The 72,089-nt window shown below is 44.4% G+C and overlaps 4 non-coding genes across 4 annotated transcripts; all 4 read right to left on the reverse strand.

Moving 5' to 3' along the window:
• Nucleotides 1-27,850: 27,850 nt before the first annotated feature.
• LOC144771224 (small nucleolar RNA SNORA73 family) lies at nt 27,851-28,068 on the reverse strand. Its single transcript, XR_013599178.1, has one exon. It is a non-coding gene; the product is annotated as a small nucleolar RNA SNORA73 family (small nucleolar RNA).
• Nucleotides 28,069-28,518: 450 nt separating this feature from the next.
• LOC144771225 (small nucleolar RNA SNORA73 family) lies at nt 28,519-28,738 on the reverse strand. The gene has a single exon (XR_013599179.1). It is a non-coding gene; the product is annotated as a small nucleolar RNA SNORA73 family (small nucleolar RNA).
• A 2,563-nt stretch (nt 28,739-31,301) lies between these two features.
• LOC144771298 (small nucleolar RNA SNORD2) lies at nt 31,302-31,372 on the reverse strand. Its single transcript, XR_013599242.1, has one exon. It is a non-coding gene; the product is annotated as a small nucleolar RNA SNORD2 (small nucleolar RNA).
• Nucleotides 31,373-31,620: 248 nt separating this feature from the next.
• Nucleotides 31,621-31,691, reverse strand: LOC144771297 (small nucleolar RNA SNORD2). The gene has a single exon (XR_013599241.1). It is a non-coding gene; the product is annotated as a small nucleolar RNA SNORD2 (small nucleolar RNA).
• Between the last annotated feature and the right edge of the window lie 40,398 nt (nt 31,692-72,089).

Genomic DNA, 72,089 nt, shown 5'->3' on the forward strand with positions numbered 1-72,089 from the left:
ACTGGTTCAATCCAGCTCCCCTCCCCGCTCCCGCCTCCCAGCTGTACAGCCCTCGCGGACCCCTACTTAATGGCTGCCACTGCACGGCCGCGCCTCTAAAGGCAAGCCCATGTGCGCCCGTCCACAACCAACTGCGACCAGCACCAGGAACCCTGGATCTCTGAACCACCGACGCCACGACCCAACAGCACTCCACGCACTTAACCCAGGCCTCAACAACAACTGCAAGCTAGCATCACCAGCCGACACCCACGGACCCTTCAGCTGTCACCGCTGCCGGCACACCTGCAGCACCGCCAAGACCATGGACCCAGCGCAACCTGCCCACAAGAACACAACTGAACTGAAGACCATGCAATGCATCCTCCTCAACGTCTGTTCACTCCACAAACACACCACCGAAATATGGGACCTCCTCGACAGCACCACCCTGTACGTAGCATTCTTCACCGAAACCTGGACCAACACCACCTCGGGACCGGACATTGCCAACGCCATTCCCCAAGGATACAAGATCTCCAGAAAGAACAACAATCAGAGTAAATGTCTGCCAAACAAGATAAGTAAAGATGGCTCACTCAGAGTCCATAAAATATATTCAGCAAGATTGAGCTCACTAGATTTAAGGACCAAAACACAGATTCAGCTGTACAGCAGTCTTATAGTATAACATCTTTTTATTAGTTATTTTGTTTCTTTTTTTATATATTTAGACTATGGATAAATGTTTCCATCTCATATCTTTAGGAGATTACAATTAAAAGGAGAACACATAATACACACTAGACTTTCATGAAGTCTCTAAAACAGCCCCTGATACCCCACACTCTAAACATTCAAGATTCACTCATTCAATCTACACATACATAAATACACACACTTCACTTTCATCCACCATCCTCTATATGGTTCCAGAGTAACAGATGAGCTTGATCCTGTAGAGTCTTCTCAGCACAGCATTGAGGACCCCAGTTGGTAGAGACAGGACAAAGAAGAATAACGCCAACACGCGTTTCGGTGACCGGCCAGATCTACTGCCGCACCTTCATCAGGGCATTCATACGAGGACAATGGGGAGGGGCATGTCAATAATATACAACGGCCAATCTGTGATGGACAGAAACACAACGCATTACAACATGAATTATATAGGAACAAGATACATTTATACATCATATTAGTGCGAAATTCCATTACACAATCAGCTATTAGTTTCTTTTTCTCACATCTAAGTTTTTAATGACATTTACATCCATTTCAGACATATAATGTATAGAAGAGTCACCAATTCTTCACATAGATATAACAATTCCTATATGTCCATTTGGTCCTATATATAGTGAGCTCAAAGTTTGCACAGAATGGTAAAAGTCAATAAATTTATAAAAAGCAGCCCGTGAAACCCAATCATTACCACACAACTTATATCCACAGCAGTTATTATAGTTCCTTTCTCCAAGGACCATTTCAGATATTTTAGGTAGATCCACATAGACTATAAAGGTGGACAGGCCACCAAATAGTCACCGCTAAGTTTACATGGTTTCATCCTCAGAAATCTGTCTAACGTAGCTCATTTATGCTCAAAGAGCATTTATCATCATGTTTTTCCATATATAACAAGTCAGCCAAATGAACCTTCTCTGCAGGGGATAATTTCCTTCTGCAATGGAGCACCACATCCAAAGAAAGAAGAGGGAAAGTTCTATGGCTGTAATTTCTTCAGTTTATCTCAATCCATGCAGCCACCGAGCCTATAGGACACCAAGGATTTACAACAGTATGAGTCTCATTCTACCAATAGGATACAGACACAACTTACATCCAATTTTAGTTAAGCTAATTCAAAATTAGGCTCAAAGCTACCTTGGATATCCAAATAGGAAAGGTGAAACAGCAAAATAAGCCTTCATGCAAGATGGCTCCGAACACGCGAGGGTCCTGATAGTAGAAACACGTTTCTCCAATAATCTGTAGAGACGAGTGAAATGTACATATTTGTAAATAGGCAAAATTCCTAACACCCCTCGGTGCTGAAATAGAGCATCCATAAGTGGTAACCCTTATTACTCTTCATAGCTATTGGCAACTTTATCATTTTCGGAAAGAAGTAGAATTCAAGCCCTCTGTTTATGATCAGTTATGAACAAGTCCCTAACACGGGTGTAACACTCTACTGTTCGAAAAATAGTCGTAACTGGAAGCCTTTGCGCAACATGTATACACAGCATCACAATCATCATGATACAGTGTGACAAAATAGCGCACTTACCAAGAGTGTTTTAAGAATGCAAGTTTCGTCTCTCAGAGTATCAGATAATTCCTCTGGGACGCCTCCATTATCTGACCCGGACGATACGTTCAGGGGTACACAAATATCCCGATTCCTCCTAGGAAAACGAAGAGAAAAATGAATCTGAGCTAAGGCTAAAGGTTTCTCTTTGCCCAAGAAATTATTGCAGAGCGTCTTCGCCGGGCCTCATAAGCTCGCGAAGTAAGGATTTCACACGAACTACAAGTCCTTCACGAAAACCCGGAGATTCGGTCTAACAGACTCGAGAGGGAGAGGGATAGGCCAAGGGATGCTCATGTGACTAATGCATTTTTAAACTCTTCGGCATTTGGGCTTCTACAAAACAATAACGGGAACTCAAACACAGTTTAAAAACGGAAGTCAAAGAATAAAACAAGCACAGGGAAAATAATTCCTTAAAGACAACATAAACCTTCAGAGAAAACGAGATAACATAGACCCTTCCTGGACATCTTAGAGTTCGCATCTTCAAAATTTCTCAGTTTTTAGGCTTACCTCAGATTACAGGCGAATCTCTACATATACAACAGAAACGGGTTCACGCCACAACACGATTTCTCGCACAAAGAAACGCGGGTAATAATCAGCCGGTTTTAAAGAAGGGTAGGCCACACCTTCTCGGGCGGTGCACCTATCCGTAAGTAGTCACATGTGCTAAGGCCATGCGGATCAGAAATAAGCTCTGGGCCAGATCAGTAAAGAGTACGGAGTCAGCTTTATATTTCTCTATAGCGCGGCATCCTTTGGTTGCAATCAACCTCAACCGCTCATAGGTGGAGAGCACAAATCGAAAGGGTAGCGGAAATTAGTGCTGCAGGAATCTGTCGGTACAAGCTGATATGCTGGTGGTAGGGTGAAAAGGAATTAACCACACCTCACAGCAAAACACATTCTATATTAATACAAGCCATCTCGACTGGTTTCTCACCCAAAGTCGGATAGTATATAGACACAAAGGGTGCGTGGACCGCGATTTTCATCACAATGTCAATGATATTATATCTAAGAAGAGGGCAGATATTTTAATATATAGACACAAACAATATAGTGCGTTGCCCGCATTTTTCACCAAGATGTTAAAATATTGTATCTAAGACAATGGCAGGTATGTTAAAAGGGTCGTGGGAGATTTCATGGAATAAATCTCAGAAAAGAATCAAAGAAACAGATCAAAGTGGGCAGCTTACAAGGTAGGCAGCTTGAAGTGGGCAGCTTACAAAATCGCATTCTCCCAGCGGCAGTGGTCATTAAGCCCTGATTTGACGGCGTCTAAAAGAAAGATCCAATAGGCCTCTCTCTTTTTCCTGACGGTAGTGCCATCCTTGTCTGGCACATCACGAATTTTCTCAAGGATGGTCCATTTAAGGTCCATTTCAGAGTGTTTAGCTGTTATCCAGTGAGCCACCAAAGGAGCCCCACTTTTAGCATTTCGGATGTTCGATTTGTGCTCGCCCATCCTAATGCGGCACTCACGCCCTGTCTCTCCTACATAGGGAAACCCACAGGGACATATGATAACATAAACGATATTCGATGAGCGACAATTGCTCAAATTGCTCAGTTTAATGTTACGATTCCCAATGGTGATGTTGCTCCCAGTAATGGCGTGATCACAAGCATGGCAATTACCACAGCGGTGGTTGCCCTCTAACGGAGGTAAGCCAAAGATTCCAGTCTGTTTAGATTCTCCATCAGTGATCACTTTGCCGCATACCAAATGGATGCGGAGATTCTTGTTGCGTCTAAACGCAAATATAGGTTTCCCGATGGACTCACCTTGATCATTGGTGTTCAAAATGTGCCAGGCTGAATTAACTGCTTGCCTGAGTTTGTTGTGGCGCTGGAATGTTTGGTGATACATACCAATCGTTGTGAGTTCGCTCGATGTCGATCTTGGAACATGTTGTCTCTGTTAAAGTATCTTGCCCGTTTGAATGAGTCTCTGATGAGGCGACGTGTATATCCCCGTTTCAATAATTTTGACTTGAGGGCATCAGATTGGTGGAGAAAATCACCTAACCTAGAACAATTTCTTCTTAGTCTAAGAAATTGACTAAATGGGATAGAGTCTTTCTGACACCGGGGGTGAAAACTACAGTACTCCAGCAATGTGTTTTTCGCAGTGGGTTTCGTGTATAGAGACACAAAGAGTCGTCCTTCCTCATGTCTTACCCACACATCCAAAAACTGAACTTTGTCCCTGCTTGTGTTGGCTGTAAAGCGAAGATTTAAATCAGCAGAATTAATCCAGGCAACAAATTCGTCTAGGAGGGCCTGGTCCCCGCTCCAGATGAAAAAAATATCATCGATGAAGCGTGACCAGGCCCGCACATTCTCAAAGAAGGGAGCCACCTCATTATATATGTTCACTTCTTCGAAATGACCCATATATAAGCAAGCTATGCTAGGAGCACAAGCCGCCCCCATGCTTACCCCCTTTACTTGGTGGAAGTATTGTTTATTGAACTCAAAATAGTTCTCTTCCAACACAATTTTCAGGAAATCCATAATTACTGTGACATTAGGGAGGTCAGTCTGTCTATTCAATATGTCCTCAAGGACAGTCAAAGCTCCTTCTTGAGGGATGTTAGAATATAAGGATTCTAAATCCATCGTGACCAATATCTCAGATTCGGGGTCAAAAGGTATTTCCTCTATTTTGGAAATAAAGTGACCGTTGTCCCTAATATATGACCTGAGCTTACAAACCAGAGGTTTCAAAAAGATGTCAATGTATTTAGACAAGGGTTCAGTTGCTGACCCAATCGTCGACACAATGGGACGCATTGGTGGGTCAGCGCAATCCTTGTGGACCTTGGGGAGGCCATAAATAATCGGCATCCTGGTGAATGAGGGGGTCAAATATTCAGCTTCGTCAGTGCAGATTAGACCCTCATCCACAGCAGATGACACCAAGTCTAAGATTCGTCGCTTTAAAGCCTGTTCGGGACATCTCATAATGCGATGGTAGTGCATATCAGAGGAGAGGAGAGTATTCATTTTCTTTGTATAGGTGCTTGTTTTGAATACCGCAATGCCCCCGCCTTTATCGCAAGGCTTGATGGTCAGATCGCGGTTTCCACCTAGTTCCTTAAGGGCCAAGCTCTCATCCCTGGGGAGATTGAAACCGGGATGAGGAATATGGTTCAATAATTTGTCAATTGTCTTTATCACAGCCTTTTCAAACACTCCCACTTCAGGTCCAAGGACATCTAAGCTGTGGGTAAAATTAGATGGGGGTCTCAGGCCAGAGGCATTGTCAGATCCCTCAAGATCAGGTCTGGAGGAAAATAATTTTTTCAAACGAACCTTCCTGAAGAAAGCATGGATGTCCTTCATTAACTCAAATCGATTGAGGCTCACTGAGGGGACAAAAGAGCGGCCATGTGATAGGAGAGCCATAGAGTCTTCTGATATATGGTTATCTGATAGATTAAATACAGGAATATCCCTTACCTTCTCCAATATTGTGTATTCCGAGTCTGGATATACCTCTGAGGACGTCCCTGGCCTTGGCCTTGATGGAAATTTGATACTTGAAATGTCCGATTCCGTGATCTGGGATTGCCTCTGCGGTTGGATAAAAAATGATCCTGACCATTAGATCTATCAAATGAATCTGTGCGTTGATGGAATCCTCCATTATAGTTCGGATCACTATTTGTCACACCCTCGCCATCAGAGTCCGTGGTGTCAGAGAAGGTTTGAACTCTCCTATTCCCACCTATGGGATATCCCTGATAGCGGTCTCCATTATCAGCATTGATATAGTATTGGGGTGATAGATAAGGATATACTTTTTCTTGCGAAAATAACCTGACATCTTCTTTAAATTTATCCATCTTCCGTTTCAGAAGATACTCTGCAAACGAGTCGATCTCCGAACTGATCTCCTCTAATTTTTGTTTGCTAAGATCTACTTGATTTTCTTTCCTTAGCTTCTCCTCAAGTTCATCGATCTCTTTTGCTAAAGTGGCCAGAACCTCTCGAGCAGTCTCTATGATCAGCATCATATAGTCGCGCGAGCACCTATTAGATATAAGTGCCCATTTCTCTAAGAAATGGCGCAGCTCTACGAATAATACGGGGATGTTTCTCACCCTAAGGCCAATCGGGATAATGCCTGCTTTGAAGTAGTAAAGCATAAATTTAGCATGCGCCTCAGTCCGAAGCGATTTCTTCTTGAGGTTCAAAAGTTTATTCCACTCACCATCAATCCCTTTCGAGAGGGTAAAAAGGCTGTTGGTGCCTTCCGTAGTACCGATCATGCGGGCAAAGTCATCATCAGTATACTCAAAGGTCTTGATACTCTCCATCTTTTTCGTACTAGAGAAAAGAAAAATGTTCTTGCTGTGGTCAGTCACTTGCAGTCTCTCTCACATTCAAATCAAAAGTATTGATCATGGGTTGCTAACACGGACAACAAACAAACGCACACCCCACAGCACTGGGCTGGGTAAAGTATCCAATACAAAGGGGGCCCCCCAAAGACTGATATATGGCAGACAGGCAGGGGAAAATTTCAGAACAACAATCAGAGTAAATGTCTGCCAAACAAGATAAGTAAAGATGGCTCACTCAGAGTCCATAAAATATATTCAGCAAGATTGAGCTCACTAGATTTAAGGACCAAAACACAGATTCAGCCGTACAGCAGTCTTATAGTATAACATCTTTGTATTAGTTATTTTGTTTCTTTTTTTTATATATTTAGACAATGGATAAATGTTTCCATCTCATATCTTTAGGAGATTACAATTAAAAGGAGAACACATAATACACACTAGACTTTCATGAACTCTCTAAAACAGCCCCTGATACCCCACACTCTAAACATTCAAGATTCACTCATTCAATCTATACATACATAAATACACACACTTCACTTTCATCCACCATCCTCTATATGGTTCCAGAGTAACAGATGAACTTGATCCTGTAGAGTCTTCTCAGCACAGCATTGAGGACCCCAGTTGGTAGAGACAGGACAAGGAAGAATAACGCCAACGCGCGTTTCGGTGACCGGCCAGATCTACTGCCGCACCTTCATCAGGGCATTCATACGAGGACAACGGGGAGGGGCATGTCAATAATATACAACTGCCAATCTGTGATGCACAGAAACACAACGCATTTCAACATGAATTATATAGGAACAATATACATTTATACATCATATTAGTGCGAAATTCCATTACACAATCAGCTATTAGTTTCTTTTTCTCACATCTACGTTTTTAATGACATTTACGTCCATTTCAGACATATAATGTATAGAAGAGTCACCAATTCTTTACATAGATATAACAATTCCTATATGTCCATTTGGTCCTGTATATAGTGAGCTCAAAGTTTGCACAGAATGGTAAAAGTCAATAAATTTATAAAAAGCAGCCCGTGAAACCCAATCATTACCACCCAACTTATATCCACAGCAGTTATTATAGTTCCTTTCTCCAAGGACCATTTCAGATATTTTAGGTAGATCCACATAGACTATGAAGGTGGATGGGCCACCAAAGAGTCACCGCTATGTTTACATGGTTTCATCCTCAGAAATCTGTCTAACTTAGCTCATTTATGCTCAAAGAGCATTCATCATCCTGTTTTACCTTATGTAACAAGTCAGCCAAATGAACCTTCTCTGCAGGGGATAATTTCCTTCTGCAATGGAGCACCACATCCAAAGAAAGATGGGGGAAAGTTCTATGGCTGTATTTTCTTCAGTTTATCTCAATCCATGCAGCCACCGAGCCTATAGGACACCAAGGATTTACAACAGTATGAGTCTCATTCTACCAATAGGATACAGACACAACTTACATCCAATTTTAGTTAAGCTAATTCAAAATTAGGCTCAAAGCTACCTTGGATATCCAAATAGGAAAGGTGAAACAGCAAAATAAGCCTTCATGCAAGATGGCTCCGAACACGCGAGGGTCCTGATAGTAGAAACACGTTTCTCCAATAATCTGTAGAGACGAGTGAAATGTACATATTTGTAAATAGGCAAAATTCCTAACACCCCTCGGTGCTGAAATAGAGCATCCATAAGTGGTAACCCTTATTACTCTTCATAGCTATTGGCAACTTTATCATTTTCGGAAAGAAGTAGAATTCAAGCCCTCTGTTTATGATCAGTTATGAACAAGTCCCTAACACGGGTGTAACACTCTACTGTTCGAAAAATAGTCGTAACTGGAAGCCTTTGCGCAACATGTATACACAGCATCACAAACATCATGATACGGTGTGACAAAATAGCGCACTTACCAAGAGTGTTTTAAGAATGCAAGTTTCGTCTCTCAGAGTATCAGATAATTCCTCTGGGACGCCTCCATTATCTGACCCGGAAGATAAGGTCAGGGGTCCACAAATATCCTGATTCCTCCTAGGAAAACGAAGAAAAAAATGAATCTGGGCTAAGGCTAAAGGTTTCTCTTTGCCCAAGAAATTATTGCAGAGCGTCTTCGCCGGGCCTCATAAGCTCGCGAAGTAAGGATTTCACACGAACTACAAGTCCTTCACGAAAACCCGGAGATTCGGGCTAACAGACTCGAGAGGGAGAGGGATAGGCCAAGGGATGCTCATGTGACTAATGCATTTTTAAACTCGTCGGCATTTGGGCTTCTACAAAACAATAACGGGAACTCAAACACAGTTTAAACACAGAAGTCAAAGAATAAAACAAGCACAGGGAAAATAATTCCTTAAAGACAACATAAACCTTCAGAGAAAACGTGATAACATAGACCCCTCCTGGACATCTTAGAGTTCGCATCTTCAGAAAGGACCGACCCACCCGCCCAGGAGGAGGAATCATCATCATCCAGAAATCCACCCTCTGCCTGACCACACTCCCCGACGAGCCCACCTTCACTTCAAGATACTGGCCAGCCCCACGTCCACCCTCCGAGGAACCCTCATCTACCAACCCCCTGGACCCCGCGGACTTTTCTCCAACTCCATCACGGACATCCTCTCCCCGCATGCCATCGCGTCCACCAACTACACCCTACTGGGAGACCTCAACTTCCACCTCGACAACCAACTTGTCCCCAGCACCACACCCCTCCTGGACAACCTCCACAACATTGGACTCCACCAAATCATGACCCAACCCATGCACTCAGCAGGACACACCCACGACCACCTCTTCACAACAGAAAACTCCATCACCTTCAGCCACACCAACGAACTCCCATGGACTGACCATCGATGCGTCCACTTCACCTTCAGAACACCCACCATCCACAGACACCAGCACCTGCTCCCACGAAGAAATTGGACCACTGACGACCAGCTAACCTCATCAATCAGCAACTCCACCCCAACCATTGCGGAAAACGATGATACCAACACCGCAGCCCAAACCCTGCACAGATGGATCTCCGACAGCGCCAACACCATAGCCCCCTCAAGAAAAACAACACCCACGCCAAGAAAGCTAGATGATTTACCACCAAACTTCTAGAGTGCAGACACACTTGCCGCCGCCTCGAAAAGGCCTAGAGGAACACCAAATCCACAGAAGCCCACAACAACCTCAGAGCCGCTACCAATGCCCACCACCACCAAAAAGCGATTGAAGACAAAATCTCCACTCATGCACACAACAGCAAAGAACTCTTCAACATCATCAAGGAGTTCACCCAACCCACCAGGAGTCCATCGACATCCCTCCCTCACAAGACCTCTGCGACAAACTCAGCACCTTTTTCCACCACAAAATCAAGAGCATCTACGACAACTTCGAAGAAGACAACCAACACACTGAACCTGCACCAACTACCCCCGACACCCTGAAGCCAGCGATCTACAACTGGGCAGCCCTCACCATCGAAGACACACTGAAGACGATGAAGTCAATCCACTCAGGGGCCCCCACTGACCCCTGCCTCACCACATTTTCAACAGAGCTGCCGACACCATTGCACCAATGCTCTGCCACACCATCAACCGCTCCCTGGCAACCGCCTCGTTCCCCGATGACTGGAAACACGCCGAGATCAACCCCCTCTTGAAGAAACCCTTGGCGAACCCCACCGACCTCAGAAACTACAGGCCCATCTCCCTGCTACCGTTCCCAGTGAAAGTCATCGAGAAAGCCATCAACAGCTAACTCGCCACATTCATCGAAGAGCACAACATCCTCGACTCCTCTCAATCCGGCTTCAGAAAAAAAACAGTGTCACTCACCGCACCCTTAGCTGAAAGATAGTGGCCTTGCTGGTAAGAAGTTCAGCTGACCAGTGGACATCACAAGGCTTTTCTGGATGCTTTTCACAGCCTAATGAGTTATGAAATTTACCCTCATCAGACTAAAATGTGCCGAATTCATCACACCCCTCCCAGGAGAAAGCCAAGAGAATACTGGTTCACCAGGGCAAACCCAAGAGATGCTAAACCTTTTTTTTTTAACTCTTTCTATTAAATGTGCGACTTGCAACAATGGTACATACAGAAATGAAATATAGGTATACATAGTTTAAACTTTCACACTATCATTGATTCCATCAGTATCTATTCATAATTGTAATGCTATTTCATTCACTGTCTTCTAACGAGGGGTCTTCAGGTGGTAACATACAGATATTCCCTCTAAATTTATTCCAGCCTCCCCACACCTGCTCCCATTTCTTGGGACAACCTCTGTGTATATATACTGCCTTTTCATCCACTATTGCCCAGGCAATGTCGTTGCACCACTCCCCCATGGTGGCGCATTTTGTGCTCCCCAATGTTTGGCAATGTTGTGTTTGGCTATTGTCATACCGAGTGTCGCCCAGTGTTGAGCCTTGCAATTGAGGTCCGTTGCCTCCCATATGTTCAGGAGACATTGTTTGGGGTCTGGTGACAAGGGCTCCCCACTAACCCGCGCCACCGTACTCATGATTGTCTCCCAGTATGTTGAAATCATGGGGCATTCCCATAACGTGTGGTAGAATGTGCCCACTGCACCACAGTTCTGCAGGCAGAGGTGAGTATCAGTCCTCCCTATTTTGGACATGATGACCCTGGATAGGTATGTTCTGCTAAACTTGTTTTTACTCCTGGTCATGTGTTAGCAGATTAGAGAACTGTAATTCCGAATGTAACAAATTATCACAAAGCCCTAGGTACATCTAATATAAAGCTTTTGTTCTTGGGTTTTGGAGCCGGGGTGAGACAAGTTGGCCATGGCAGTTTAAGATCCACATTGGGTATATTGCCTCGATACATTATTTCAGTTTTGTCTCCATTAAGCCTGAGGCAAGAGTGTTGCATCCAGGTTGCCACCTTCTCCAGGCAGGATTCCAGGTCAGATGGAGCATTGTGCAGGTGGTTTAGAGATACTACCAGCTGAGTATCATCCGCATATGTGACAATTTTGATCCCATACGGCAGGATGGTATCAGTTAGCCATCTCATGTACACATTGAATAACGTAGGACTCAGTGATAATCCCTGAGGTACTCCATAACTGTGAGGTAGAGACCTAGAGGTAGAGTCCCTTGCAAAGACCTGGAATGTTCTGCCATTTAGGAAGCATTGGATCCAGGAAATGGCTCCCCCTGACACCTCAGCCCCCCTAAGCATGTTAAGGAGGATATCGAAATTAATGTGTCAAAAGCGGCGCTAAGGTCATTGAGGGTAATAGCTACTGCTCCTCCCTGGTCGATTATCTTTTTCCCTTCTTCGACTACGGCACGGGTTCATTTCCAAGAAGGGGATGAAATCTAGTCTGAGAATGGTGTAAAAGCTTATAAGTTTCTAGGAAATTAGAAAGAATGGAATTAATATGCTTTTCCAGGACCTTACAGATCATGGGTAGCAGATATATGGGACAATAGTTACTCAAGACATCAGGGTTTAAGCTTGGATTTTTCAATAGAGCTTTCACCATAGCATGTTTCCAGGAAGGTGGTACAAGGCCATTGATGATAGAAAGATGGATTACATCCAGTATGACCAGTAGGACCACCTCTTTGACCTTACACAGAAGGTGAGGGGGGCCGGGTCACAGGGGGGGGGGGCGACTTTATTTGCACAAACATTTCTGATAGGGTATCTAGGTCCAGGAGTGGAAATTCCTCCAGAGTGTGCTTAATGTGATCCGGGGCCCTGTTTATATTAATATCACTGGTCACCAGAACATGGAGGTCACTGGGGCATGGGGCATCTGGGAATATGTTATATATGTTCTGAATTTTTCCCTGAAAATACTTTGCAAGTTTATTGCAGCACTCGGAGGATATTACCGTGAAAGAAGGGGAGGGGGGAGGGGAGCTCTAATAGGGTCTTCGCAGTACGGAAGATTTCTCTGGGAGCATTAGCTGATGAGTTAATTATTTCTTCAAAATAAAGTGCCTGAGCTTTTTTAATTTCAGCTTGGAAGCATTTTATGGACTCTCTATATATCATTTTACTGGTCTCGCTATAGTCCCTCCTCCATTTCCTCTCCCATCGTTTACAGGCCTGTTAATGGCAGTCTGAGTCTTACATTCAGGTCAATTTGTGTTGCATTACCATGCTCCCTACTAAATTGCTAGCATGGGTAGGAGTAGACTACTACAAACACGTTCTTCCATTTTCAGCAACTGTTTTTTCATCTGTTCATGGACCATAAGGGCCTAGGAAATGCTACACAATGGCTGTGATTTCGTCTTTGTTTTTCACATGCCAAAGTCTGCCTTCTAGAAGCATGGTGCTTGAACATCCTACTTACTCTGGGATTCAAATCATTTGCCATCCATGCAATTAAACAATCACAAAAAGGCAGCACATCAAACCTCAACCAGAATACATCTTCCCAGAGCTTATTGTAGTGGATGATCCTCCTAAACCTCAGTCACAGCAATCTGGGGGAAGAATAGGTGATTGCTTAAAGTCTATATTGGGATATTACACAAAATTCAAACCCCACCAAGGCAAAGATAAACTCAGTTGATGACAGTTGGAGTCGATCATTACGGATGGTTCCATTAAAATTATCCAATTCAGTTCGGCTATGAGTCAACACAGGCCCTCACTACAAGATGGCCAGATTTTGGTGCAGAGATATTGGGTTGCTGGAATCTATGATACCTGCTGATACTGCTGCACCAACTTCTGTCTTTTATGAATAAATGCTCAGATGTGGAGTAACTAGGTGGTCTACCAGGCAGTTTGTCCCGATTTTGGCAAAAAAAACCCTGATATTTCTGCCTGCTCTGAGCAGGAAGTGTCAGTGGGGTGTGTGGCCACAAGTAAGAAGAAGGTGCCAGGCACCCTTCTGTCTGTCCAGAAGGAGTATTGTCTACTCCTGCGGACTGATGCAGGGAGTGGTGAAGGGCTGGGCAATGCTGCTGCCTGCAGCCCCCTCCCTGCAGCACCATTGACAGGCCTGGAGTCTCTGGCCCTGCAAATATTTGGTCCGGATTTTTCAGACCCAATAAATCCAGGCCTGGACATATTGCAATTGTGATTTAGAGGATTTCACTTGAAGTTATCATTCCGGGTAAAATACTTTAACCTGTAAGGTTGAGAGAGAGGCCAGTCCATGTTTTTGCAGCCAGGTAGGAGCAGGCACGGCCACCGCTCCGGCTTCTGTGGATGAGGGGCATGTGGGCTAGGGAGAGGGAGGCAGAGCACAGTTGTCTGGTGGGTGGGTGGAAATTATGGTAGGACAGTCCTTTGTTGTGCTGGGCCTTGTAGGTGTGGGTTAGCAGTTTGATCTGAAACCGTTTGCTGATGGGGAGCCAGAGTAATGAGTGATAGAGCAGCTGCCTAGGAATGCAAACTAGTGTCATTGGCATTGTTCTCTTGTTGATGAGCCTGGAAAGTGGCCAATCTCTGTAAAAGTTTATTCCAGAAACCTTTGCCTCTCAGACTAAAATGGCTCCTGAGTCCAGCTGGAGCATCGGTCTTCAGAACGTGAAGCTTTTAAGATGGAAAATGTCTGAGTTTAACATTCACACTGTGGAATAATCTGTTCTCAACAGTGAAGTGACACTTATTCTTTTCATTAGCCATTGATCACACTATAGGCACACTCTTGACCTTAGTAATCAATTAGAAGAAATAAATACTGTATTTAGATATACATATCTGGAGCTGTGGTCCCTTGATAGAGGGAGTCATGTGATCTCACTGTAACATAAGGTGGAGTCATTAGCATCGGCCTTCCCAAAAAATTAGGTTACCTTTGGGGAAAACGTAATTAAACTGCTTATTCTAGTACACGCATTGGCAATGCCAATGCCAATAGGTCTGGCTTATAAATGCACTGTCAAATCAGACCTAAAACAACATGGACATTAGTGATTGCCTCCTTCCATCTATGCTGCAACCAGAGAAAAACACCATAAATGATCAAGTTATCGAAGACACTTTAATAGCATTATAATATCATATGTGTGCCCTTCTGCCTCTTAAAGTTCAAGCTCAGGCAGCTGAATCAATAAGCAAAACGATCATAGCTGTGTTGATGGTGAGCACAATTTTGTGGAAGGACGCAATTTCTGTCAAATCAAAACATTTACTCTTGGCTCCCAACATGTGGGTAGTTCCAAAGCCCCTACCCTGGTAGTTGTCAAAGCATTGTCTGATGACAGCTGTGCTATCAAATCAGACCATGAGAAGAGTGTGTAGTTTTTATTGGCAAATTATATGGTTGGCTTGAAATCTTATAATACAATTTACTTAGGGGATTACTTAACTATCACCTAGATTCATCAATGTCCCGTTTTGCGAGTCCTTAATAGCGATTATTAAGGAATCGCTATTAAAGACTCGCAAAACGGGATTCATGTAGAAATCGGAAAAATAATTGCGATTTCTACATGTTCCTTATTTGCGATTAGCAAATTGCTAATCGCAAATAAGGAATAACTCCCCATTCATTCCTATGTGCCTAAAGGCCCATAGGAATGAATGGGGAGTTATTCCTTATTTGCGATTAGCAATTTGCTAATCGCAAATAAGGATGCGATTTCAAGGGTGCCAGGGGTGTCCAAAGGACACCCTGTAGCACCCCTGAAATGAAAATGTAGACTGATGTTGCGCACACACATGTCCAAAGGACATGTGTGTGTGTAACAGCTAACTTAGAAAAATGCACTAAAGTGCATTTTTCTAAGTTTTCGCTATTTACCACGAAGTCAGACTTCGTGGTAAATAGCGGCCAAAAATAGCGAATTCGCAATTCAGAAATGGATCATGAATAGCATTTAAGGAATCTCTAATTGAGATTCCTTAAATGCGATCGCAATTTGAAAAATCGCAATTATCTGCGAGTTTTCAAATTGCGAGTACATAACCCATTGATGAATCTCAAATGCCATTTTTGCGGGCGCAAACGGCCGAATTTTGCGAAATGCACCGTTTGCGCTCGCAAAAATGCTTGACGAATCTACCTGTATGTCTGTTGTGACATTCACTTATAATTTTGGATCATGTTGCAAGCTTTAGCCCAACAAGTTAGCCTCCTGCTCTTCTGGCATTGCTGCAGAGAATGATAGGGCAACTCCTCAAAAGCTTCCCTTTGGGAAGAATTAACATTTTCTGACAAACCAACGATTTAAGTCTTTCCATGGCCATGGAAGTGCAAACAGGCATATTGCCTTGATAACCATTAGCCCTGATCCTTGTTTTAAATGTATTTTAAAACAGCAACTACCTTTAAACTCCTTTGAACTAGATTATATGATATGTGTAACCAAGAATCAGTCACTTCTGTTGGTCCAACACATTCCCAGATCCACAAGTAAGACTCCGGTTCAGGCTATTTGTTGCAGGAAAATTCAGTAAAAAATTGAAATATTAGTCAAGGTCAATTACCGTCTGATCTCTCGGGAAATCTAGGAAGTGTAAGCACAGTATTAAATGGTGCTGCACAGTATTCCAATATGGAAGAATGCATTATTTAACATTGTCTTTCAGGAAATGAAGGGGCACATTTAAAACAATTTACGCAACACACCGCAGCATCTGAAGTTCTTGTGTTGTGTGAAAGGTAGAGAGCAGGAAAGCATAATATCTGTTTCCCTCTCCCTATGCTGGCGTAGTTTAGGCAACCCTGAGCCTAGGCACCACAGTCCAAGAGTGTATGCATGATGGCTAGCCAGCAGCGGCCCGTGCAGGTAAGAGCAGTGGAGCCAGGTGGGGGAAGGGGGAATCTCGACAGATGACAACGAGGGAAAATTGATTATGTATATCTGTTGAATGCCCCCTAACCAGGCCCCACTGCCGCACCTCTTTTACCTGCACTGGCCACACCTGTGTCTAGCATGTGTTTTATACTAGAAGACTAAACCTTCAGTACAAAATACTGTGCTTTGATACCGTTTAACACTTTTTAAAACTTTGTAGGTGTGCTGTACAGTACAGAAGAGATGCAAAGTTAAAAAAATATTTAAGAAAATAAAACTTTTCTCTAACATTTTACGTTCCTCATGGTGAAAAAAATGTTTGGGGCTAATCCCTTTCTACCAATGTTAGTAGATAGTTATTTGCATCAAAAACCGTTGGTTCTTTTTTAGGAACACCCATCTACCACCCAGTTATGACCCGTAGGCACAACGTAGCGCAAAGTCTTACTTTGCTGTACTTTGTAGTTACTTTCGGGCACAAAACATGGTTTGCGTTACAACATACATCCCAACATCAACATTTGTGTCAGGATTGCATCTCTTTCTGACACAAACCTGGCACAAAGTGTTGCTAGATTTAGCCCTAGGTGTTTGTTGTGCAAAGATGCTCCAACTCTGTGTTTGAACAGCTCAGACATGCAACTAGATAGTGGTTTTATCAAGTATATGAACGCAGTATGTAATAAGATGGAAGCAGTACATTTCCAGAAATAAGACCTAGTTCACCTTTAATCTGCTAGAAGGCCTCCCTCATCTTAATTTAGCTCTTTTAATTTATGTATGAAGGCAAGTGGTGAGACCATTTGTTTTTATAACCTTTCTTAAGTATAATGTTTTTATGCTAACCTGGCGTAGGCCTGCATTTTAATTAATTGTTGCACTGATTTTTTATTAATCTATCAATAAAATCTATTCTTTCATTCATCCAGTCCTTTTCTATTTTCTATCAAATGAGATGCGGACTCATCTTCTCACATAAAACGGAGGATGGGCTTATTAAAGGACCCCTAATAAGACTTATTGAAATACTGATAATTCCCTTTTCTTGAGAAAATCTAACTAATATCCTCTTACCCATGAGGCAGAGAAATAGGTGTAAGTAATAACGGGTGACAGATATGATTAAAGAAAGGAGCCAGATGATGTTTTTAAAGGACTGACCTAAGTGTAATAGATATTGTAAATACTGTAAGTCGTTTTGGCATCAAGGAAGCATTCTGTATAATGCTTTAATAGTTTCATCTTTTGAATCTTTCCTGTTGAACTGGTAGAAGAATTAATGGCCTGATTTATAGTTTGGGGGTTGGCATGCCATCTGGCACTGATATTATCTAAAGATTGCTGACAGAGGTGATCTCTGTGCCTTCACAATACTTCCCCTGAAGGCACTGCAGTGTTGGTGCTCAGGTGCCTTCATGAAGGCAGCCGCGCCCACAAGAGTTTGTTATTGAAAAACAAATAACTCATGAGTGCACAACCTCGGAGTTGTCTTTGAGGGTTGGCATTGTTCTTTTGTTTTGCTGTTTGGTACTTCTGCGTTCTTGCTGCCTGCGAAAGACACCAAAAAACATAGGGGCATATTACCAAGGACCTTATCGCTGCTTTAGATGGAATTTTTCCCGCTAAAGCGGCGATAATTTTATCGCCCTCTTACCTAGCTGTCGCTAACACCAGTTAGCGACAGCTACTAGGCGATAGCGGGCATTTAGGGGCCCACTATGCATGTCAGCGATAATTATCGCTAATGACATGCAAAGTGGGCGTGCCAAGATGTTAGCGACTGGAAACAGTCGCTAACATCGCTATCACCTATTGCCAACTTTTGGAAATAATCGCGCTAAGCGCGATTATCTCCAAAAGCTAACGCCTGCCCAGAGCAGTTCTTAGCCATGTTATCCAATGGAAGGTGGATAACATGGCTAAGAGCATTGTCACGATAATGCATGAATATCGCTGATTTTACAGCGATATTCATGCATTTCCCACGATTTTTACCGCTTTTGAGATAAAACTTGATAATATCAAGGGGGCATATTACCAATCTATAGCAATAATTATCGCTAAGCTTGGTTAGCGAGTATTAAAATATCGCCGGGCTCCTACGATTTTTACCGCTGAGATACCTTGATGTTATCAAGGTTTATCTCAAAAGCGGTAAAAATCGTGGGAAATGCATGAAGTACATCCTTAGAAGTACATCCTTACAATTTGTCACAAGGAAAGGCTCAGTCGGATAAGTCTAAGATCTCAGTGGGAAGATAATTGATTATGAATGTCCAGCCCGGGTGCAATCAGTATCTCATGCTAACTCATAATACTTACCACAGATTTCTTTTACTGAGATACCAACTTCTCATTTTTCACTAAATGGTCTATTTTCCAATGAAGGAAGGATGGGCTCCTTAAACCGAATATTTCCCTGTGATAATACATCTGAACAATCGACCTTGCACACTTCACTTTTTTGTACATTTTAACAGCCATATAGAAAGCAATATTTTAAACCATATAGGTGATCCTCCGAGCACTCTGTATATAAAGCTGCGCTTTTGAATAAATCGATTTTCTAAAGATACTTGATCTTGTGTTTGGATTGATGTTAGGATCAGTACTGGGATTGAAGACTACAACTGATAAAGACATTAATTTGGTGATTGAAGACTGTATAAGACCTAGAGATTTATATACAGAGTGCTCGGAGGATCACCTATATGTTGACCTATGGTTTCTTCTGAGGTTGTGGTAACCGATCTCTAATCTCCTCCTGAGCACCGAATTTACTTTCATCGCTGTTACTGAATATTTACCTGTACTTTGCTGTGCGCTCCTACTAACCGTTACCAATTTTTGCTGTCAATATTTTAAACCACTTTTTATGAGTGAAATCATTTTCTTATTATCAGGAGGCCTTTCAGCTTTTATATGAGCTCAAGGATGTTTTAGTATGTCATCTGGTAGCCATGTTTCTCTCCAAGGTGCTGCATAATAGGGACACACTATATATTACAGCAAGTGACATGTCTCTGCCCACCAGATCATGGTTTGCGATTGAGGATGATTTGTGATTGTTTAATATGAAATATGATTTTACTTAATAAGGTTTTATTGTTTACATGTTACTAGTTTAGTGTCAGTATCCTGAATATGGCAGGTTCCTTTTTAAATTCAGACAGGATTATGGCTGTTTCTAATATAGATTGTTATGATATATTTCTCATAATTTTGTAAACTGTCAATTTTACATGAAATGTTATTAATTCCTGTAGTCTAATATTGTTTCACTGTCATGTCACTTTTATGATTTTCACATGGTATAAATCTAATAAAGTGTATAGAAGCGAATCAAAGATTTTTCTTTTGAAGAAAAAAAAAACCCTAGGGAACCTGCTTGTTTTATAAGTATATAGTCTGCTGTGGGTCGTTGGGATAAATGGTGAATCTCCCTCTTTATTAACAGTTCCATTATACTGCATTCCATTGTGTTTTTCTTTAGTTTAGAATGCTTTATTAAGATAGTAAACAAAGTAAAACATGAATACATGGTTATGTAGCATGAACATAGAAGTAATGTATATATATATGACTACAAGGCTAATAAAACCCTTGAAAGGAAACACCTGTACGTAGAGTAAATGCATTTTAACATTTTTAGATTTTAGGAGAAACAAGAAGAGAAAGAAAAAAAGGGGGGAGAGAGGGGAGGAAGAGGAACACATCACAAAACAAAACAATTATGTAGAGTAATGAGAAACAGGTAAACATTATGAATTTTAAGAAGAAAAATTGGTACCATAAATACAAGTGAAATCAAGTAGCCAACCTGGAAAGAAAAGTGGTTAGAGGTGACCAAAGCAAGTCTTTTTTTGATCAACAGAGGTAATGAAGTGGCGTGGGCATGATCAAGCCTGTGATGGTGACAGAGCAAGATCCACCAAGCTTGATACAACATTTTACAGGTATCCTTTCAATTAGTGTTGATGATCTGGAAGGAAATAGCTACAAATAAATCAATGAATTTACCCACATTGCTCTGGGCGTCCCAGATAGGCGAAGAGCTACCCAAAAAATCAAGCACAATATCAAAAGAAACGTTGGTAGATAATATTTCACTCAATTTTCAACCATATACGAGACTAGAAAGATTTAACCAAAGGGCAATGGAAGAATATATGAAGACAATCACTGTTCTCGCAGGTACAAGACCAACATTTTTTGGAGTCTAGCAATTTGAATTTGTGCAGGTCAGTAGGAGTGAGGCAAAGTCTATTGTAAAAGTAATATAAAGTCTGCGTTGTGCTAGCTGAGCATGAGGAAGTATGGATTTTTGTCCAGAAGCAATCTCATGTCTGAATTGAAAAATCCTCCCATAGAAGTTCTCAGTTGGATTTGATTCTACCGTCAACAAAACGGGATAATATCTTATATATAACAGCTGCTTTGAATTGGGTAGAGTAGTCAAGGGGGGGAGGAGACGTGATCAGGAGTAGCAAAAGAACAACCCTGGAAAAATAGACGAGTCAGAGAAGCTCAAAGCAAGGGCTAATGAAGAACATGTATGGAGGGGATACCATAAAAGTTTTGGATATCCGTAAAGTCCATAAAGGACCCATCCTTCAACAAATGGCCAAGTGTAATGATGCCTTTGTCAATCCATTCCTTGCAGAATAGTGAGCTCTGTTGTTAATCTTTATATGTTTATTATACCAGAATGGAGTGCGTGAAAGATGGTCTGCAGAGGAGAGATGAGTTCTAAGCAGAGAGGTTGCAAGTGCTTTGGAGTGAGTAAAGGTTGACGAGGAGATACACGGAGGTTGGGATTAGGGGGTAGCTGTGATAAAAGAGAAAGGTGTGTATTGAGCTTGTGCTAACGAGCTCCAGGCCGTTATAGGTATATGTGTGGATTCCGTTAAAAAGGTCCATATTTGTTTCAAGGTGAATGCAGAGTGGTAACGTCTGACGTTGGAAACATTAAACCCCACCTAACTCTTTGGGTTGTTGAAGACGAGTAAGTGAAATCCTTGCCTTGCGATTGTTCCAAAGAATTTTGGTCAATGAGCGATTGATAGTACTAAAAAGGAAAATGGGAGGGAGACCGGGAGCACAGAAAGATAAATATTGATCATTGGAAGAAGCATCATTTTAATTGTAGCTAATCTACCCCACCAAGATGAGAAAAGTGGAGACCAGTTATCAGTAAAAACAGAGAGCTTTTTAAGTATGTCAGCAAGGTTAATTTTAATAGTTTCCCTAATGTTATTAGCATAAAAAATGCCTAAGCATTTGATTTTGTGGAATTCTATTTGAAACCTGTGTCATGAAAATTTGTGAGAGACAGTGCTTATTTAAAGGCATGACTTTGTCAACATTCAATCTATAGCCCAAAACTATAGAATAATCTTTTAACAAGGAGAAGAATGCCGGCAAAGAAATAGACGAATTGGAGAGATATAACAAAATATCGTTTGCGTATGCAGTACATTTGATGTCGATATTTTTAATTTGGGAAACCTGAATATTGTGGTGAGTGTCTAAGTTTCTCTAAGAAGGGTTATAAAGCAAGAATAAATAGGAGTGGGGAAAGAGGACAGCCCTGCCTGGTAGCCCTAAGGATTGAAAAATTTTCAGATTGACAACCATTCACCCAATTGGAGGTAGAGGGGCAGAATATAACAACTGGATGTATTTAATAATGTGAGGGCTGAAGCTGTGCCATTTCAATGTGCCAAAGATGAATTCCCAGTTTACCCTATCAAATGCTTTTTCAGCGTCTAATGTAATTGCAGCGACTGGTGAATCTGTTTTAGAAGCCAAGTGGATAATATTAAGGAAAGTTCTCGAATTATCTGTGATAGATCGTCCTTTAACAAACCCTGATTGGTATATGTTGATGAGATCCGGGATTACCTTATTAATGCAGAGGGCAAGTAATTTAGCAAAGATTTTACAATTTGTATTAATCAAGGAAATGAGCCTGTAGTTTTTACAAAGAGAGGGCTCTTTATCGTTTTTAGGAATCAGACATAGCATTGCCTGGGTGAAAGACCCTCGCGATTCGCCGGTGTTAAGAAAGTGATTTATCAATGAGAATAATTGAGGGACCAGAAGTTTTTTAAAATGAAGAAAAAAACGGAGGGTAAAACCATCTCGGCCAGGTGTTTTATCTTTGGGCAGTAGGTTGATGGCACTAAGGATTTCTTTTTCTAATATGGGAACATCCAGGGATGTGAGATCAATGTGATTCTCAGGAGATTTGGGAATAGATTGGAAAAAGAAATCAATCTGATCAGAAGAAGGGGTGGACTATCGGGTGTAGAGTAAGTATAATATTCAGTGAAGCAATCAAGAATCTTTTTTCATAATTTTGGATATTTGCTTTTTGATCTTAAGATAGTTGGCTAAAGATCTACCCGCTTTGTTCCGACCACCGTACATTTTAGCATTGAATTTGAGAACATTGTTACAAGCGGAATCTCAAGATTGTTTATAGTATTGCATTTTTGCTTTGATACGATTTGACAGTGTGTCGGGGCAATTAGTGGTGAAGTATTTATGTTCTAGAGCTTTAATTTGCTTTAGGATTGATGTTGAGTCCATGAGTGTTTTCTTTTTTTTCTGGGACATAAAGTCAATTATGTAGCCTCTGGCTGTAGCTTTGAAGGCATCCCAAATATAATGGCATTAAGAAGCAGAGGAGAGGTTATTGTTAAAAGAATTCCTGTATAAAAGCATGAATTTTCTGACAATTTGAGAATCAAGGAGAAGGGAATTGTTGAAACGCCATCTGCGGGATGTAGGGGCAGGTGAAGGATAATCCATATCTAAAATGATGGGGGCATGATTTGAAATGATAATGGAGCCAATCTCTACATTAGTCATGAATTAAAGTGCTGGTTGTGTGAGAAAAATGTAGTCTATGTGGGAGTGAGATCTGTGAATAGGGGAGAAAAAGGAAAATTCTAAGATGTCTGGGTGACAGGTTCTGCATGTATCTACCAGTCCTCTAGAGGTGATAACCTTATGAAAAGTCTCTGCATCTTGTTAGGGATATATTTAGTTTGAGATTTCCGGTCTAGGAAGGGATCCATAAGTTGGTAAAATCGACACATACAATCAAATTATCTGCGGCGTGGGAGGAGAGAAGAGTAGAAAAATCGTTCCAAAAAGATAAGTCAATGCCATTGGGGCCATAAAAATTGTAAACAGAGAGTTGAGTGTTGTTAACTTTAGTATTCAGGAGAAACCATCTACCATTAGTATCCTTAAATTCATTTAGTAAAAGAACATTTAGTGACTTATGAAACAATATAACTACACCGTTCTTATTATTCACTGCTGGGGAGCAGAAAACCTCTCCTACCCATTGTTTGAGTCATGAAGGCAAATCTTGTAACTTGAGGTGTGTTTCTTGTAATAACGCTAGATGCCATTTCAGATTAGCAAGGTGAGACAAAACGCGCTGTTTTTTAACAGTGTTGCGAATACCTTTAACATTCCATGAACTTATACGTAGGCCATTCATCGGTAAAACTTATGCAAAATGAAACATGGAAATACATGAAACTTAGAGGATGAGTAGAAAAAAAGGTGTACGAAACGGATCAAAAAAGAGATCTGCCAATGTCGGGAAAAAGCCAAGAGAGATAGAATAGAGAACTTCAGAAACCAATAAGGAGCAGCGCATAGGAAATAACAAAAAGGAAGGAAAGTAGAGTAGCTAACTTGATGTATTCATAAAAACGAAAGAGGTTGAGAGCAATAAAATACTATAAGTATGAAAATGAAGTAAGGAGGTGCAGTGGAGTCAAGGGCAAAGAGGCGAAGGAAAGAGAGGGGGAGAAATAAGAGGAAAAGGGGACAGAAGAGAAAATGACGAGGGGAGAATAGTCGCCCAGTAAGAGCTAACGAAGAGAAAATGACAGAAAGCCAGAAGTCTTTAGTCATAATGTTCATAAACAAGAAGAACCTTAATGAGGGAGGGGGGGGGTGAAGAACAAAGCGGCCACTCTAAAAGTTGGACACCGAGGAGAGGCAAGTTTACTAATAGAACAAAAAAGAGATAAGACAAAGAAATTAAAGACAAAGTGGTACACATACAAAACAAGATGGAAGGGAACTTACCAGACATTGGGGAAACAATGCAGTGAAGTGAGTCATACATAACAAGATACAAGGAGAACGTGGGTATGAACATCAGCGTCGAGAACTGCGCAGGGAAAACCCAAGAAACAGGGAAGAGAACAAACAAGAAAACAATTAAGGTTTGCTCAGTTCCATAGCTTCTCCTTTGTTAACATAAAAGAATTTCCGACGGTCAGCTGGGTCTTCTGTCCATATCAGTCGCTTTCAAAAAGCACTGATGAATCTCAATGATGATCTGAGGTCTTGAAATTCCTTTCACCGGTTGGCGGTTGGCTTGGAGACATCTTGACTGAAGAAGAGTTTGTGGCCAGACCAGAGCATCTGCTTGTGTTGTTTGGCAGCGATGCCATAAGATCAGAGTACAGCAGGAAGTAAGTGATGATGCCACTTGGTTTGGATGAAGAAGATGTGTTCTGAGGTCCTAACCTGTGCGCCTTTTGAATATCAAGATCCATAGATTTCGACAGACCAATGATTTGCAGAACTTAAGCCTTCAAGAAGGAGATCATGTCTGAGCCTTCAGAACCTTTCGAAATTCCGTAAATGCGTAGGTTGTTACGCCTATTATGATTTTCTAAATCCTCTGTAGTCTTCTTAAGTTGAGTAACTTCTTTAGTGAGGATGTCGACTCGGGCAGCCACATCCTGTGCATCACTTATTTTTTATTCCACATCCGACAGTCTTGACTCCAGGCCGGACCATTTCTCTTCAATTCTCCGGAGTGTAGCAGTGGTGTCCATCATGAAGGGTCTAATATGGCGTAATTCGTCCATGATGTCCTCTAACGTCAGAGGAAGAGGTGATTTTGATGGGGAGGATGGGTCTTTTTTGGCGTGCTTGTTAGTGCTAACAACTGAATCTTTGCGACCTCCAGAATTGGACCCAGCAGCCCCATGGGGCTTGTTTGAGTGTGGAGAATCCATGGTGGGGCACAGTGTGCTTCACAGTAGAAGATAGGTTCTCCTAGGGCATAAAATACCAAGGTAGCAATTAGTATAGCCAATTAGAGAGGATATCAGCAGTCCTCATCCAGAGCTTGACTGAAAATTGCTGAATAGCCTTAGTGCCTCAATAGAGAAAAAGAGAGAATATATTGACACACAATAAAAAATGTGAGCGTATCATCATTTAGATGTGTCGTCCTCTCATTTTGACCCAAGTTGAAGAGAGAAATTTACTTTCAGGGACTTCGCGGCATAGTCTCTGCTGAGGTAAATAGCGGATATTAGAAAAAGACAAAATGGCGGCTGCAGCGCAGGCCGGACGAGGTGATGGAAAAAAGAAAGAAAAAAACATAGTCACAAAAGACCAAGAGGTCAAAAGAAACTTGCCTCAGCAAACAGCACAGCTTCTGCCAGAGGAATTCATTATTTTCCCCTCACTCCGAGCAGGAAAACCAGCCCTTCGGAGAAAAACGCTTCTCCGTGTCACTGAACCGATTCACGAAGCGGCCATTTTGAATCGCCACTGCCGTGCGTCTCCATTCCATTGTGTTTTGATTGACTTCTTTCAAAGAAGGAAGTACGGAAGGCATCATTGAAACTAATAGGAAAACCAAAAAAGCCTCCTATCTCTGGTCATTTAGTATTGCCACAAAGTCCTAAGTCACTGAGGTGCTGCAAGACAGGTAGTGGAGCTATCAGGGACCTTTGTTTCATGCATTCTGTGGGAAGAGAATGAACAAAAGGTCACCGTACACCTGCCTTTGGATGTGGTTACTACAATCTGCTATAGTTTACGTTTCATAAGTTAATGCCATGAACTCTGTTAGTCTGTCATTGCCAATACCAGCACCTACAGGGATGATGGAGGAGTACACCTGCTGTGCATGCCTGATTTCAGTGTGGATCCTGGCTCTACCATCTATGAAATTTTCCCTTTACTTACCTAGGATGCACTACTTTTATGCGGATCAGTTATATTGCGCACCACAGCATATGTATAAAATGAAATTGATGAATGGCCACAGTTGCATGATGTGTGTCTCAGGTTTTGGGGTCAGGTAGCATGTGGTTCGAGTCAGCCCAAATTTACAGGCCTTTTGGGAAATAATGTTTCAATAGATGTTAGATCTGAGAGGTTCCAAAGTGGATCTAGATAGATCAGTGGCAATGAATGGAGGGCACTGAGGAGCTCTGGGCATAACAAGAGGCGACAGTTTTATCCTATTTATGAGCACTTTGACTATACAGGCATTAATAGTAAGGGCTTTGAAAAGTTAAGTAAAAAACAGCTGCATTGGAGTGGAAGGAGAGCGTATATTACTAAGTTAGACATGTTTTAGAAGGATACCTGTCTGCACAACGGTTTGGTGAGTAACATGCCCTTCGTCCTGAATAATGCCACACATAAAGACATATAAAACAAGCATTTACAATGCAACGGTTTCGCCTTGCATTGTAAATGCTTGTTATACGAAGATATGCAGGATCGACAAATAATGCAGATGATGCAATCCCCCCCCCCCCATTGGCATCACAGGGCTTCAGCCCCCACTCAATCCCCTCCCTCCCCCCTCGTGTGTGGCATCCCGGGCCCGCTCATAGCTGCACCCGAGCACTTCACAGGTCGTTAAAGACCTTGTGCATGTTAATGGGGCTTTGTTGTTGTTTCGCCCCTTCTAAGAGCCCCTGCAGCTCGACTCTGCCGATTGCCGGCAGAAGGCATCTCATCCCGCGACACCTACGGCTGGGGCGCGACACAGTAATGTGTCGCGCCACACAGTTTGGAAAGCTGTGCTCTAGCATGAATACCAAATTAGCTTGCGCAACTGCCAATTCTAGCTTTACACTCCTAACAGCACTATTAAAATCCAGTGAGTTACACACCAGCACTGCAGCTCCTCACCCAGAATTCAAAATTGAAGAGCGTTGTGGCCAGTCAAAGCTGCGTTCCACCTACGGAAAAGCCAAATTGGATAAGTTAAGACTCGAAAGTATTGGTATACACAGCTACATTCTCAATCACAAGTTATTTCCACCCGTTTCTGAGCAGTGTAGTTGGCCTCATAGCAAGAGCTGAAGACAAACATTCACTCTAAACGGGTGTACCTGGTTTACCACATGGCAACAGTGTCAAGAGTTAAGAACCATTCCAAGAGTCAGTATGGTGGGCGAGACATTCTTTGTATATAAAGAAATACACAATATGCATGGTTGAAGCAGCCATGTTGACAAAGCAGATGTTTCCAAGCACCAATACCCTGAGCCATAGGTTATTCAAGAGTCCCTCCTGCATTGAAGTATATGCACGGGTTTATGTAGCCTCATCACGTATGCAACTGTGGAAGTGTATCCTGCATGGTTTGTCTCCTCAGTCATGGTCCGAGGACTGAGAAGTCGTAGGAATATACAGGATGCAGCTCAGCAACCCAAGGGCTGCGAACAAAGCTCGCTGTCCAACGGCGTGGAAAGGGACTGTACGTCATGGGCCAAGGGCCTACGCTCCCATATGCCACTAGGACAGAGCTGAGGGAGAGCAACCTCCCCCAGGTATCCCTGTTGGGTCACAAATGGCATGAAGCATTACATCCCACCAAAAAAAAAAAAATACCATTGCTAAAAATGAACATACTTTGAGACTCAACCTAACAAATTTGTATCCAAGTTCACTTGACTGACAGAACCCAAAGACTTGTTAATTCACTATGCAGCAACACTTCCGACACGAACTACATACAACAGCACTTGTAGACTATGCAGCACCGCACTTTAAGTAGATATCTAAATTACACCATGCAATCTTAACACTCATAAGCACAACAGATAGTAAGTTTAGTAGATTTAAGTAATTACTCTAGGACTTTGGGATCTGCCACTTACCCAGAAGCGTGAAGATTGTTAAGCTAAAGAAGAAAAGACAACTATTAGTACAGGCAAGATTCACAAACAAATATTTGCCCCCACCACCCCAACAGCAAAGGACTATATTACAACACATCAACCACATACTGCATTGTGTACCCTGTATGGTTTGTCTCCTCAGTCATGGTCCGAGGACTCTGAGAAGTCATAGGAATATACAGGATGAAGCTCAACAACCCGAAAATTGCGAGCAAAACTTGTTCTCCAATAGCGTGGAACGGGACTGTACGTCATGGGCCAAGGGCCTACGCTCTCATATGCCACTAGGACAGAGCTGAGGGAGAGCAAACTCCCCCAGGTATCCCTGTTGGGTCACCATTACAATTACATGTTACAATCCAAATGAACTAATCACAGCCAGCAAGCCACAGCCAACCCAAACTTGTTGCAACTTCAGTGCATGTGTAGTTTTTCATAGGAAACGTTCAGATTCTGTACAAGTTAAGGATTTCCCCACAGTTGTACCACTATCTTTTTTTAAGTTACTAAAGCGCCTTTTTACTGCAGTTGTGCTATAGTCTATTACATTTTAACTCTTCTCCGGTTTAGCTCAAGTGAAGAGATTAATGACTCGGCACGATGTGCCTGATCTTAAGTACACTTTCTGACCTAACGAATGTATTATACCAGACCGGAGAGCCGTTATGATTCAGACGCAGTACTATGGCAAGCCTTTGTTTGATCATCACTAGGCCATCTGGCCCGTGCAATAAATATTTAGTATATGCTAGGGTCCTTTAATGAAACAGGTTTAAGCTGGTGGGAAACGGACAATCCAGGTACCTGGTGGAAACGAAACACCAACTACCAAAATATATGCCATACAAAAAAAACACCCGTTTTTTTGTAGAATCCACTGCAGAAAAAAAATATAACTCCTACGATAAGAGAACACAACTAATGTAAACTCCTTTCCTCATAAGTGGATCGCTAAAGCCAGCGGAAGTCATCCTTAGCTCAAAGAACCACTTATATGCGCAAGGATAAAAGCAGCAAAACGTGCTCAAAGCACAACAGAAATGTGTTGGGAGAAGTGCCACTTACCAGATTAGGCTCAGACATAACACCTATGAAAAAGAAAATTTGATTTAAAAGACAAAATGAGGCAACACTACAGAAAGCTACGTGGCGAGTTAAATATATGAATTCTCCTATGCTCCCACACCCCACTAGGACGGAGCCACGAGAGCAACATCACAGGGTATCTCGGTTGGTTCACAGGGCACACAGAATGAAGGAAAAACACTCAAACTATAACATTCCATCTTAATCACCACGTTTACCTACAGCAATCAAGGACACAAACTTGACATGTTGACTTAGGGTGATATTTATATGATGTCAGAATGTTTGTGGCATCGAAGATTTGTACATGCTGAGCTGTTAGTTTTGCTTACACCTGCGTGTAGCCTCATGGATATTTTTATGGAGATATAGTATGGTCACCATGATTTGATGGCGATTCCCGTCAGTCATATGACAAGATTTGAGGTAGTGCGGAAGTAACATGGGGTGAGGGACAGGGAGAGCAATGGAGCGGGAGGTGCAGTCGTAGTGACACGACAGGAAAAAAAAAATAATATATATATATATATATATATATATATATATATATATATATATATAGTGAGTCAGACAAAACCATAAACAAACAACACGCAGGACAACGTGTAACGGGCAGGCTCTGTGGGAGAGAACCAAACACCTAAAAGGGACCACAGAAAAGCAAGATGGTACAAGGAGCACTACAAGAAACCAATGAAAAGTGATGGGTGTGCACAAAGCCCACAGGAGAAACAGCAGGTCTCAAATACAGCTCACTACCTAGGCTCGACACAAAGAAAACTAAAGGTTTCCACCATGTGGGACTCTGAACGCAAGTCATCACAGCAGAGAATTAAGCAAGCACTATAGTTTTAATCAATTAAAGTGATCTCTGAACAGAATGTTGGCCACAAAGTAGTGATGAACTACAACTGTGTAGTCGTCGTGGAGCGTGGCCTTTACTATACCCCATCAAGAGTCTGCAAAGTTTAAGGAACGTTACAGAAATTAAGGCTTTTAGGGGAGGACCGAGGTGGTCTGATATTTACCTGCAATTGTGCTGTGAAGAAAGTCTCCCTCTAACGACCTGCGCGTTCTTCGGACATCGCAATGCTGTAAAAAAAAAAACCACAGAAATAAGATTAGTGGAAAGCCTTTACTCCACATTTATTTCGTGGGAGAAAATGTCCAAAGTTTGAGAATAAGCGTTCTGCTAAAGGGGAAGAAGCAACAGCAGATGGAAGTGCAGAGGGAAAAATGTGGCTTAAGTGAGGCTGCAGGGCTGCGAGACCTTATGAATTATTAACGCCCAACACAGTATTACTGATTGCACATATCTCCACAATTGGACACCTGCCTTCTAAACTACCACAGAATTACTAAAAACACGAAGCTCGCTTAAAGGACATTCAGAGGTGCTAAAGAGCCAATTATAAATGGTGTTGCTATACACACACGGCATGAAGAGCATGCCAATTCTGGGACTGGCCTCAAAAGTCTAGTCGCGGTGAAGGAGCTAGGCTAGCTAGCTAGGAGCTAGACACTGCCCCTTTATTTACTCGAGGGGTAAAAACTATCGATGGGATTCAACTTAATAATCAAAGCTTTAATGGCTGCGGCACATCTGGGATCAAGTTAATTTGCACTGGCATCACCAAGCAACTACTCTACTGCTCAGAAAATACAGAATAGGAAAGCCACTGCAGTTGTTCACACTAAAATATTCACTTAGTATGCACTGCTCACGTGAAATGCCCTAGAAATACCTACTTCAACACCCATAATTACGACATGCACAGTATGATGGGTTACCTGGACCCGGGGTGGGCAAAGTGATCAGCGTAAGTTTTATCACCATTTGGTTGTCTGTCCCGAAAGATGTTTAAACCATCATTTCACTTTTCCCCGCTACGCACGCGTTGTACCACCCTTCACTGCCCCGGGTCACAGGCCATGTTTTGGCATTAGTGGAACACGTTAAACGTTAGGGCGGGCAATCCACACACATCCATAACAAAGAGCTAATTACCTGAATTTCATCTTTCACTGATCTTGTAACCCACTTTGTCCGAAAGTCTACCCCTGTAGGAGACAAAGCAGCCATTAAATCCATGTTTTAACAGACACAGGAGCAACACAAGTCAGTTTTAAGTGATCAGCGTAAGGTTTTATCATCATTTGGTTGCAGTCCCGAAAGATGTTAAAGGCATCATGTCACTTAGCCCCCCTGGCGGAACAAGGCATTTCTCGATTCAGCGCATAATATTAGGAGAACCAGGTTTACAAGCCCCAATTTAAGGCTGCGTTCAAAAGCAGCATTCTTTAGCGTTTATATTTTCCGCAAGCGAGCTCGGATTCAATAAAACAGCTTTCCCAAAGTTTCGAGACGCTACGGCTACATCGAGTAAACTTGAATTCACATTGCCAAAAAAGGCGTGTTTACCAGAGACTGCGCATGCCGATAGGCTGATCCATGCTCCATACAAATTAATCTGCGACACTCCCTTCAGAAAAAACACAAACAAGGAAAAATGTGACCATTTTAAACAGTACCAGAGAATACAGACTCACCAGCTAAGCTACACATTGAGTTAAAAGTCCGACACCACACGAGACATCTGGAGTAGATATGCAAGACCCACTTTACATTGAATGGCGTTTCTAGGTGTGTCGGCCACAATATAGTGATGGATCACAACCGTGTAATCTACTGTGGAGAGCGGTCCTTGATCTGCCCCCTAAGAACGGGCTGCAAAGTACCAAGAACTTTACAGCTGTAAAAGTCTCGAGGGAAAAAGACACAAACTATAAAAGGCCAGTGCTGCCTCGTGAGTCCGGTCTGCACTTACATTTTGAAGCAACGATGACCAAGGCCTGATTGATTTATTTAATGCATTTTTATATAGCGCGAACTTTACCCAAGAGTACTTTCCAAAAGAACCAGGTACATTTCATAAGGACTTCGAAGTACATGAGTTAATGGCTAATATGGCCATCATGCTTCTCCCCACCCCAGGAGGGCGAGCCATACCACGGGACAGTGTGTGCATGAGACGAGGCCAACGTGCAATTTATCACACACGTCCATGGATACCTCGACAACCAATGTGAGGTTTGTTACCCCGCAGATTTTAAGTTCTCCATGTAATGTTACCTGCAACTATGAAGAACGGCGGCGCCTGGTTCCGGTTTGCATTCTTCAGTCGCCCCCATGTCAGCAAACTGGAGTATCAAAAGACAATATTTTAGTCTGAGCTCACAATTCGCGTCCGCCAATTCTGCAAAAGGAAAACGTGGTTGAGACGCAGCGCCGGCGATGATTTATGCGCCTCAGGTGGCAGGAGTGACGCAACAGGTGCCGGGCAGTCTGGGAGTTGTAGTCCTAGCCCCCCCTCGGTCCACGATTCCTGCGGCGTTCGCCGGGCTTCAAATGTATTGAAAAGCAGGATACACACACCGTAATCTCGTCTGGCTGCCCAGCCACGCTATTGGCATATGCAAGAATTAAGTCGTACAAAATGGGACCAGTCATAAATCTTTATTCCGATGTAAAAATCACAAAAGATAGTACATGATACATAGAGGTGAGAATGTGTAAGATACAAACATATACAACCTAAAAATGAATTAAATATATTTGGTTCAAGCCTTCCTAGTAAAATTAATGATTACACAATAAATATCTAAAAACTACTAAAACAAATCAGGTCCCGGGCCGGCAGCCAATCACAGCGCGGCCCGGGAAATGACGTCACGGGGGTGTCCCGGGCCGGCCAGCCAATCACAGCGCGGCCCGGGAATGACATCACGGGGGTGTCCCGGGCCGGCAGCCAATCGCAGCGCGGCCCGGGACAAAGGGGCGGGGCTTAAAAAAAGCACCAGAAACACCCCCGAATCGCGTTTTCAAGAGAAAGCACGATTGACAGCCTCTGTCTCCCAATGGCTAGCCTCCATTTATGGAGCTAGCCAATTGGAAACAGAGGCGGTCCAAACATCCCTACTGAAGACAAAAGTTTTCGATCTGGGAGGGGCAAGCCCCTCGCCAGGTCGAAACCTAAAAACGGGCAGTCAAGTGGATGGGAAATGAGTGTAGCAACTCAATGGACTCGGCAAGTATTAAAGAGGGAGAGAATGGGAGAGGTGATGACTTAGTACTGTCTTAATATAAATTATGATGACACTGGTTTTCTTTTTGCTATACGGTTTCTCCCTCCACCTAAATATATTTTCATTTTGTCTAATATTTTATTTGAATATATTTTATTTTATTTGACTTTATTTATTAAAATAGCATGTGTGTCATTTTCCTTACAATTCTTTTCACCTGAAATAATGTACTTATTTCATTAGTTTTTGGAGTTGCACTGCACCTGCTGTACAGCATCAAAAAAGCCAAACACCACAACGACACTGTGACTTGACCAGATCTTACATAATATATTCATGAAAGGTGTATATTAAAAACCTTGACTTTGATATTCTTGGCTGCAGTGTACCTCTATAAAAGAATATTTGCTTACAGCAGCATATAAGCACAAATGCCTAATAAAAATACAGCTTCTCCATAAAGGTTTCAGAGATTTTGATTCAATCAATTTGGTCCACTGTGTCTGCCAAGACTTCACCATATATCTTGTATTTATATACACAACTGTCATATATTCATTTATTAAATGTCATGGCTGTAACTCACACTTTGTTTTAGGCTACAAACTGCATTATTACACTAGATGCTGATGACATCATCCATGAGTATTACATCCTGCCTCACTTTATAACTATAATAAATACCAGCTAGAAACAGTTGGACTCATTTTAGTGTTTGCAATTCATTATTTTGTTTGCCCTTGTTTTATCAGCTAGGCCTGCGTGGCACCCAACCCTCGTCATTGGACTCTAATGTATGTATGTATATATATATATGTATATGTATATATATATATATATATATATATATATATATATATATATATACACACACACACACACAAAGAAGAAAGATTAAAGGAATGTAATGGTTAGGCTACATTTCACTCATACAAAACCATACAACTTCTGCAATAATAGTTCCCTGAGCTAACTATAACTTTTGCCCCTGCAATGCACTGCTTATGACCTCACATATTACATCACTCTTAATGTGGTCAGTGACATCACTGATGACATCATTGATGACATCTCATCATGCGCCTTCTGGCACACTACTTCTTGGTGATGAAGTCCCCTTAGCTACTGATGGTCCTTGGGTGTCAACTACCCCTCCTGTTACCTCCAGTAAGTCCCACACAGTGGGATTGCTGAGTGGTTGTGGAAGGCCACATCCCCTTTCTCCACCACTGTGCAAATGCACCTCCAGGTTGGGAGATGAAGCGCTGTAGGCTCCAGAGGGTCCTTGGGGGCCAACTAACCCTCTTGTTACCTCCAGTAAGTCCCACAGAGTGCGACTGCTGAGATGACTTTGTTCTTTCAGCAATCCTGCTGTTTGGAACTTACTGGAGGTAATAGGAGGGGTTATTGGCCCCCAAGGACCCTCAGGAGTCAAGGGGACTTTATGCCCCATCCAGTAGTGCACCAGAAGGCGCATTTGCAGAGTGGTGGGGAAAGGGGTGGTGCCTCTCACAAGCTTTAAACAGTCCCACTGTGTGGGATGTACAGGATGTAACAGGAGGGGTTGGTGGACCCCAAAGACCCTCAGCACCTAAGGGGACTTCATCCCCCAAACAGTAGTGTGTCAGTAGGCACATTTGCATAGTGGTGGAGAAAGGGGGGGCCTTGGATATCCTCTCAGCAATCCTGCTGTGTGGGAATTACTAGAGGTAACAGGAGGCGTTGTTGGCCCCAAGGGTCCTCACCAGCCGAGGGGACTTCATCCTTCAACAAGTTGTGCACCAGGAGTCCCCTTTGCAGAGTGGTTGAAAATGGGGATGGGGCCTACGGTGACTCAGACACACACACACACACTAACAGTCTTACTCAGACACTCACACACCCACTCACAGACCCACTCAGAGACTCATGCATTCACTCATAGACCCACTCAGAGACTTATACATCTACTCAGACCTGCTCAGACACTCATGTACCTACTCACTTACCCACTCTGATACTCATGCACTCATCCACAGACCCACTCAGACAGACATACCCACTCACAGATCCACTCAGACATTTTTATATACCCACTCACAGACCCACTAGGACACTCATGCACCCATTTACAGACCCATTCAGACACTCACACACCCATTCACAGACCCACTCAGACACTCATGCTCCCACTCACAGACCTACTCAGACACTAATTCACCCACTCAGACTATCTCACACCCACTCAGACCCTCTCTCAGACACTTATGCACCTACTTACAGAACTACTCAGACTCCCATTCACCCTTTCACAGACCCACTCAGAGACTCAAACACCCACTGACAGACCAAGTCAGACACTCACGCACCCATCCACAAAACCACTCACTCACACACCAACTTATAGACCCACTCAAACACTCATGCACCCACTCTCAGACCCTCTCAGATACTCATGCACCCACTCACACATCCACTCACACTAATGCACCCACTCACACACCCACTTAGATACTGCCTCACTCATTCACAAGCCGACTCAGACACTCATGTACCCACTCACAGACCAACTCAGATGACACTAATGCTCCCACTCACAGACCCACTCAAACACTCTCACACCCACTCACAGACACATTCTGAGACTCACACACCCACTCACAGACCTACGCAGAGATTCACTCACCCATTCGCAGATCCAATCAGACACTCATGCACTCACTCACAGACCCACTCAGACACTGACACACCCACTCACAGAACCCCTCAGGCACTCATTCACCCTCAGACAGACCCACTCAGAGACTTACACACCCACCCACACGCACATTCACACACCAACTCACAGACCCACTCAGACACTCAATCAACCACTCACACACCCATTCAGACACTCAAGCACCCACTCACAGACCCATACAGACACTGAAGCACCAACTCAGACACTTACGTACTCACTCACATAAGGGAAGTGATTTACTTTTAAGTTTCAGTGAGTTACACATGCACTTAAAAACACATAACCCCAGTTATACAGTCAGTCTCTCACCCAAACTACTACTGGCATGCTTGTTTACAAAAGCATAGAGCCACTCACACACCCAGTCAGACAGGGAAAGAGGCACTTACACATTCACTCACACATACAAACAGGACTCATGTTTCCAGCAGTAATTGAGCCAGTTGCACACACAGTTACATATGCCAATGCTCACTAACACAGTCAGTAAGCAATCCATTTAGCCACTTACATACACATTTAGAGACCCATAGAGTCACTAAGAGAGCCAGTCAAATACCAACATAGTTACTTAGACATAAACATCACAAGAAAGGCGGATTTGCTATATCCGATCTTCACATCATAAATTGTCTCTTACCTATACACAAACTATACCATATGTCTATATATGTTAACTATTGAGTGCAGCCTTGGTGTAAAATGCTTGTCCACCTTAAGCATTAACCTTAGACAACCTGCCCACCAATGGTGTTACAGAGTGTCACATCCATAAAAAACAAAAACACCAGCGCACATCATGTCCAGTCTCAATAATCCCTGTGCATTCAGCACCATTCTTCAATGCAAGTTTTTGCACAAACACTCCTTTTCAATACAATGGAGCCTCGTAGTGTAGACAAGTTTAAGATTTTATTTCTTTTAAAATCAAGTGCTTCACAGCCGACGCGCGTTTTGCCCCCTGCAGGCTTCCTCAAGGCAAATTTCCAATATGTTCAGCACTGCATTTACCAACACTTATATATTCAATGATCCTTAAAGTATTTCTATCCTTGCAAAACATCAGCAAAAGTTGCAATAAAATTCCTTTAGTTTTACACCGGAGCCATGATAAGTTCCATCGAAAAACGCCAGAGTCCCTTCTCTCTATTCGTCCCGTAGCCGAGTTTCTTCGTTACTTAGACATTCAGTGACACATACACAGAGCCATTTTCCCAAACTGTCAGTCCCTCAAGCGTATTTGGTACATTACATAGACAGGGTGTAGTGCGGTTGAGTTACATACTTCTGTTTTATGTACTAAGAAAGGAAAAATGGAGATTACGCCATGCTATTCATACTTTGATGCATATTAAAAATCCTCATATTGCTAATGGAGCATCAATTTTTTGATGGTCAGGTCGCGATGTGTCATGTTTAATAATCACAAGGTGGCGCAGTGCCACTTAGAGTGGCTTCAAGCCACCTTGTACATATGGCCCGAACCACTGCAGCTCGCTACAGCAAAGGGGCGGGCAATGAGTGTTGAGGTGGGCGTTCAAGCACAACACCCATTGCTTTTGACGCTGCCCCAGATTTGCAAGTCTGAGGCAACCCCAAATCTCCAAAAAGGAGGCAGTAGGTTGGCCATACAAGGAGTACTATTTACATTTCTCCGCATATTGGGCTCTTCCTATGTGTGGTGCATTCTGCAGCTCACATAGAAACAGAAAATCTCATTGAGATATTGTTTTTGTGCAGGAAGGTGTCCCATTATGCACAAAAACTATCACCCTTGCAGCACAGGCACACTCTGAACATGGCAGCAGGGTGCACAGGTAACTTAACACAAGCCCCATGGGAGGTACATGGGTGGACCTTATCTCATATCCATACGGTGCATCGCTGTACTGTAAAAATGTCAGACTGCGACAACGCCAAATTTGGCTCAGCTCCACAGTCTGGGATTTTTGGGTACATATGCCCCTATGTTCTGTATGACATTACATAACACACTGCACATATGCCACAGTAGAAATGGAGTTTTCATGCTGTATCTGACCTGACATATCAACATTGTAATATGTTGTATACATGCGAAACAGAGTGTGAAGGAAGACAAAATGTACAATACTTACCATCTTGTCCGACAATGATGAGGCCCAGATTGTCCAAGAGATCAAAAACTGGAACAGCCAGATGAATGCCTTAAATGCATCCTCCGGCATGCGCACCTCCCTTCCTTCACCATACAGCTTCCCCCACAGTCTTTTGTACTCTATGAAATAAAAACCCACCCAAAACTGATAATAACTACCCTATGAATAACTATACACCCAGTAGACAGACACCCGACAAAACAAGAGTGCAAACACAAAATACACGACAAATATGTGACACAAGACTTGACAGAGACAGTTGGGACAGAAGACTATACACAGCAACTACACTTTTGACCGAATAACTGTGAAAAATCAGGGACACTCGGTTTAAACTGGGCCAGCTGATTTTCCGCCGGTAGGGTATCGTCGGGCCCAGTCACCGAAGCCTAAAACACTGGGGCAGAGGTAACAACCTAACCCCCAGCGAGGCTCTGCATACTTCTTCCATCCCTACCCACTATTGCCTGCATGCAGCAGCCAGAGGGGGGTTTGGAAAACACTGCTGCTGGGCCGGTCCGACACATGGGGGCCGAGGTGTGAATGGCTCGAGAGCTGGAGCAACACCTGGCCCCCAGCAACATGTGATCATTATCGGCTTGTGGGCATGAGATACAAGGGCTTTGTGTTATAGAATTGTTTAATTTTACATGAGTTGATATAATGAATTGGGGATCATAAAAGTTTGTGATGCAAAGTATTGTTACAGAAACATTCTGCCTAACAACCCTGATGACTAGCAAGAGAATATAAAAAATGCTTGTTTTTTTAACAAACATTGGAATTCCGGTCACCTCAGGTGTACTGCCTGCTAGAAAAGATATTGACAAGTTTTGTTTACTAAGTAAGTGAAGGGCACATGGAGAGAAAAGGAAACACCTTAAAACAATAAATGTAGGAGAACAGTAACAGACTCCACGGGGGTGGGAGGGCAGCCATGTGGTGGGATTGACGGCTGTGCACAGAAAATGCTTTCCAGTAAAATTGTTTTTGTAGTAGACTTTTTGAGCTGAAATTATTTTTAAATGAAATGTGTCCTCCCTTGATGCCCCCTGAATAGCAGTTTCTCGCTGCGGTTTCCTACCATAAATACCTACATTTATAGTGTTTCTCAATCACAAATCTGTGTTTTAGAAAGCTACAATAGGGTCGCACATCTGAGAGCATAGAAATGTGAATTAATTAATGTATTTCTTTTAAGTGTAGAAAACATGTTATGATTCGGGTGCAGCATCTAACTTTTATTTCTGAAACACATGTACCTCGTCCTTACTCTGGTCCCATCTCACCTTTGATTAAAAGGAGGTAATATCTCGTAGTCCCATTCCTCCAGCACCCCCTGCTTAGGGACTCATGACACCACTTCCTGGGCCAGCCATGTCTTGCTCCCACGCTGGCCAGATTACCTCACATTTGGAGTAAGCACAGATTCTAGAAATAATTTCTTGGAGGTTGGTAGGATGCGACTTTGCAAAAACGGTTTTGTGAAGTGCCTAGTATTAATGTTACTACTAGTTCTTATATGGGGATGACATGACTCGTCTTTATCACTATATATTGAAACTACATGTTCCTGTTCATGGCACTGGCACAAATATACTGATTATTAGAGCATAAACCAGAGAGGTACACTCTCTATATACCATGCATCAGTGAAGAAAGCGAGCAATAATAAAAGCGAAGCATTCCATAAACACCGATAAAACACTGTTTCTTCTGGTTTTTATGGCGCGAAAATGAGTAACCACTGAAAATCACTGTTTTTTTAAGGTATTGAAATCACTGGAAAACACTGGGAAAAAAACACCAGAATTTACCAAAAATAGAAACTGAAAACTGGAAAGCCTAATTATGTTATATTTTAGTCTGTGAAGAAATTGGAGATGATGGCATCCCTCCACCTTGTTGCTACTGATGTACTTGCAGGTTGCCTCAGCTCCTCTTCTCCTTCCTCTCCATCATATGGATGTTCCGGTTCTACATTGTCATCTGGTAATGGTACATTTGTCCTGACACATATGTTGTGGAGGATGCAACATACAAGGATGATCTTGCAGACCAGGCGTGGGGAGTAAAACAATCGAACCCGAGCTACATCCAGACAGTGGAATCAGGAATTTAGGACTCCAAAGGTACTTTCCACAATAGACCTGGTGCAGCCAAGAACAAGATTGTAGGCAATCTGTGCAGTGTCCCCTCTGGTGTCCCCGCAGTGTCATCACCCATGGCATCAGTGCATATCCTTGGTCAGCTGAAAACAAGGAAAATGGTGTCACATTAGTCAGCAATCATGATATTAGTGAGAATTACATTAGTCACCATTATGTCCTATGTCCAGCTTTCTACATAGACCTTGCAAATAGTCATGTACATGCCCTGAAACAGCATCAAATACATACAAGTGTCAATTGTCAATAGCCTACACATTACTACACAGCCAAATTATTTGTTCCCTGTGATACATCAATTTCTTGAGATTCAGCTAAGTGGCAATGCCTTGTAGGATTTGATTACTCACCAATGACAATGTGTACTTTAAAAGTTCTTAGGCAATTGTTTTGCATGCTTTACTTGTGTGGCTCTATGGGTACCACTTCAAAATATGAATCCTCATTCTTACAACTACATGATACATGCCGGTAGCTTTTGGAGTTTCTTCCTTCTGGCACACATTTTTGTTGCACTTTTTAGTGCATCTACATATTTCTATATGCCAAGCATGGGCATAAAAGTGGATTATGTGGCCATGTTGCTACATCTTTTGTCCTCGGTTTAGTGAGAAATTGGGGCAAAAGGGGATGAAAAAATGTTCAGGGCCTTGGAAGTACTTCACATTCTCTGATGGATCTTGCACCTAGATTTTTGAGCGAGGATCAATTTAGAGGGGGGAGCGGAGTAAACGGCACACATACAGTTTGGCAGCCTCTACAAGCTGCAGGGGCCTAGACCACTGAGGTGCGCCATACACCAGTTCCTCACAGGATCTTTTGCAGCCCCTCTGCTTAATGGAACTATGGATTAGATCTCACAGGTGGAGCAGAGGCACTTCCACTGTATAGTCCTTGGTTGAGTTGAGGAACTGCGTGGTTAGAGGCCTGACCACATTATCTTCCACCAGGAAAGAAAGCAGGATGACTCCTGAACAGACATTGCAATATTGGCACTTCTCGGGGGCTACCCTCTTTCATTTAGTAAGAATTTCTGGGTTTATTTCCTACATTCCCTCCAAATCATCATGCTGAACATCCTCTGGTCTCACCTTCCAGAGGTCCTTTACCAAAGTGTGGACTTTCATCGGGGGGCGAGTAATCAGGATCGGTGACTGGCTATAAACGGTAATCAGAGTGCCGCAGTGATAGAACCCTGGGGACCGGGACGACGCAGCAGTGGAAAGAATCATTAGCCACCAGTATTTTCCGGTACGTCGGGGCATAAACGTATGCACCCGCACCGGGAGGGAATGATGATGTAGGACGGGGCCCCCTGCAGCGCCCAGACATGCAACTAGGCTCCATCGTGCCCGCGGGACCTTAAAATGGCGGCCAGCGAGATAGTAATTGAGGACGCCCATAGGAGAACAAGCTTCAGAGGTTGTGATGAGGAGAGGACAGTACACTTAATGTTTAAAGGAAAAATTGGGAAAGAAAAGGCAGCATGACCTCCCCATACAAAGCTGAGTCCCGAAGCCTGGCGTCCTCCCTTGGTTTCCTCCGAGGACTGCATGATCTGCGACCATCCGTCCAATGGTGGAATTCTGCCTGTCCGGAACGGGAGACCCCCTTCTCAGCGGTGGCGTCTGTATGAGGTCCCTTACCATTTACGACCTGTGTTTCATGACAATTGACCAGCACCCACTACTGCTTCAGGGGCATGGGGATGATCTACGGACATCTAAATTGTCTCTTCCACCTCTCCTCTCATGTGGCGAGCTGGAGGAGGAGGAGGACGGCGTTTCCTAGTAACACCTGGACGGTTGCCTTTTAAGGAACTATAACGTTGCCTCATGGGCAGAAACAGAAAATATCTTTACATACCACGGAACCCAACAACCCTTGGTCGTTTACCTGTGAAGCTGTCCCATGCAGCTATAGAGGAGTCTGGCTAGGGTTCACCCCCTCAGCCATCACCTACCCAGCCAGACATCGGACATTGTTTCTCACACTTCTTCTCGGTTTAATCTGTCTTCCTCTTGGACTGCTTTCATTGCGCTACTTCCCCTGAAGTAGTTTCCCCTCTCCGGTCTTCCAGTCACTATCTTCATCCCTCTCCCCTGTTTTCTCCCCCCTCCTACCTTCCTTCCCCATATGACACGAGTCTCGGTTTAGGCTACACGCTAATAACTAATTTTATCGTGTAATCTCATGTTTTTCTCCTCTGATGATATGTGTAACTGCAGCTGATGTTAACTTCGTAGCCTGTAACCTGTGGATCATCATGTGAAGCGCTCTGATACCTTCGGGTCTAGCCAGCGCTATATAAAACTTTTCAAATAAATAAATAAAAATACACATAATGGTACACAGTGTCCTTTGTAGGGACGCTATACAGAAATTAGTGGATGTGTTGTGAGGTTGAAGAGAACATTTGCACAAGTTGACTGCATACACTGCAATGCAAGACCCCTTGGGTAAAGTGTAGGCAATAACCTTGACAGTAATTGGTATCCATTAATTGTGTGTATGTGCTGGTAGTAGCAGTACAGATTTTCTCTATGACACTCACGACATGCCCTTGGAAACTTTGTTGTTAACTGTCATAAGGGATGTGGTGTGTGCATGAGGGGGCACCTTGCTGCCCCATCTGGGGCCTTAAACTGAGAGCTGTGGTGATTCAGTCACCAACATTCTTTAAGTGTTGTGCACATTGGAGGTGATGTGTGTCTTTTATTTGTGGTGTGATTCTGCATTGTTGAGCCTAACTATTGCAGTATTGATGTATGTCCACGTTTTGCCATCTCACAGAAGTGTGTTATATCTTCTCTCCTGTTGCCCATGGGAATGACTTGTGGGACACAGAGTTCACACAGGGAATGCCTTGCTTTCTCAATGTCTATTTGTACCTGATCATTACGATGATTGTACGTGTGTGTCGTTTAGAAAAGATTTAGATGTGCACATGGGTCCTCATGTTGTTTTTCTGCCACTGTACATCGATGAGTGTTGAAAAGGCTGATCTAAGCTGCATCCAAAGCAAAGTGGCAGTATGTGCTTTTCTTTGACATACACAACATCCATGTTGTTCTATGTTCAATTCATGAAATTATTTTGGCAAAACAAGCAGCCACTATTGCCCCATTGTGCACGTGTCATCTTGTTACCTGGACATAACGTTAGGTTTTGTATTACAGATTTCAAAAGCATTGTCATGGTATCTGTGGTTTGCCATCTTACAATGTGTGCTACAGATTACTGGTCCTAATCATATGGTAGATGAGAATGAGCCCTATGGTTATGTATCCTCTTTTGTGATCCGCTAGGGTGGCACACCACTCACACACATGGTCGAAGTACATTGGATGATTGTAATTATGTTGTGATCTACATTATTCCTGACTGGGAGTGGGTAGTATATTGTCCATGGTATACAATATTGACATTTGCAAAATGTGTGATGTCCTTTGCAGTGGCTTCCCCTACATCATACCTATTAGGCCTTGTAATGTTTTGCAGACATATGTCACATTCACATTACCAGGCAGACATGAAATGGGCATGTGCTCCACTATAGCATCATGATAGATGACAGTCCCTCATCCCATTAGACTGGGTAATGTGGGCACACTGGCCTAGTAAGTGTCAACATGTGTGACTTGTTTACTAAATCTTGTACTTTTGCCTTATACGTTTCAAGAGAAATTGTGCCACAGCAGCAATGTATGTACAGTGGCTTCTAACCATGACCTATTTGACAAACAATGTTTTCCAACATGATTGAATGCCTTGTAGTCTGTCTTGTGTTTGAGTTGTACTTATCAACAAGCAGGCCATTCCCATAGGTCCCATTCTGGAGACGCTGGTTGATGGCAGATTGGCGGAAGATGTATGAGTCGTGCACACTGCCAGGGTACTTTGCAAGTACATTTATGAATAAGCCCAGATGCTCCACAACTACCTCTATATTAATAGAATAGGTGTGCTTCCTGTAGCGGTATATATGTGCAGTTTCTGTAGAGGCACAAGTTGCACATGTGTGCAGTCCATTGGCCCCAAAACATTTGGAAATCCAGCAATGGCATAAAAACCTTTCTTGTTGTCCTGTTCTTGCACAGTGTTGTGGAAGTGGAGGTACTGTGGCGTGAGACTTATGGTGACATCCAGGACAGTGGGGAAAAACCTGGAAAAGGATGCCTGGGATACTCCTGCCACTTTGGCAGTGGTGGGTTGAAACGTTCCTGATGCCAGCACGTGGAAGACAGTGAGTAGCTTGGTCTGCATAGGGATGTTGGTGCAGCACTGGAACATGGGCTGCGGTCATGGGGCAATCTGGTTCAGGGGGTGGGGAATGGACCCCTTCATGAGCCTGTAATGGGCTATGACACCCTCTTGCCTGAGGTCAGTGAGGGTAATCTTCTGATGGCATATCCAATCGCTTCTCCGGCGCTGCCTCTGTGGTGATGGTGGTGGTGGTCTCTCCAGTACAGATATCTGAGCCTAAATCCATTGTTTCTTTTTTTCCAACCAAATGTTTACATTCTAATCTATCCCACTGAATATTGAGTTTCATCATGGAGAAGTGTCTTGAACACCGCCGGTCCTTTCCCGGGCGTAAGTTGTAGGAGATCGCCAAACACAATAAAGGGCATTTCTCCAAACAACACATCAAAATCTGTCTTTAGAATCTGTTGCATTTTTAAGTATACAAAGGCAAGGATTACATTTGAAACCATGCTCACCTCAATGATTAAAACTTAAAATTTCTTCAGTCCTCTTGAGTGTTCATCGTATAACTTTTAGTACTCCAGTTTGCTGTCATGTTCCACAGGAAACATAACGAGTTGATGTAAAGTAATTCCTTTAATGTTGTGTGCAGGCAATCCAATGGGTGCTGTTACTACACACTACAAGTTAGAGACTGTAGTGCTCTGTAGGTAAACAGTGAGACCTTCAATTAAAAAGCTTTTCCCAGTGCCAGCCTGACCACTGACATATAAGAGTGTTGATTTAAATAATGTGCATATACAATGTTTCTTCTTGTGAAGGAGTCCATGCTTTATTCTCTATTTTACTTCCATATATATTTATTTTTGCTCATCACTTAGTTATTCAACTAATTGTTCCAAATCCACACTTTTGTTCAACTAATTGTTCCAAATCCACACTTTCCTGTGTTTGTTGTTGCATTGTACCTTCCACCCTTTTCATGGTTATGGCACATTCATTTTCAATAATTGGTTGCTTAAGAGGATCTTAACTCAGTGGTTCTGAACTTCGGCTACTTTGAGAACTCTCCTTGGCTATCTTTGCAGCAATTGATACTTCCTGTTCAGTCTCAACATTTAACACCCTTAAATAGTTTGTAAACTCTGTGCACAGAATGCTGTCTTTCACAGCGTTGAAAGAATCTTCATAGCAGTCATGGTCTCTGAATAATTCTGGTACGAACTCCAAGGTTTGAAGAGTTGTAGAAGTCTCAAATAGAGAAACTGTGATCTATCATGAGTTTGGCAACTAAGTTTTCTGTAGTTAATTTGACTTCCTTTTGTGTGTCGGACCAAACACTCGTCACAACCAACTACTGCATATTTCCCTTCATCTATGTTTTCTGTTACATTCTGTTGAACCCGGTCCTTTGGGCAGGTTCACCCCGTGACTTTTTGCTTTTTCCTAGCCTGTTTTTGGAACCTGGGTTGGTGATTTTTAGGCCTCTGCGCACTTTTTCACTGTGGTACAGTGTAAAGTGTGTGTGCTCTCTGGGTATGGATGGTGAGCGCCCTGCCCTCCCATAGGAATGAATGGGGAATATGTATGCCCATGGTAGATTCCTGATGCGGGGGGAGTGCAGGGGCGAGTTTGATATGTGTGAACTCGTGAGAGTGAATGCTGCATAATGGTATATGCGGCATGGCTGTATCTAGTCCAGAGGCGCCACTTTTAGAAGTTGGCATAATTGTGTAGTGAGTCTGCTAGCACGTGATTGGCTGATGGGCCTGGCCCTGGATGCCTGGGCCTGCTGGTAGATGGACTGTTCGGAGGAGGGGCGTCTTAGTCAGCCGTAGATGAAAGGCCCCCATCTGCTGTTAGGGAGGGGAGGAAAGAGCGTCTGGTGGAACCAGGCTGTGCCTGGCGGCCCACCCCTGATGGCTCTCCCTCCTGATAACCCACTGTCACCTCTGACCTGAGGCTGACAGGAGAGGGAAACCAGATACACCCAGGGCTTAGGGCTCGCTTACACAAAGACTTCAAAAGACTTCAAAGCCTTTTCTGTGTATAAGAAGGGGCTGTGTTCCCTTCCAATTTGTTCTTGTTTTCTGACTTGAATCTGCCAGGGGCGTGCTGCTGCTTGGGCTCAGGGAATCCCTGAGTCCTGCCCAGCCCCTGGACTCCTGATGGACTTGCCTGGATTCCTGGGGGACCCCTCTGCCCTGCCTGGGCTGAGGGGGGGACTTGGCTTTGCCCCCCGGGAGGCTCTGGGGCTTTGGCAGCGTGGAGGAGCTGCATTGCCCTGTGGATAGCGCTGGAACTGTATTTCTAGCGCCTGGAGGCGCTGAGCTTCCTCCCGAGCGCCTGAGAGCGCTCTGCCTGTTGTCTAGCGCTTTGGAGCGCTTCATTTTCCCCAAGCGCTTGAGAGCGCTTTATCTGGACTTTTCCTAGCGCTTAGGAGCGCTTTATGTCCGCTTATAGCGCGGGACGCGCTAAGGCATCTGGCCCGTAGAAGGAATCAGCTCCCGCCTGCCTGCCTAAGGATCGGGCCGCCGCGCTGCCCGTGGTGACCCGGAAGTGACTGACCGGCCGGCCAATCCTGTTGCGGCCGGCCGGAAGCCCCGCCCCCGCAGTCAGCGGGAAGGAGAGGAAGAAGGCGCGGGAGATGGCGGCGGTGGATGGGGCTCCTCTCGGCTGAGGGAGCCCCAGGGAGACGAGGCGGCCTGTTGGCAGGGCTCCCGTGTGCCGAGGGAGCCCTGCAGAGACAGGAAGTCCGGCCGAGGAGAGGAGCCGGGAGAGCAGCGCCGGCGAAGGAGAGCCCAGGAGAGGAGCCCCGCCGAAGACAGCCCGGTGAGTGAGAGGGCTGGGGGCTCCGTGAGGCTGCTGGCGGTGCCGGTGGGGGGACACCAGGTCCAGAGCGGTCCCGAATGGCAGTGGACCGCTCCCACGTAGAGATGGAGGTACGGGAAGGGCGGCCCCGGTTGGCAGCGGGTCGCCCCAACGTAGGATGGAGCCCCAGAAAGGTTATGGGGCATTGCGGGCTTTGAGCCAGCGAGGCTCCAACGTCCAGGGGGCATTGGGTTGCCAGCCCAGCGGCCGCATCGAGGGGCATTGTGTTCTGAGTCCCCCGAGAGGGACTCCCCGCCCCCAATAGTGCGAGCACGTGCATCGCCAGGAGGAAGCCCCGAGGGCTTCAAGGGCGACCCCGGTTGGCAGCGGGTCGCCCCAACGTGACGCAGAGCCTGTGTGGCTCCAACATGGGGGCATTGCCTGCAGAGCCTGTGTGGCCCCCGCATGGGGGGCATGTGATGCCCAGAGCCTGTGTGGCTCCCACGTCTGTGTAGTGTTGCCCAGAGCCTGTGTGGCTCCTACAGTTTGGCGCAGTTTTGTCTTCTAAGGGCTAGCGAAAGCCCTGTTGCAGTTTTTCTCCAGCTGCCCAGCAGTTAGTGGGCAGCTGCACCGTTTAGGCGCAATTTCAGGAGAGAGTCTCTGTGTGGGACAGCGAGGGCACAGTGGTGCCCGGCCTTCCCAGCTGCACAGCACTTAGTGCCAGCTGCAACGTTTAGGCCCTTGTGAGTGTTCCCAGGGGCCCAGCAAGTAGTGGGCCCCTGCATCGTTTAGGCCCTGACATTGAGACTCAGGGCGTTCTAGCCCCAACAAGGCCAGTTGGGCTAGGGACTGCCACGGGTGGTGGCTTATGTAGGTTTTGCGCAATTGTATGGTTCTTGCACCTCTGAATGTGATTTCTTGCATCATGTCTTATTCCTGCACCTCTGAATGTTTTTAGACATCATGTGACTATTGCGCTGCTGTATTATTCTGGTACCTCTGAATGTAATTTTATTGCATCATGTGCTGTATTCTTAACACCGCTGAATGTGTAGGTTTATGCATTATGTGTTTCTCTTTACTACTCCTCTGAATGTATATTTATGCATCATGGGTAATGTGTTCTTGCTTAGACCCCTAAATGCTGTGTGATACTTAGGTGGTTCTTTTTAGTACAGGTGGTCCTAGTGAGGTCCTGGTCCCCTGCGTGACAGTCTCCTAAGGGTTTAGGGTTGCGTAGGCGGTACTTACCTGTTCCCAGTAGTTATGGGATGTGATCTATAACTGTTACTTGGTGTTACAGTGAAGTTTATATACTTTTATTCTAATTTCTGACAAGTATTTCTATATCTGCAAAGTGTTGATTCTGACAGTGGCCCATGTGGCCCTGTCTTGTAAATAATCCCTTGTGAATATTGCCGTGCCCGTTGGCACAATGTACATGTGTGATTTCTATCTGATATGTTTTGACAATACAAAAGTTATTTTAATATAACCTTGTGTGGAGTCTCTTTTGTGGTGTACCTAGTATGTTGTTGCTGTTGTGCGCTGACGCAAATGCTTTACACATCGCCTCCGAGTTTATCCTAGACTGCTCGCGCCATGCTACCTAGAGGGTGAGCAGGGGTTATCTTGGCGTGTGACTTCCTTGCCCTGACTGGAATGGTGGTTTCGGCCTGGCTTTGGCGTCAGCCTTAGCCTACCCGAAATAGCCGGTTTCCAACACATTCTTTTTATGTCTGTGGTGTTGTATATCATAAAGACGTGTTTTCTAGATGCAGACTACTTCTTGGATTGTAAGGGGCTTACTTACAGCGCAAGTCGCTGCATTGCCTCACTCTGCATCAAAGAGGCATTCCATGGGCATTGCGATGGGTGTTCCCATGCAACAACCATGGATTTTGATGCATTCCCAGATGTACAAGGACTTGCAGCACACAAAGAAGGAGGAAAATGCCACCATTGATTGTTTTTGTGCAGGAAGGTGTCCCTTCCTACACAAAAGCAATCATTCCTACAACACAGACACCCTTGCACCATGGTGCAAAGTTGCCTGCGTTGACGCAAGGTAGCCAATTGTGCACCAGCACAGTGGAAGAGGACAGTAATGCACCATATCTTATAGATATGACGCATTTCCTCCCTTTTTATTTGATGCAGGGTAGCACAGCAAAGTGAGTTCCTGCATTGTCCTGCATCAAACACTAGTAAATAAGCCCCTAAGTGTCAAGTATATTTGTTTTCACAATGACCATACTTTCTTTGTTGAACTCTGCTAGGTACTGAATTTCCGTAAAAAACTTTAACACTTTAGTTCACGTACCTGCAAGTCGTAGACGTACCCAAACAATTCCCTGTGACTTTGGCTTCAAACTGGCGGAGCTCATCCGATCACAGCAATCATAGGAACCAATTTCCCTGTGAGAAACCATCTGCAAACTGAAGCTGTACAATTTCTTGTTAGAGACTTTTCAGCAGGACTCTTCTTACACATTTCCTTTGTCTCTGTTTGCTCTGATTTTGTTGTGTAGGAAGTAGGAGAAACAGTTCTGGAATGTCTGCCAAAAATTGTATATCAATATTAACATTAAACATTTTGAGAATCACAGGTTCATGGTCAGTAATATATTTGGAGGCCTCTTTTCTTCTGAGATTGCCGGTGTTTTCAGTGATTATCGAGTCAGTGTATGTCTCACTGCAGATAGAAAAACTGTTCACTCTTCCTTTGGAAACCACAGGTCTTGAAAACCCAAAATGACAACTTGTGTAAAATGTTCCTTTAGCCCAGTATTTTAAATGACAGTACTTAGCACATCTATGTGCTCGAAAGCGTAGAACGTGCTGGTTCAGGCATTTTTCACCACTGTCTTTTGGGATGCCACATGTCACATACTGTTCTATGAAAGAGAGTAGAGTCATCACTATCCGTCAAATTTTTCAGTGCATCTTTTATCCATACAGCATGGGAATATGAGGAGCACTTCTAGCTTGGTACTCTCTTTTCCAAAAGAAATCAGTTACTTCACCAAGAGGAGGATTTGTTTTGTTGCAGATGAAAGACAGCATGGCTTGAGTCTGTGGTTAAAATATCTACAAACATTGGCACGATCAAAGAGCAAAGTACTCCTGTGTCAAAATGCCCCCCTTGCCTCAACACCAAGCATATGCATGTGCCCGTGTGTCTGAGTCATGTGCAAGAAATGTGCATGTGCAGCAAGGGGGACCTTACTGCACATACACAATCTTGCACACAACTCAGACAAACGGGCACTACGGCGCTTGTGTGCTGCCATTGGTGGAGGCATGCCTACTTATGCACATTATCAGTCACATTCACAGTGCATCCTCATCTAGGCGTCAGAGAGATGCGCCTTGTGCAGACAAATAGTATATGTGTGGTGTTGAGCCAAGGGGGCCATTTAGACATCCATCCACATCTCCAGTCAATGTGCCCCCTTGCTTGTTCATGAGATGCAGTCCTGTGTACACCAAGTGAGAAAGCATCTAGTGAGTCTAACACACATCAGCCTGCCATTTGCATCTGATGGGAGGGGTGGGGGTTGATAGGGCCTGAGCACCACCAATACTCCTTTGGAAATGCATATCCATCAAATCTAAGCCCACGTACACACCACACGTGGGGCCAACATTGAGGGTAATGGGTGTTGTCACTGTCTGTTCAGCCTGCAACAACAATGGAAACTCCCACTGCGCCATACTCACAACGGCTAAGCCAACAGGAGGGCAGTAAGCAATTCATGCAAGGGAAAACAAGGCTGATGACATGCATTCAAGAGAAACCACAAGAGCCTAAGCTACCTGGATGTACATGTGTACTGCATTGTGCAGCACACATAGAAACAGCAATTATCCCATTATTATCAATTATCCCATTTTTGCCAATCTGCCTAAAGGGGCCCCTCCTCGCACATAACAATTCTCGCACAAAACCCATGCATATGTGCACTACCCAGGAAAGCAAAGAAGGCAAGAGACAGTGCATGATGAATTTCATGCCTGCACTCTAACCATTTTAACATGGTGCAGGCCACGGTCACTGAAGTGGCTGAGTGTTGAGTTCATCCTTAAAGGAGCAGGTCACACTCTGACACTTCCTTGTGTACATACAACCCCTGAAGTAAAGAAGACAACTGCTGTCAAACAATGCATGTGTTCCAACTCTGGCCAAGATCCATATTTACTCAAGCTTGCAACATCTCATCATTGTAAATGCACATAAGTGAAAGGCTCACTGGCTGAAAGGGATAAGGGGCAGTAAAACCAACGCTGCAGGGGTGACTCTCCCACAATGCAGTGCACCGACACATAAATCTGAGCTAATCAACATTGACTACAATGTAGTACAAACTGCATCACTTTCAGTACTGGTGCAGCTTGTGTATAGAAATTGGTCATTCACATTTGACATAGCTGTAAACTGTGAGATGATAATGTACAACTACAACGTCACATCTGTGATGTTGTACACATAATCACTATCCAGCATCTAATATGCATCTCCTCCTAAACAGTCAGAATGGAGATTGTCATGCAGTCTGCTTGTAAACTTTTCATATGCATGATCATACTTGAAACACACATTTAACTGCATCTCCCCTTTACATTGCAGAGGGAGAAACATCACCTCCTGTAGGGCAGTCTGTCCAACTCTTCACTGATGAAGATGAGGAATTCACCACCATCAACCAAGACACCCTCCAACAGCTGCTAGACTCATTTTGCACCCCATCCCCAGAATGAGGGCCATCCAGCTGCGTCATGGAAACTCCACCCCTGCACAAACCAACCACCAGCAAGCACCTACCACCACAGCTGTCTCCCAGGACCTTGAGGACCCACTTATGGCATTTCAACGCCGTGCGGTAGAGGTCCAGCAGGAGATGGCTGATCAGGTGCGGGTGGGGTTTGACAGCCTGGCGGCCAAACTTGATACCGTACATTGGTGTCTGAGTATCATTTGGGACCACCTACAGAACATTACAGACACCCACAGTACGCTCCATGCTCTCCGATATTCTATGGCTGACATCGCAGGAGTCATGACTCAGAGACAAGAACAACTGTCCAGTCAGAGTGGCTTCAGCGATGCCAGCCAGGAGTTGGCCCGCATGCGAATGATAATGAAGAACATGGAGCGGATGCAAGCAGAACAAATGGCTGCCCCGGCTGCACACCAACGAGACGTATCTGGAATCTTCCATGCCCTGTAGCTGGTCATCACTGCATTGCTGCATCAAGATTTGGCACAGATGAATGCTGCTGCTGCTTCTACATCCACATCTCCGCCCCTGCCTCACAGTGCTGCAGCCAATCTACCATACGCTTAGCATCATGCCCCAGAACATCAGCTTCCACCGTCCCCAGATCCACTCTTCAACACTCACCTTGGACCTCAGTATGGACTGCCATGATTTGTTTGCTTCCCAATGACACTGCAATCAGCCTGCTGACTGAACTCAACCTCTTCCTCTGGACATGTCACCCCTGAAGTACTCTGACAGGCCCTCCAATGGGCATCTCTGGAATGTGGGGCTTGTTAGAGCCAAGTACTGGCCCAGTCTCCAAAGAGACGATGCGCATTAAAAAAAATATACATTTCAGTTACACAGGTGTGTGTTGTCTATGACCATTTAATTATAGAAGCCTGTACAAATGTTGGTCCAGTGAATCCATCAAAATGTACACCAAGGGACATATGAAAAATGACCGTGTTTAACTCTGTCCCAGATAGGCAGTGATATGACCGGGTATGTGTGAATTAGCCGTGCCGTCATTGCTCAAATACAACATTCTGGCAAGATTCCAACTTAGCCCTACGTACACGATGGAAATAGGAATGTGTGCAAATATGTTCAAGTCAGTGGCATGCCACAAGTATTGTCTCCTTTTACCATTGCTACAAAGTCTCACTTTGCAGATCTACTCACACTCTACGGGGTGGACAAAGCTTGTTTGGATGGGGATTATTGCATGTCACATTCCAAGATGGAGCACACCATTGTAGCATAGATGAAGAATCATTAGGGCATATGCCTACCAGCCATTATAGGAACCACATGTCTGCTTCAGTGAAGTGGTGTTGGCAAAAGGGATTTATCCCAAAGTGCAAGTCCTCAGTCAGCCCCTTCCAGTGGCCTAACAATGCCTCATTATCAGTAAAGAACCTTGTCGTGATGTGACCACTGTGAGCGGATAGGGCAATGTTTCTAGGGATGTGTAGTGCACTGCAATTAGCATGAAGTCAGATGCTGTATCACCATTTCTAGGGTGGCATCACTATGAGCCAATGCCAAAAGTAGCAGCTGGGAGAAGTGGCTATGACACTGGCACTACAGGGGAAATGCTACATCCCCCCCCCCGTGTGCAGGAGAACTGTGGGCCCGATTCACAATCTGAGACAAAATCTTAACTTGACAACTTTCAGGATTCCTAACTTTACTACTCCTAAATGCCTTCTGTGAATACCGAAAGTCGTCAAGTTAGGATTTTGTCTCATATTACTTTTATGAATCGGGCCCATTGTACTGCTGTATGCCATGCACATTAGATCCGCTAAATGACAACATTCTGCATGGGCAGGTGGTTGAGCCTCCATGCTCAGGATCGTCCAATTCAAATGATGCTGCCACGCTTGCACTACGCAGCAAGTGTTCCGATGTCTGTGCATGGTAGATGGAGTCTGCACCAGGCTCATGTGATATGCAGGGGGTGGACAGAATATTTGGTGCCCGGCGCATACATCCATCTTCATGATGGATAAGAGTTGCAAAGTTAATATCTGCTCAAGCCCATGTCCCTATGTTGTGTTGTAAATGACCAACAATGGGTTGACCAACTCTGTGAGTCACACTTAAGATGTCAACCTTCACAACGACTGTCCCTAGACTAGTTCGTAACTCCTTCTTGCCACCATGTTACCCATGCAACTTTACTGTCCTCATAACTAAAGTATCCTGACACTATCCGTCCAGCTAAGTAACATGTCATGACCACACGTACACATGCAAATGATTGTTGTGTGATGGAATAAGTTGTATACAAGGTAAAAAGCTACACTCCACCAAATCCCCCAGACATATGTTTAACCAGAATTCTAAAGTAGTAACCATTTATTATGAAAGTACAAAATAAATTACACTAAACTAACACTAATCACTTCTACAAGTAACCTAATCTAAACACCCTGGAACAAAGTGAATGATAACTGAAACTATCAACCATAACTATTCCTAAACACGCAACAACATATCTAAGACATCAACCCCCTCCCACCTTTAAAGCACATGATGGGACTGGACAAAGACATCTAAGCTATACATAAATTAACTACACAGTTAACCTACACAGATATATATTTTTGGGATTTTATTTTCTATATAACTACAAAGGCACCAACCCCCCACCCAAAGGAAAAGGAAATGTATCCCCAAATACTATAGAAGAATAAATATCTTAAACTAGCTTAAATTATAACACTAACTATACCTACACTACAACTACACTACCTAGCACTTAAAATACTTACCTAACACTAACTATGAACAATAAATAACATTGGGGGAATGGAGAAGAGGGGGATGGGGCTCAAAATGTCCGCTCAATATGGGACACCCAGGGCTGCCTTTATGTCCTGCAGGTGCACGGGATGCTCCGCCATTTCCCGACGTATTTCTGTCAAGAATACATTGTTGTCCATGACTGTGCGCCGGTCCCGCACAGTGAACCGCACAACCTGATCTGCTGGTGCAGGTGGCATTGTCCCTTGTGCGTGTGTCGTTGAAGAGAGATGTGTTGCTGCCTGTCCACGCCAGGAGCCACACCTGTCACCAGAGGTGCCAGGAATGGCCTTTGTGACACTCTGCCTACGGTGGGTCATTGCCTCGGCCACTGACCACCTCCAACTACCAGCTGCCCAGTCTTCTTGGTACCGCTGTGCCATGTTGCGATATCCCTTTGAGACCTTTCTGATATGGAGGTACTGGTCCTTCCTCACCTAGAAGGCGTGGGACTACTCTGGCAACATATTTTCTGTCAAATAAGAGCAATGACAAGATGTGAGTCCTGATGACTTTGTCAATGTTCTCAATTCAACTCAGAAACACAAGGTCAGTGAAACATGGGAGCCTACACTGTAATGTGACATTGTGAAGTTAGAAAGTGACCTGGACAATGAAATGTTGAATCTAGGATCAGTAACAACATGCTGGGGAGATTGACATGACAGTGCATGGCATGTGACATGTAGTGTCACAACCAAATAAGACTGTCAGTGTCAAATGATGTTGCTGTGACATACCCTGACTGAGGGTGACATGTACAAGGAATTGGATGAGGGAGACATTAGCACTCGCTCATCCTCTTCTGTAACACAGTGTTGCATCATATGTACAATGATAATTTGCAGCCCTGCATGTCCCTCAGCGATGACGTGAAGTTCCTCAACTCTGCGCCAACCCAGGCCCCCTTGCACAAGTGTGCAAGTGTGTCTGTTTGCAGGGGAGGCTTGTTTATGTGTAAGAGTGTTACCCTTCCTGCACATGAGCAATCCTGGAACAGCCCTACTTACGCTTACATTTGTTGCTGTATCACGCAGCAGCACACATGGAAACATGATAGGTGGTTGAGCACTGACTCGTACATGAGGCGCAGGCCCTGTCTCCACCACAACTTCACAATAGGTGACGCGGTGCTGGCAATTATTATAAATCTGCATGTCTTTGATCCGCAATTCTTACTCCGCTGACAATTTTACATTGCAGGGCTTTACAACGCAAACTGTTACAATGCATTCCCCAAAGTAACGCCCCCCTGGAGACATAATGGTAATTGTGTTATGATGGGGAATGCGTCGAATAGCATTGTAGAGGCCTGCATTATAAAATATATTGCGCAGAAATAACTGCAGAGCAAAAGCATGCGTTGTAAATGCTTGTGGAGTAATGTCACTAATTTGGCGAGAGGGGCTTGTACATTTGCCCCTAAGTCTACCAGGGGAATGACCCCAAGGAGACAGCTTGGCAACACCACTGCAGTGGCAAAACATGGCAAGGAGATACATAGGGCCATCTTTGCTAGGTGTTTGGGAAACATGCCATTGATATCATTGGCTTAAAGCTACGCTCTGCTACTTCTGTGAAGCTGGTATGCAGCATACCTACAATAGTACTGTGCAAACCTGTGTCTGAATATCAAACAAGAACCTAGGAGGTCTATGAGCCAAACAATGTACTGGCAAAACTGGCAAGTAATTCACTATGTCAGTTGGTGTTACAGTCACCATGCAACAAATTCTAAAGGGCGAAGAAAAAGAAAAAGAACGAGAGACACGTGTGCAAGAGAACCAGAGCTGTGATATCTAAAACTCAATCAGAAACTGGTCAACCAAATCCAGTACAAATTATTTGTGGATAACCATCAAACAAACCAAGTGATCAGTCCTATCATTTGGCCGTCCACACTGTGGCCTGGCGGGTCCTTAGATCATCTAGACCCCATGCCCCACAGTAAGTTGTTGGTACTGGTACGGTCTACAGTGGAATATGAACCTCCAATTGTTGGCCAATTAATGATGGTTAGTGAGAAGTGGTGAAAACACAGTGCAACATACCAAAAAGTGGTGAATATAAAATAGGGTGATATGTCTAAACAAACTCTTTAATAGGAACAAGGCACATCCCCTAATTAAAAAACAGGAACACACACGGCCTGAAAACAACTGCCTCCTTGGTCATGATCGGGCCCACTTGCTCAGTCATCTCAGTCAAGGATGTACATGCATTCCATGTCTGGTCATACTCATCAGCAACACCACTTACACGTCTTTTGTCCTATCTGTACACTCTGTAATCCACATGCATGTGCTGGGGTGCCAGAACCCATAGATGTCACTTGCATGGGTATCACTGACTGGGGATTTGCAAAGTTAGATCTGGAAGACATATGCATTGCTCCATCTTCACTTACTGATTTGTACACACTTCACACTTCCACAAAACATCATCACACTGGAGGCAAGGTACATGAGATGCACACCCGTACTGCATGCTGCAACGTCAATAATTCCACCCAGACATTCATCACATCTCACAATACCAATATTGAATAGCTGAACTCACCAGTGGCGTGTGGGTCCTTATAGGTGGCGATATCTGCATGTGTGATGAGTTGTCTTCCAGCTGTGAGACATGAAAAGAAACGTGGGTTGGTATCAGACATCGAATAACACGTGCCCTATTCATCATACAATTTATCGCCATGACTTACAATGCTCTGTGACTGTACTTTTGCAGTCCATGTTGCCTGCATGATTGTGTCTGCTTTGCCTGTCATTTCCACAAGACCTGAGAATGCTGAGTTAGGCCAACAAGACAATGATGCTGAGAAATCTACACATTCAACTTGTGTGACACATTTCCAAGGCCCCATTTCCCCACCCAACATGATGTTATACATGTTCTGTGGACTATAGCATCGCTGCAGATAGCACAAGGCTGTGTCACAACTGTATGACACTCTGGAGATATCCTATTTCACTAGAACAATTGTTGCTATCTCATCCATTGTAACACAAAGCCTATGTACAAGGGCAGCGTTCCTAACTTTGCAAAACAAGGAGGAATGCATTAATACTCTTCCTTTTGTGCAGCACACATGTCCAAAAAACAAGGCCTTGGATTATTTATGTACAGTCACCCTTCCTGTACATGAACAATCTTTGCCCTGCCCGCACTATGGTGCAAGGGTGCCAGCGTTGGCACTACAGTGGCAACATTAGGCATGAAGGCATGACATCTAATGCCTCATTCCCCACTTTTGTGCACACATACACCATTGTGTCACACACCACATTTTTGGCTTTTTGTATGAGTGTTCATATATCAATTTAGAGGTTGAACTTACTACACTGTAGGCCAATGATGACTCTCAGGCGGTCCAACAGGTCACCCTCATAGCCCACGCAATCCTGCCATTGGTGTTTCCTTTGGCGGACAGTCCTGTCCACACCGAAGACACACAGCATCTGTGCTCTCACGCGCTCCTACCTGACCTTCCGCACATGGATGGGATATCCAGAAATGATATGACCCTCACTCTCCACCATCAAGGGCAGGTAAAATTTCACCAGCCAGAGGAAGCCCCCCAATGCCCCCTCTGACATTCTGCCCTCCCTACCCACACACAAGATCTCCCAGCACACCCTTAAACCCACTACTAAGAAAATAAATGCCCAATCTATGACCCAACAACTAGTAATTATTTAAACTACCCCTTAGACAAACACCCAACAAGATTGAGGACAAGACGCAAAAAACACGTAAAAACAAGTACACAAAATTTCACAGAGACACTATCGACAGTTCACAGGACACAGCAACACTCTCTCAATCAAAATTCTGCAGCCCACAACACCATACACCTCCAACACTCTCCACAATCACCAGCAATGTGCTTAAAAGAGAAAGTGAAAGTTCACAGCACTCCTCAAGGAAGCAGGAAGTATGCAGACATCACTTCCTGTGTTTGCGGCCCGTTTTTTTACTTTGCGGTGAGAATCTGCACGCAAATTGGCTTAGGGGTAAGATTTCTTGTTGTTCAATGTGTGTAGCGACAGATTTCCCATCGCGATACTGAAAATAACATCGCGTTAACGTTAATGCGATCAGATTTTGCATGCTACGTGCAAGGTGTTACACAGATAAACAGTATTTGATGTAATTTTATCTCAGATCCCAAATGACACCATAAGAAGCCTATTTTACCCCACATGACACCCTAAAAAGCATATCTGACCCCAAATGACACCCTAATAAGCATATCTGACCCCAAATGACACCCTAAAAGCATATGTTACCCCATATGACACCCTAATAAGCATATCTGACCCACAATGACACCCTAAAAGCATATGTTACCCCATATGACACCCTAAAAAGCATATATGACCACAAATGACACCTTAAAAAGCATATCTATTCCCAAATGACACCATAATAAGCATATCTGACCCCAAATGGCACCCTAAAGAGCATATTGTACCCCATATGACACCCTAAAAAGCATATCTGACCCCAAATGACACCCTAAAAGCGCATTTTAAGCCCTATGACACCATAAAAAACATATTATACCCCATATGACACACTAAAGAGCATATCTGACACCATATGACACCCCATTAAGCATATATGCCCCCAAATGTCACCCTATTAAGCATATCTGACCCCAAATGGCACCCTAAAAACAATATTTTACCCCAAATGACACCTTACAAAGCATATCTGACCCCAAATGACACCATAATAAACATATCTGACCCCAAATGACACCCTTGAAAGCATCTCAAACCACAAAAGACATTCCCACCCTCAAAATTACAACTGTACAATACTTACCGCAAAATGTTTGACTTTCACTTGTCAGAGAGATGTACTTATTCAGAAGATAAACATACACACAAGGTATGTGTGTTGTGTTGTTTTATTTGGAGCAACTGTGCTTAGGTGAATTTTGAACATAAATTTCACAAAGCACTGTCAGATTGTGACATGCTCAGGTGAAGAAATTGTTTATGATTCGGTTCCTTCGGGCAGTTCCTGCAGCAGAAACTGCGGGGTGTGCAGCACCAGCCTCATCTTCTTCATCATCCTCAGCATCGTCCGGTGCATCTGGCACTTGGATCCATGGAGCACTGGTGTGTACACATATATTGTGCAACACACAACATGCTATGATTATCTTGCACACTATTTCCGGGCTGTACAACAGTCTGCAACCTGTGATGTCAAGACACCGGAAACGTCAATTTAGAACGCCAAAAGTGCGCTCCACAATGGCCCTGGTACATCCAAGGGCCAAATTATACTGCCTCTGGGCCTGGGTGTTCGTAGCTCAGAGGGGTTTCATCAGCCATGGGGGAGTGCATATCCTTGATTGCCTTCAACATGTAATGGAGAGATGTGTCCATAAGTTGCTGTGCATGCTGTGTTTGCAGTCTTTATATTTTGTGGTGTGTGATTTGTGTAACATTGGAATTCAGGTTAGCCATGTGTAGCTTCAGACAACTGACCAGCATCAATGGAAATTGCATTGCCTCACAGCTGCCCGTTCCTTCCCTCTAGACTATTTTATTGTGTGCGCTGCGCAGTTGCATCACTGGCACTCAAACGGCGCGACAATGGCAATCCCGTCTGTGCCCATCCGCAAGCCAAACGCAAACAGCAGCAAGGACCCTGGATCTCCAATCATCTAGCGCTATGCCTCACCTGCCCTCCTCAAAGTCAACACCAGGAGAAAGAACAACTGGCAATAGGCCACACCAGGCACAACTCACAGCCAGTTCTCCTGCTGCCGCCAGACTATCTCCTGCTGCAGCAGCCGCCAGACCTTCACCACCGCCCAAAACCTGCACTTCCTGATCCAGACCAACCACAAAGCAACACTTCGCTGCACCCTCAACTGCATTGCCCCCGGAGGCCAGGCCCGCTTTGCCCACACCATCAACATCATCACACACCACGTCATCTACTCTATGGACTACGTACTCATTTCTGATCTGAGCTTCCACCTAACAAACCACAACAACTCCAACTCCAGTACCCTCTGGCCAAAGCTTGCAAACAGCAGACTGAACCAACTCTTCACTACAAGGACCCTCGACCCCATCTTTGCATGTGGAAACAGCGTCCACCTCATTCACACCACTCAAGCCCCATGGAGTGACCACCACTGCGTTCACACAGCCCAAGCCACACAAAGGAACTGGAGCTGATTCACTGAGGAGCTGCTCCCCTCCACCATCAACGGCAAAACCCACACCGCTGCAGCCAACACCGACGGCGCTGCCAGGGATTTCCACACATGGATCTCCAACTGAGCATACAAACTTGCCCACCTATGCAACTCCAACATACATCGTGCAAGAATAGCCACCTCAGTCACCACCGACCTCCAAGATGCCAGATGCATCTGCAGACGCCTGGAGAATAACTTGAGCAACATCAGGATTCCCAGAAAACTTCACCACCTACAAGGACACCCAGCTCATACTCTCCCTCACCAGATGCCCACACCCACCAGACTGGGCTTCCAGGAAGGATTGCAGGAAGTTGCAACATGGATGATCAACAGCTGCCTGGTACCCAACGCGGAGGAGCTATAGGTCCTCCTCCTCTCAACCACCCATCAGCATGTGACAATACCTGGTGGGCCACCGCCTTCGGCAGGCCTTCCCACCAACGACCCCAGGTACGTAGGCATCGTACTCGACTTCTCCCTCTCCATCAACCAACAGGTGTACGCGTTGGCCTCCAGCTGCATCAACACCCTCTGCATCCTCCATGAGACCTTCAAATGGATCCCGTCGAGTCAAGAAAGGCAGTCACTCACGCGGTCATTACCATCAGACTGGGCTACGAAACGCCCTATATGACCACATAGAAAAGTCTGTGCTCTGCAAGCTTATGGCTAAACAAAAAATATCATGTATCCACAAGCACTCGAATAAATAAATAGAATTAAAACGACACTTTGAAATGTTTTCCATATTAAAATGAATACGTTTCAATAAAAATGACACAATGTAAATTGAATGTTATCATAACAAGTTTCCTTGAATTTCCTTTCTTCTGAGATCGCAGCAACGTGCGACGGGTAAGCTAGTTCAATATAACAAAATCATTCATTATCTAATTATGCAAGAAAGACATGCGCCCCCTGTCAGATCTAATATGACCGGGTAATGATAATTCGGGAATGGACCATACGTCCTCTAATTCTTGGTTAGAAAAAGCCATGGAGGAACAGTTTGAAATTTTAGCATTAAAGTCACCCACCATCAATATCAAAGTGCAAACCTCCTAAATACTCGTCTCATGCACTATGGATTAAATAGAGTCAACCAGAGAGTTAGTTGCTCTCCCAGGCAGAACTATACAGTTACCAAAAGAAGAGATAAGTGCTGTCCTAGTGCCCCATTACCCAACCTGAGTTTCAAAATCATGCACGGCTTAGATGGATGAAGAGAAACCGCAGGATTCTAGTTTATAGTGCAGCTGAGTAAAATAGCTAGACCTCCATTAGTGTGGCCTTTTGTTGAGGGTATTTCAAAGTCAAACTACACACATCTCCATGTTTCCTGAAGACAAATTATTTTAGGATCATGCACTAATAATGAATTTAACTTGGAGTTATGATTTCCAACACCTGCTAGGTTCCAGGACAAGATTTTTCCCAGTGCGCTACCTCCGAAACATGGGGAGTTTTGCGTTTTCTTTTAAGCCATTCAGAGAGCCAGCCACCCAGCACCACTGGGCCATCTCTTCATCCCCTCTATGTTTGATGGCCCTTTGGACCTCAGGGCCTATAATAATAATCTCTCTTTTCCCTGTGGACCTACCCACCAAAATGTTAATATCTTTCGGGTTAATGACATCCCTATTAGGTAGCATACTACCTAGCTCCTGGCAGTCTTTCCTATGGGATTCAAACGGGGCCAAAGAAGGCACCTCGTGTGGGAACACGTCAATCCCTTTTTTCCTGAAGTGATCAGTGTTAGCCAGATCTAGCATTGCGATTGTCCCTGAACTGAATGTGACTCTAGAGTTTGGAGACCCACTACTAAGGTCTAAGTAAACCCGCTCAATGTCTTTACTAATTACAAATCACAAGTCCTCGTTTTCTGATTGTAACTGCAACACTGAGCTTCTGTTTAGTGGAGCTGATTCTATATTAAACAGGGAGACAAAAATCAGAAACGTAGATGCTTGCCCTGATCTATATCCTACACACATGTATTATTGCTTAACCATAAGTCACTCCTTCGCTCTGACGTTTGCCCTGTGCGAGAAGCATGGGAGGACCCCCTTCGGAAAAGCGCCCTTGGCTAGGGTCGATCCGTACTGGGACAGTGCTCACTACTGGTCCACAGATATGAACAGTAACGCTGGAGTCACAGGGCCCGCATTGAAGGGGGAATAAAATGGCTGGACACAAGGATCACTAGTGAGCCCTAATAGTTGCTGAGGATCGTAAAAGCACATAATAACACGTAAAGATGGCACCTTTAACAGGGGGAATTTATATAGGCCCCACGTACAGTCTGAAAAAGTCCTTCCAGAGAATGCAAGTAAATGAGATTGAGATGATGGAACCAATTACCCCAAAAATATATAGGAATAGACTGAAAGGTGATGAAGAAGTAAGCAGGTATGCAGTTCAGCAGGTAAACAGGAGAACAAATATGCCAACAAGCAAGCAAAGCGTGAGCCTGAGACTGAGCAGAGCTCACTGGGCCATTCCACAAACCGCGCCCAGTCCTAGCTGGGCCGTCTCCTCAGGGGGTGGGCTTTTGCTCTTCACAGAGGGACATTATGCCCTCCACACTCAGCCTCCTCACCTTCCCCTTCTTGAAGGCTGATCCCTCGCTCCCTTGATCCTTTGGCCAAAAAGCTTGAAAGTGCAGAGGTCACAGCTTTGTTTGAAGCGCCACCTGATGATCCTGGATCCCAAATCGAGCCCGATCCAGCCGATCTGACTTGGGGGGCCGGGGGACTGGGTGGGTTGGGGGGGACAAGAAACCTCTCTCCCTGCACACTGTACACCAGGTGCCACCTAGCTCCACGGCCAACAGCTCCTGCGAACAGCAAAGCGGCAGAGCGGAACAGATTGCAATGGGCGTGGCTGTGGGTTGTACTGAAGGGTCTGCACCAACAAGTGAGCCCTCAATACCTTGCTGTGATTCTTGGCGGGGGCAGGGTAAAGGCAGGGTAAAGGCGGGAATAGAGACTTCAGGAATGGCAGAGCACCTGTGGCGATCCCTCTGGGGTTCCGTGGCTGAGTCTTCTTCCAGCCACGCGCTACTTGCAGGCTTGTTTTGGGGTGGTCTCATCTTCTTCTTGGTCATTCAAAGGGGGACCCTGCATGGGGGATGTGGACAGTAGCATGCCCACTCTAGGCCCATATGGCAGGCGGGACATATCGTTGGGGTTTTGCTCCTCCAGTTAGGCAAGCAGAGTTTTCTCCGGAGGTCACTTCTCCAGGTACCGCATTTGGTAACAGGTACGGGGACCCTAGTTTGGGGGACGCACCACTCGGTATGTGCCCACTTTGTCTGTGCTGCTTCCGTACTTTGAGAAAACAGAAACAGGTGTAAACCTGTTGACCCAGCTGAGACCGGGTAAGCTTTAGAACAAAAGAACATTGTCTCAACTGGTATATCATTCAGGGGAACTGTTCATTAGAAGGTGTAACAGTCACATAGCACAGGAGGGGGGAAAAGGGGAAGAGGGATACCAAGATAAGGTGGAAGAGTTGTTATTTGTATGGAGTTTTAGTAGCACTATGATACAACTAGTTTGCAGTAACCATAACAACCAACTGTGCACTGAAAGTGTTGCTGTGAGTGCAGGGCAGTGACACAAGTGATAAAGGAACAACGTGAAGCGGCGAAAAAGCAGTAAAACAATAAATTGTGGGGGTCAAACAGATGTTGTTACAGTTACAAGTACAATTTCATTGTTTGCAAATGACACTTTGGTGGCCTCTCTCGGGGATTCTCCCTCCCCTAAGTGCCATCAGCACTATTCCAGAATTATGTAACCATCGTCCTGATGATAACCTTGATTTAAAAAGGTCGAAACACCGTGGCCATCGAAATTGTACCTGTAACTGTAAAAACATCTGTTTGACCCCCACAATTTATTGTTTTCCTGCTTTTTCACCGCTTCACGTTGTTTCTTTATCACGTGTGTCACTGCGCCGTTCACTGACAGCAACACTTCCAGTGCACAGTTGGTTGTTATGGGTACTGCAATCTAGTTGTATCATAGTGCTACTATAACTACATGCAAATAACAACCCTTCTACCTTATCTTGGTCTCCCTTGTCCCCCTCCTGTGCTATGTGACTGTTACACCTTCTAATGGGCTCCCATACTTTGGACGTTGCCAGGGTGGTGACATAGCCTGAACTAGGTAAACTCGGGGATGTGCATTGTCTGGTTGCTACTGCCATTTTCCCTATACACCTTGAGCCGGCTCAGGGTGCAATGTGCGAGTCATGAACCTGGGTCAACAGCTCTCTGCACGCCCTACATGCTATCTTTTTGACCATCTCTACCAAAAGGTGTATACGGCCTGTCCACTGGCACGCTAGTCTGTACAACTCTTAAGAGGCTTCCCGTATAGTCCAGGACTACCACTGTGAAGGGGGCTCAACAGACCGGGATCACACTGGCTGGCGTCCTCGTGGTGTGGGAGAGATTTGCTGGTTTCTACTCTAGGGGGTGGCTTATGGGGAAGAGCAGGCTATAGTCCCATTCTCGGTGAACTGAATGGACATTCTTAGCTTGGACTTCAGGTCCCATCCTGGTATATTGGTTGGGGAGGAAGGATAGTACAATAATTGTTTCCTTATCCTATTTCCCACAATTTCCAGCGTGAGGGGTTCCATGAGGGGGACCTCGGCCATGGAACCCAAGATTCCCTGTATTTGGCAGTGGTCTTTGATTAGGGCTGCTCCTTCAAGCAAGGATGACCTTGCCACCCCTGTATCCACCAGAAAGTGGTATGGTCTCTCGCCTATTAACCTCATCACTGCGGCGCGAATTCCACCGCACTGCTGAAGGTTCTAATCGCGGGCGTGGTCATGACGGCTCCCGGCCGTCATCAGCACACGCCCACCGTGACTCATGAAGGCCGGGAGCCGTCATTAGCATCGATGAGGTTAACATTGTGACCATGGGGCCCTCCTCAGGGGTCCCCGGTGATGTTAGTGGGGTGAGCGTATTTAAGTAGCTTCGTGGTTTCTGGCATGTGCTCCCTGCCTTCCCTCTGGGTTGGCAGGGCCGCTCTTTACTTTTGCCCTTGCTGTCAGATTCTGAGGAACTGGAGCATTCTCCCCCAATGTTGCTAGCTCATTGGTTGTGTATGTTGCTAGTTGGGGTCATCCTGCGGTCGACCCATAGTCTTAGTAGAGCCATTCTCACAGCCCTCTCTTGTCCTATATGTCTGGTCTGAATGTAAGTTCTTGTGTGTTCTATGTTTTTGGTATTGAATGCTCCCCCTCAGGCCAGAGGAATGTGTACGCTTTGGCATGGGTATGCCACTCGAGGAAGTGGTTCTCTAGTTTGTGAGCCTGTGTGAGGAACCTAGCTTTCATGTGGTCTAGTGGTGTCTCTATGCTGGATTAGGAAACTTGCTTAAATATTTTACAAACTTTTGATTGTCTTGAGGTTTTTAAATAATTACAAATTCTCTTCTGACTGTGGGGAAACTATGTGCATTGGATTGAACTGAAAACAATTTTATTGGTTATGAGCTATATAAAAATTGATGCTTCAAATACTTTTAACAATTTGATAAAGGCTAATGCAGTGAAATAATAACAAACTGTAACAAAGTGAATTGGTTAGTTCAAAACAGTATGAGTTAATTTTAAGCACTGAACGAACAAATATGGAATTCTGATCGGTATCATAGTTATTATTTCATAAAGGCATATACTCATAAAAATGACATAACATTTAAACATGAAGCACAATTGCAAAATTGTAACGGCATCACAACATCAACAATGCACAAATGGAAAAATCTAAAAGAAACTAGAAGAGAAAAAATTCTTATTTTGTCCGAAAGTCCTTAGCCCCCTCCTAACACCTACAGCCTGAGGAGAGGGGATGCTCTGTGTAATACAAGGAGCTAAGTGGGCCAGATAGTTTGTCAATATTGGCTTGGTAGACAAAAAAACAGCAACGATTTGTGCAGAGAAAAAAGGAATAACCTGAAAATGATCAGCCCTCTGTGGCCTGACCCAAGCTACACCTTATTCAACAAGGTCTGAATTTTGCCTAACATCCGAATTACACCCTATATCACACGCAAGGGTTGTGCGTACCGTCTGCCTGAAGCCTAGCAGTCCAAGGAAAAAAATGCACCTCCTCACTTCTGTTCGGACAATTGCAGTGTTAAGAAACCAGCAGTCCTTAAGAAAACTCTTTAAATTAAAAAATTAGATCAGGGTGGTGGCCCTGTATAAAGCACCAAGGGCCTACAATGCACCAATTGTGTAACGCTCAGAGATTCAAGCAAAATAAATAAGTGACCCTATATAACACACCAAGGGTCTGGGGCATGCCAGTTGTGTAACACTCAATGGTTCAAGCAAAAAAACATGCAGACTGCCTTGACCATCTCCAGTGTGCTGACTAAGGAAAAAGTGATCTTCAAACCTGTCCCAGTCTGCCACACGCCACATGCTGGGACTAAGGATCAGATGTAGTCTCTTACCCCTGTGGCGGCGGCCAGTGAACGGACCTTTTTGCCCCGTGTATTCAGCAAAAACTTTAATCAATTATGGCATCTGCTCACTGGTCTTGTAACGCAGTTGTGATTCAGCTCAGGCCGGGGTCCTTGCCCTTCAGGAGCTGTCGGCTTTGATAAAACAATCTCTCATATCTAGCTTGCATAATGTTGCTTGGATATGAATTTACCTTACAAAATGAAAAGACAAGAGGCACTTGTCAAAACAGGAACAAGTTGGTTTAATTAAATGCAGTGGCCGCGACAGTATCAGCAGAGTAGCGTCTTAAGAAAGTCTCTCATTGTGCAGAAGGTTTGGCTGACCCATTTATACTGTTCGTGAGGTACAATAAACCGATTTGGCATTCTTGGCCTATTCTTACAACAAGGACAACCATCTGATAAGGAGCACACAGGTGGTTCTCGACCTCGGGCAGAACTAGTGTGGGCCAGTGTGTATGTGTTCAGATGTCCGGTGTGGGGAGTGTGTGATCACTATGTGTGGTGTGTATGCTGTGTCCTGATTGGCTGTGGGTTCCTAACTTTATGTGACAACTATCTTTATGGTATTATGGAAATGCATGTCTTTTTTTTACCGACTTCCTCAGCATTGAGCGTTTAGTTGTCATAGCATACATCGATATTGTCTTTACTGATATCATGCATAGATTATGACATACATTGACATTGTTTCTACTGGTATCGACATTTTTATGCAAGCAAAGATTATGGCAAACATTTGAATGGTTTCTACCGATATCAACATTGTTATGCAAGCACATTTTATGGCATGCATCTACATTGCATTTATTGGTATTGCCGTAGTCGGGCCTGCATAAATCATGGTGTGTAATGACATTGGAAGCACAGATATTAAAATAGGCACCCTTGAGTGTTGGCTCTAGGCTGCTAAAAGGGCGACAGTGCAGGGGAAAAGGGAGAAGTGATCCTTATTGCCTTAAATACAGCGCATTCCTATCCCTTCCCTATCATGCAGAGCAGTGCAGCAAGTCACCCTGCTGCAGTGCACTGCAAGACATTTTCGTGAACACGCCCCTCAGATTTAACCATGGTGTTTGATGCAATGTCACAGACAAATAGCAAGGACACTGACACAAAATTTTCATAAATCCTTTGTAAAATAACACGACCAGATGCAGTACCGCCCAAAAACCAGCACAAAAATGTCATGATTTGGTCTTTAATGTACCCCATTGTGAACAGTCACCTAGCACTTGGTGCTTATGATGTCAGCATTGTGATCATGTACATTTATGTGGCGGTAACTACATATTGTCTGTAGGACCTTTGTATTTACATTTTGGTTGAAATCCAACTTTTCTGTCTCTTGAACTTCTGTTGTTAGATCCACACATAACACTGAAAATACATTTTTAGGTCGAGCCTGCGTAGGCTGTGCACATGCGCAGTCTCAACGGCGAGATTTAATGATTTGTAGTAGCTTTTAGTAACTGGCTTTAAGCCCCGCCCCTTTTTCCCATTGGCCGGCGTCACCGTTTGGGCTAAACGGTGGCCAGCCTTTGGGAAAGAGCTCTTCCTGACATAGACTTTTCTCTTTTTGAGCCGTCCCACTTGGGCTGGCTCATCTGAATTCCTTCTGCCGTAAAAGGTTTCTTATCTTTATGGAGCCAAACACAAACCTTTTACTTAAGAAGGAAAGCAGGCGGTCCAAGTGGGACAGCACAAAAAGAGAAAATTATACGTCATGGTGAGTGCTTGCATTGTTTTTCCTGCTGCACACCACCTTATGTAGGGCATCCTGGAACTTGTTGTTTTGTTTCCCCCGTTATTAGTAGAGACTTGCAAGGGTCCCAGCAGGTAGCGTTAGCTGGCCGGTGGCATGGCACCCGAGTTGGCATCGGCGCATCCCTCTTTCCAGGCCTGGTGCAGACAGTGAGTCCTGCTTCAAGGACCGCCGAGCAGCACCGTCTCCTGCAGGGGCCAGTGGCTGCTCTTGAAGATGTCTCGCCTCTGCTCACACTGTGATGGAATGCGCTCTCTGTGGAGAGACGAGCTGCTCTGGGGGCGCGGGGGAGCAGCGGCATTTACAATCCAGTCTCAAAGGAAACAAAACACACAGGCGTTCACCTCTTATCGAGGCAGTGGGGAGTCGCACTGCAGCCGGGCTCTTCGGCTGCCATTACGGAGGGAGGGGGTACCGGACTACTCATCCCTCTTGAACCCGTGTCGCCCGTGTTCTTGTGTTATCTGTTCTCAGGCCATTTACACTGTTTTCTGTGCCACGTTATTCACACACCTGCTCCCAATACAACCAAAATAAACTGCAGTCAGAACAGTCGAGTGCTGCTCCCCTCCTTCTCTGCACACCGCAGCCTTCTCATCCACTCATCCCACCAGCATCTTCCACATCACTCCTCATGTAGGGGTGTCACTTCTCTCATAGACAACTGCAGGCCTTTGCTGCATGTTTTGGGGTTGTCGCAGGACTAGAGGCATATGATTAAATAAGAAATGTTGTTATTGTATTGTAGTATTGCTATAGCGCTTACTACCCTTGGGTGGGTGCTGGAGCGCTTGTCTGCGTGGGCAGCATGCTACACCAAGTGGATTGTGTAAAATCTATTGTATTATTTTTTTAAGCACAGCTGTCCTGTCTCTATTTCTTAAAAAAACGTAAGTATAGTCCAGACTGCATTATCATTTTTTTGTGTGTTTTCATTTCGTGTTTTGAAGCTTCAACTTTATGTGGAGTGACGGTCAGAGCTGCCCACTTTGGAGCTGGGGAACCAGCTTCGAGTCTCGGTGTCGGCTGATAGGGACTGGGTGAGGGTGGGAAGGGGTTGTGCCTATGCCCTGCCAATCAGCACACTTCAACCTGGCTCTCTTCTCTGCATCTAAGTGTGTGTGTGATTACATGTGTTCGCGCGTTCGTGTGTGTGCATGCGTGGGCCTGTCTGTGTGTCTGGATCTGTATTTGTGTGTGTGTGCGCATGTGTGGGTCTATGTGTGTTTGTTTGATGGCGTGTGTCTGGATCTGTGAGTGTGTCTGCGTCTGTGTGTCTGGATATGTGAGTCTGTGTGTATATGCGTGTGTGAATGTATGTGCGTGCCGTGTGGATCAGTGTGTTGGATGGTGTGTCTGGATCTATGAGTCTGTGTGCCTGTGAGTCTGTGTGTATTTGTGCCTGCGTACGCGTCTTTGCTCCTGCTGCTCCTTTTATGGGGTCACACGGGGTCTCAGCCCAGAGAGTCGGTCCATGTTTGAATATTTATAGGGACTGAGTGAGGGTGGGAAGGAGTTGTGCCTATCCCCCTCCAATCTGCACACTTCATCCTGGCTCTCTTCTCTGCATCTTAGTGTGTGCGTGATTACATGTGTGCGCGCATTCGTGTATGCACGTGTGTGTGCTTGGGCCTGTCTGATTGTGTGTCTGGATCTGTATTTGTGTGTGTGTGCGCATGTATGGGTCTATGTGTGTTTGTTTGATGGCGTGTGTCTGGATCTGTGAGTGTGTCTGCGTCTGTGTGTCTGGATCTGTGAGTCTGTGTGTATGTGCGTGTGTGATTGTATGTGCGTGCCGTGTGGATCAGTGTGTTGGATGGTGTGTCTGGATCTATGAGTCTGTGTGCCTGTGAGTCTGTGTGTATTTGTGCCTGCGTACACGTCTATGCTCCTGCTGCTCCTTTTATGGGGTCACCCGGAGTCTCAGCCCAGAGAGTCGGTCCATGTTTGAATGATTTATAGGGACTGGGTGAGGGTGGGAAGGAGTTGTGCCTATCCCCCTCAAATTTGCACACTTCATCCTGGCTCTCTTCTATGCATCTTAGTGTGTGTGTGATTACATATGTGCGCGTATTCGTGTATGCACGTGTGTGTGCGTGCATGGGCCTGTCTGATTGTGTGTCTGGATCTGTATTTGTGTGTGTGTGTGTGCATGTGTGGGTCTATGTGTGTATGTTTGATGGCAATGTGTCTGGATCTGTGAGTGTGTCTGCGTCAGTGTGTCTGGATCTGTGAGTCTGTGTGTATGTGCGTGTGTGATTGTATGCGTGTGCCGTGTGGATCAGTGTGTTGGATGGTGCGTCTGGATCTATGAGTCTGTGTGCCTGTGAGTCTGTGTGTATTTGTTCCTGCGTACGCGTCTATGCTTGTGTTTGCCCGTGGTTAA

The sequence above is a fragment of the Lissotriton helveticus genome, chromosome 7 (genome assembly GCF_964261635.1).
Source record: "Lissotriton helveticus chromosome 7, aLisHel1.1, whole genome shotgun sequence".
NCBI classification, from domain to species: domain Eukaryota; kingdom Metazoa; phylum Chordata; class Amphibia; order Caudata; family Salamandridae; genus Lissotriton; species Lissotriton helveticus.